General features: G+C 46.0%; 2 long non-coding RNA genes across 2 annotated transcripts; one reads left to right on the top strand and one right to left on the bottom strand.

Moving 5' to 3' along the window:
• Positions 1 to 31,097: 31,097 nt before the first annotated feature.
• On the bottom strand, positions 31,098 to 43,310 carry LOC124090562 (uncharacterized). The gene is made up of 2 exons (XR_006851125.2): positions 43,106 to 43,310; positions 31,098 to 31,257 (listed from the first exon to the last, which is right to left on the bottom strand). It is a non-coding gene; the product is annotated as an uncharacterized LOC124090562 (long non-coding RNA).
• LOC124090561 (uncharacterized) lies at positions 42,264 to 48,769 on the top strand. The gene is made up of 3 exons (XR_006851124.2): positions 42,264 to 42,597; positions 47,490 to 47,561; positions 48,232 to 48,769. It is a non-coding gene; the product is annotated as an uncharacterized LOC124090561 (long non-coding RNA).
• The last annotated feature ends 23,320 nt before the right edge of the window (positions 48,770 to 72,089 follow it).

Here is a 72,089-nt window from a genome sequence, read left to right as displayed (position 1 = left end):
GAAGGAAATTCAAGAGGACTAACAGGGGCTCCTCATGTGGTGGGGAGAGAGTTGGTTGCTACAGGAAGGCCTCAACAAAGCCTTACAACGTCTAGAGCCATTAGGATTCCCACAAATTTCTATCTGAGCAAACCCCTAAGTTATCCAGTAGTGTCCCCACCTGTCAGGCCAGGAAAGTCCTTCTGGGGTCTCAGAAGTACCCAGAGAGTCCTTCCGAGTGGCACACAAACTCCAGGGAACATGTCATTTTCCCATAAAGTCACATCTCTTTTAAAAAGAACCAAAATTCCTCAGGAAGGCCTACAAAGTGACACTTAAACGTTAACTGCACACCTGTGTGTGCTGGGGATTTTGCTTCCTTTTCCTCTTTTGTTTTAAGAGCACAGCCTTATTTTCAGTGTTTACTGAGAAAGAGAGTCCAGGAGTGGCCATGCCAGGACCCCTGCCCTTTCTTCTGACACAGGTGGTCTGGCCACTATCACGTGGGCACCTGGCTCCCTGTCCCCACAAGAGGCTTGGGAACTCAGGCCAATCTGGTTGCTTCATGCCTCAGTGACTAATCCAGAGTCAACACCACTGTTACAAACACCAGTTGTTAAAGGTGAACCAGAGATTGGAGCAGGTGGGCTGCGTGGGCTGAGATGTTACACCTTCAAAACCTGCAGACAAAAAGAACTTCACTGTGCGGTTCACTGCACTTTAAAACACACACAGACAGGCATCTCCTGGGAGCCAACAACAAAGAGCAAGCGAGCCAGAAAGGGAGAGAGAGAGACCGTGCCCAGCACAAGGACACGCATGCCCCCTGCCTGGAAATGCCAATATGCAAAACCTGAAATATGTACTTCTGATTCTTTGCTCTCTATCTGTAGGAGCTTCTCAGAGGGAGAGAGATTGACTTTTTCATCTCAGTATCCTGAGCCCAGAACCTCGCCTTGGGATACACAAATATGTTGGATACAGAAAGAAAAGAGGGGAAAAAAAGAGGAAATGAGGGAGTTTTCTTTCTTCCTTCCACAAAAGAATTCATGGTGAGATTCCCTTAAATAGTATGCTCAGGAGGCCACCTGCACGGCTGCTTAGAGGCCACTAATTACCCGACACATGGGCAAAGTCAAGAGAAAGTACAAAAATAGTTTTCATTCCTATAGCACTTCCAGGCTGGCTTCACCACTTGGCTCCCAAGCCTGCCCCATTCCAGCTAAAGCAGGATGGGTCTGCTGTGGCTTTCTTTGGCTTTCTTTGGCTTTCCTAGCTGACATCGATAATGCAATCTGATCCCTTTCAGATATTGAAAAAGACTCAGTCCACATACTCAGGGGATTGACTCCAACCTCCATGCTGCAGGCCCAGCAGTGAACAGGTGCTTCTGTTTTCAGGCATAGAAACCACTTGTGTCAATCTGTTCAGTTCCACATGAGATGTCTGGCTACAACGAAAAATGACAAGGAGTAAATAAAGCAAGAAATACAACACAGAGACAAGAGACAAAACCATCATGAGAATGAGACTCAGATATGGTGCTGATGCAGAAACTGTCACTCAGGGAATTTAAAACAACTATGAGTAACTTGCTAGAAGGTCTAGAAAAAAAGGTGGACAGCATGCAGACATGTATGAGGAGCTTAAGTGGAGAGTAAAACCCACTTGGAGGCCTAAGATGGAAATTCTAGGCTTGCAAAATGCAGAAACAGAGCTACAACATGCCACTTACACATCTACCTGGTTGAATAGTGTTGCCCTGGATTCATGTCTACCTGGAACCTCAGGATGTGGCCTTATCTGGAAATAGGAATCTGCAAAGATGTAATTAGTTAAAGTGAGGTCATGCTAGATCAGAGCAGGCCTTACTCAAATGTCTGGTGTCCTTATAAGGAAAGGGAGAACTGGAAACACAAAGGCACACAGGTAGATGATGCCCAGGGGAAACGGAGTGCTTGAGGCCACCAGGAACTGAAAGAAAGAAGAAAAGGTTCTTCCTTGCTTCTGCAGAGGGGTCTTGCCGTCCATGCCCTAGGTTTCAGACCTCTACTGTTTTATCCTCTACAACTGTGAGACGTGTTTTCGTTGTCATCCACGTGGTTTGGGGCTTTTTGTTCTGGCAGCCTCATATGACAGTCTCATCCCTATTTCACACAAGAAAGCAAAGAGGCTTTGATAAACACAGGTAAGGAAGAATTACCTACACCAATGCGCCAAAGAGACGGGTGTTTCAAGGAGATCATTCAAGAGCTATGGAATGATGTTAAATCATGTAACAAACAGGTCCTTGGTCTCTCAGGAAGAAAAGGTATTGAAAAAAAAAAAAACAAGAAGAAGACAAAGTTGAAGAATTTTTCAAAATCAATGACAGGCACCAATTCAGAAACCTCAAAACCTTAGAAAAAATCAGGCAGAATAATTACTAACACATACATGCATACAACCAAAAATCACAACTGGACATGCTATAAGCAAACTGCAGAAAATCAAATAGGATCAGAAAATCATTAAGGAAAGTGGAGAAAGACCAAGACATGTCCTCTGTGAAGAAGTGGAGTCACAGCAGACTTTTCTTCAGATACCATGGCATCCAGAAAATAATGGAGCGATACTGAAAGTGTCCAAAAAACAAAACCAAACAAACGAACAAACAAACAAAAAAATTCTCAACCCAGAATGTTCTACACAGTGAAAATGTGTTTTTAAAATGAAGGGGAATTAAAACTTCCCTCTGCTAAAAACGGAGGGAGTGGCATATCAGCAAAGCTGAACATCCACAAAGGATGCAGTGCCAGACAGAAACTTGGACAGGAAGAAAGATGCAAATAGCAATGGGAAAGAAAACAAATGAAGAAATTTTTTTCTCATTTTTAGTTGCTCTACTAAGTTCCAGGAAATAACAACTGAGTTTTGTAAAACTATAATGAAACAGAGAAAAATATTCAAAATCATTAATTAGACAAATGCCAACTAAAACTACAATGAAATAGTGCTATTCACATATGTGTTTGTAAAAGACTGCACAACGGCTGAATGGATGGGCCGAAGGGTGGATGCGTGTAATTCTTCCCAAAACAACGGTATCAGTTTTGTGTTGTAGAAAGGTGAGGCTCTAGCTACCTGGGAATATTAAAAATAATATTAAAAATAATACCACCATGTGCTGATAAGGAGATGGGAGAGTGGAACATTCACGCCTCGTAGCTTCAATGGGTTGCTGTGCTACAGAACCACTTTGGCAAAATTTGGCAAGTTTTCAACCACGCAGACATACAGTGGCCCTGTAACCTCCCAATCCCACTCTTGGCATTTTACCCAAGAGAAATGAAAACTAGTGTTCGCTCCCTTAAGAGAATATTGACAGCCACCTATCTCACTGTGGAAAACAAAAAAAAATCTTGAGGAGAAAGAACAAACACGCTTCTCCTGGGACATGGATAAGCAGACCATTCCTCTGCCTTCACCCACAGATGACGACTCAGCAGTAAAAAACGTTCATCATCAAACACCTTGTGTAAGGGAAAGAAGCGGAAAGTGTGCATGCCACATGATTCCTTTTACATGACATCCTAGAAGAGGAAGACATGGGGATGGGGAAGAGTCTGTCATGGCTTCGTCTGCAGCTGGATGCTGAATACCATAGCAAACTTGCACACCAGAGCCAGACTAGGCCCAGCCAATCAAAGCTCACAATCACTGTGTACAACCAAAGACCCAGGAGGGAGAAGAAAGCATCTATTTTATGAACAGAGGTATTTTGCGTTTGGGGCTTTTTGTTACTGTGGCAAAACTTACTAATACACCTACGAAGTGCTCAGTTGAAGCATCAGTGCCAAGTGCTTGATCCTTAGTTTCTCTGTGCCTTTGGTAAGTTCCTTAACCTCTCTGAGCTTTTGTTTCCTTATCCATAAAATGGAGGTAGTATTGACAGTATAGGCTTGGGCATGGTAAGAGTCTGGCAATAAGTCAGCACCCTGGTCAGGGTGTGGCACATGCAAGGAAGCCAGCAAATGCATCCTCAGAGTCCCTTCTGCAACTGCACTCCTTACTGCTTCCCACAAGCTACACACAGGATGTCCCCCCTAAATAGCCAGTCCAGGGAGCCAAGCTGGTCAAAGTGTGCACTGCCCCCAGGCCCTTCACCCCTCACAAACCAGCCTTACTAAAGCTGTTTCACCTTCCACTTTAAAACTTATTTCTTCCAGTGAAGAAAAAAAAATGTGGTGATTTTCTACCACCCCTTTGGGTTTTATGAAGTGACAAGCGCTCGGGTCTTTGTGTGGGTGTCCTGTGGGGAGCTTTCTCCAGCTAACAAAAGCTCCTGCAAGGCCCATGGTGCCCGTCCGTCTGCCCTGGCTCCTCCCCAGGCCTGCACCTGCGCTGTTCCCGGTCACTTACCAGCTCCTGCCATTGCTTCCCCAGCAGCCTGGCTTGGGGGGAGGGGACTATGGACGTTTTTTAACCCCCAACTCCAGACACCAGTGGAGTCATTCTCCTGCATTGTTTCAGAGTTCATGGGTGTGGATGGCACCTGTCCAGTACAGCCCCATCAGAGGCGAGGCAGACAGAAATTCTACAGCCACCCCTGCAGCTGGCAGTCACCTGGCTCGCTGTGTGTATGGGTGGCCAGGCACAATGGTCCCAAGCACCAAAGTCACACAGCTACTCCTGTGTGGCCACCCTGCAAGGGAACAGCACACACCTATCTCCACCCAGAAAGGCTTGGACCTGCCACCCCTGCCACACTGTCAAATGCACACACACACCAAGACCTCTGCGTGCACACAAAGCCCCACACACCTTCCCTGCACATCAAGCCATACACGTGTGTGCACACATACACCCACACATCACACCAACACCAGCACACAGCAGGTATGCACTCATGCACACACATTCACCCACACGCTCAGGCACACTCGCACACGCCTGCACAGGCACACTTGTGCTATCCCCCTCCCACGTCCCTCACACCCAATCATCACCCCAGCCCTGACCCACTCTACACACTGGATTCACCATCAGTGGTGATCTCCATACATGCCATTTCCCCCCAGGAGTTCTAAGGAACTGTCAAAGCCAGAAAATAAATGCTGCTCATTTCTGCCCTCTTGACAGCGTTCTTCTGGGCAAGAAGCTAGGAGGGAGGAAAGGATGAGTTAAAATATGCACATAATATGGAAATCTTTTAAGAACATTCTTAAACTGTCACTTCTCCCCAGAAAGAAGAGCGACTTTCAAAGCCAGGAAAATCAAGTCAGTGTCTTCTACCTGGCTCTCTGGCTCCCCGCCTGGTGTCTGCACAGTGCTTCTGCTTGCTTGCCTCAGTGCCCACAGCGGCTGTGCGCACTCTGACCAGCTGGAGGGCTTGCACTGTCGCTTGCACTCAGTGGACTCTGAACTCAGGGGTGTGCTTCATAGTCCCACGAGATGCACCCGCCTCTGTGCAGGGCTTTCTCCCTCACATGGTGGTCAGGAGAGGTCATCCCTACCTCAGCATCAGAAGGACTGAGCTCCTCCTTAAGTCACCTTTCCCCATGGTGAGGAGGCTGCAGAGTCACATCTTACATGTCACTCTTACTTCACAGGTGAGGGAAACATGCCTGAGGGGGCTGGTGGAACTGCACAAAGCCACCTCGTTCTAAGTAAGAAAACTTGGATTTGCACTTAACCATGTCTAACTTCACAACCAGCTCCCTCCCTTGCACCTCAGCCTGTCTCCGGACTCCCTGGTTCTGTGTGGGCACCTCATGAGCACATGCTTATCACACCTGGCTGACAGTGGATGCACTCTGTGCTCGAGACCTGCACTCCTGGGAACAGACATGTGCCTCCTTCGTCACTGATCCTGTGTGACAGTGGCTGAGTATGTGAGAACACTAGTCATCCCCAGACCAACCCCAATTAGAGGAACATCTCACATGCACAAAACTCCTAGATAACTACCAAGTACTTCTGCATTTGTACCAGGAGCAGTACTAAGAAGTAGACAGAAAAAGTACTATTCACCAGCCACAGCCCTTGCACTTTACAGATAGACTGAGGGTGTGAGTGGTTGACCTGCCAACCAGACAAGGCCAGGGAAAGACAGAAGGAGGCCCAGCCTGCACCTGGTCCTGCACTCCTGCTCCTCTGTGGAGCTGCATCCTGAATGGTTCAGCATGTCTGCTTGAGTGGAGGCCAGTGTCACCTCTCAGAGTATAGAGATGAGTTGTGCATTTCCTGCGCCCAGTTGTGTTCACCTCAGTACGTGTCTGTCCAACAAAATGCGTGCCTCCTTCACCTGGCTCAGGTTAGGAACAGTGAGCGCAGCAAGAGGAGTCATCTCTCCGTGCTGAGCATGCCTCCACCCCTCTCTACCTGGGGACCTTGGCAGTGGTGCAGCTGGAGAGATTCAGAGAACCCCGAGTCTGTCCTTTCTGTTGGGAAAGGATGGTGGTTTAGAGGCTGGGCTGGCGTGGCACCCCCTCCCCATTTCTATCCACATCTTCAGCTCCCATGGTGGAGGCCTTGGCTCAGCTGCCTTTGGGGTGCATCTTTTAATGAGGTGCTGGTGGCCCACCACCCAGGTGGTCAGGTCCTAAAGGGAGCAAACAGGTGCTGCTTAGAGGGTCACTCTGTTGGAGCCTAGGCATCAGACTCAGTTGGGGGAGAGCAGAGAAAGATGCTCTTGCCCATCCCGATGTCTGCCCTGTCTACAGGAGACCCTGAAGAAAAAGATGGACCCATGAGAAGCCAGCCAGCCTCATCACTGTGATTAAATAAGACTCTTGGGGCCGGGGATGTGGCTCAAGTGGTAGCGTGCTCGCCTAGCATGTGTGAGGCACTGGGTTCGATTCTCAGCACCATGTAAAAATAAAATAAACATATTGTGTCCACCTAAAACTAAAAAATAAATATTTAGGGGCTGGCGTTGTGGCTCAGTGGTAGCATGCTCGCCTAGCACGTGTGAGGCACTAGGTTCAATCCTCAGCACCACATAAAAATGAAATAAAGATATTTAAAAAAAATAAGACTCTTGTGCAGTCTTGTAAGGTCCCTCCTGCCCCTGCTGGACACACAGGGAGGTCTCAAGCAGTGAAAGGAAGGGTCACTATCAGACGTCTCTGGCCTTGGGGCCTCTCCCCACCCCCACTCAGGCTGGCTGGTGCAAACCACAGGCGGACAAGGGCCACTACAAGTGGGATCAGCCCGTGGAATGCAGCAGACACGGTCCTCATTCATCACTAGAAAGAAAGACTGAATTATACTGACCTTTAGAATGTTTTGCAGCATCTCCTAAGATGCCTTTAAAACAAACAAATATTTTCCCATATATTTGAAAAGATAAAAAAAAAAGTGGTATTTCACTCCACCTTTCTTTCACTACTTCAAGAACAGGGTACTCTTTTTTGGCCAGCCACGGATGGCATGTCTTTTGAAATATTCTGAACGAATGTATGTTTGGGTTAAAATGGAGAGTAGTGGGCTGGAGATGTGGCTCAAGTGGTAGCACGCTCGCCTGGCATGCGTGCAGCCTGGGTTCGATCCTCAGCACCACATACAAAGATGTTGTGTCCGCCGAAAACTAAAAAATAAATATTAAAATTCTCTCTCACTCTCTCTCTCTCTTTCTCTCTTAAAAAAATGGAGAGTAGTAAGAATCTTTGATTAATTAGATATCAGAAGCTCATGATCTCAAACATCAGCACACACATCCTATCTCGGAGACTGAGCAGCTTGACCCTCTGACTGCATCTGAGGGAAAGAAACAGCAGAATTGGCAGTGGCTTGAGGATATGATGATTGTCTCACTTTTCTCATACTCAAAATTGCAGGTAGACAGATAGAATATGTACCTACCTGATTGGTTGAGCACTAGGCCATACTGCTCAGAGGAGCTGCTCACCATTGTCCCCAGAAGGAACTCTGATTTATCTCACCCCATAAATTATATGCATGTGATGAACTCACGTCACATAGTAAAATGCTTGATCTTCCTAGCTTGATTTATAATTTCTTTTCTACTACAAACTCCTCTGCTGTTAACAAACCTGAACTTAGAGGAAGCTGCATTTGTTGAGTTAGGAGCCAATCATCAGAAAAGACGATTTTTTTTCCCATAATGTTTTTATTATTCCAGGCATAAAAAGCAATCTTTTATATTGAGGAACACATCAAAGCTCAAAAATTTGGTATCGTCCCACACGTGGATGGGAGCTGCTGATCTGTGGGTGTCTGGAGCCCTGGGCCACTCTGGGGGACTGTCAGAAGCACAGAGAGGGATGCTGCTGTCTGCCATGGTCAGAGCTCCCTCCTCAACTCATTACAGCCCAGGATTCCACCTCGTCCCTGCAACGCCCTGGTGCTCCCCAGACACAAAGACAGAGTACTTGAAGGACCTGAACATTAATCAAGAGCCTTGTCCCCTCCTCTTCCTGACACGGAGTGTGGGACCCCTGCGGCTGACAGTGAGCATGAGCGCCCTGATAGAATACCCTCGCTGACAGCGGTCACAGTGGGCTCTGCCAAGCAGAGACATCAGCCCTGGTTTGACGAGAGCGATGATTTTAAAAGAACCTTGTTCGAAGAAAAACAAAGGGCATTGAACAGCCTGCTTTCTGATCCCAATCTGTCGCAAAGAAGGCACATTATAAAAACATTAGCACTGAACCAATGCTCCAGCAATCCCTGAATGGACGGTAGGGATGGCCAGGGTGATTTATCAAGTCCAGGACCGCAGCTGGGCACCAGCAAGCCCCCAAAGTCCCAGAGCACTGAAAGGCGTTGTGTTCCCACAGACCAGAGCCTGGCACCTCTGCGTACCCACGAGTCCTCTCCGTGTTAGGGCAAATCGTGGGCCCAGCTTGGGCATGGGAGATGGGCTCAAGATATTGCTTCCAAAGTGAGCAGATGGTGCAGCCATGTTCCATGTGCGAGAGAGATCACGCCCAGCTAACACGAGCATTTTGACAGAGCACCAAATAACGCATTTATCAATCCTGACATGGTATCTGACAGGCGCTGCCTGCTGGCCCCCACCCTTCACAGCATGCGAAACCGCCCAATTATTGAGGTCACAGATGTCAAAGCTTTCCTAGCACGTATTCTAAAATGTCAAAATCACCCTCCACGTGGCTTTCTTTGTTTCTCTGAAATAAATCCTTGATATCTCTTCACCTCTCCAAGGCCCCACTAAGAGGCTGGAACTCCTTTGGGAAAAGAAGTGGAATTTGCCTGACCTTGGTGAGTCCTGGGAGTGAGTCCCTGGCCCTTCCTGCCACGACACAACTACATGTACCTTTTCTGACTTTTTTCTGGTAAACAAGCTGCTATCAGGGCAAAAAGGCCCCCTGGCCTGAGAACCTGACTCCCAGCCCCCACTGGTTGCTGCCCTACTCAGCAGATAGGTCAGGGGTGTGCAATCTCCACAGTAGGGATGCTCACGGCTAGTGAACCTGCTGGGCCAATGGGCTGGGAGCATCACATGCACTCCGGGGAGCATGGGGCAATCTCACCAGGAGACATTTAATTAATTGCCAATGAAAACATGCCACTGATTCCCTGCAGCCAGATGAGATATGTGTCATCTCCTTCCCTGAGCTCCTACAGGATGATGGTCGGTGGGTACCCACTGGACAGGTTAGGTGAAGCCTGCATTCAGCTGGGAGCAGGTTGCATGGAGAGTTTGGAAAATGTCTGGGAACAATGGAAAAGTAGAACTGTGGGAAAGGGGACGTAGAGGAGAGAAGTAGGCTGGGGACCCAGATCAAGCCAAAGGGGGACTGTCAGAAGCACAGAGAGGGATGCAGTGTCTGCCAACAAAGGTATGGGGGGCAGGAAGGAGGGAGGGGTGTGATGACTGGACTCTCCAGACAGAGGAGGGGCTGCGCCAAGAGCCCTGGGCACAGGGAAGGAGCCTGCTCACCTGGAGCCTGCCTGCCCTGCAGGGCTGCAGCTCTGCACCAGACACAGCCAGCAAGCCCCAGGGCGGCCTCTCACAACAGCAGCACCAGCACCAGCACCAGCACCAGAGAGGTGGCCTGGCCATACCCTCCTCTCCTGGCAGCCCCGACATCTTCACCAGCGCCTTTGAAGAGAAGAGGCCTCATTCTGTCTCCACTGCACTGAGAGGAGCAGAGCTCCTCAGGGAGCCCCCTGGGGTCCACCACGGATTCTCAGTACTCAGCTAGCGTGGGTGGCTCCCTTGGGCACCCGCCGACCCTCTCCTCCCATGAGCGGCTCTTCCCCTCAAGGTTGCTGGTCATCAGGAGTAGGGGGGAGGATGATAGATATGTGAATAGATAAGATAAATAAAATACAGACAGGCAGATCTATGGCTAGACACGTGTGCACACACAGAAGAGCCTAAGAATCAACACACACATAGATAAAATACACTAATAAACCAATAGACATACATAGATACAATGCATAATGTATAGACAGGCAAATCTACAACCAGACATATGTATACACCCACACACTGGGGAGCTTCAAACTTACATAGATGGATAGATCGATAGATAGACATGTGGGTAGATAAGATACATGATATACAGATCTGTACATAGATACATGTGCACGTTCCCACACTGAGAAACTTCAAGGTTACATAGGTCAATAGACAGACTTGTAGACAGATAAGCTGTATAATACATAGACAGGCAGATCGATAGATAGACATATGCACACACACATGGAGAAGCCTAAGGTGTATAGATCAATGGACGTTTAGATAGATAAGATACACAGAAAGATCTATAGATGGACAGACTCTCCACCCCAAGGAACACATTAAGGGGCTTTAAAATTGTATTTCCTTGAGAGCCAACATTCAATACTAAGCAGAGATGACACCCCACTTCTTTATCAGGGTAATTTGAAGTTCAACATGCATGGAGGATTTGTAAATATCTAATAATTCTTTGTTGAAAGAAGAATGGAAGAAAGAAACAAAGCAAGGAGAAGGCAGACACGTCAACTGAATTGTCTCACAGACGTCCTCAGGCCGGTTCCCTTTCCCATACCCCACCACCCAGCACCGTCCAGCACCGGCACAGGTACTTCTTCCTCCAGGCTCCTTTGTCCCCTGAAATGTGTGGAGTCACCTATTGTTCTGGGCCCTAGCTCTGGTTCCAAGGAGTTCTCCCCTCCCTGACCTCTCAGTACTGGACCACACCTCTCCTCCACCGCCTGCTCCAACCTCCTGACATGTGCTCCCTGGGGCTACCTGCAGGACAGGTGGCAGGGAGGAAAGGCTATCACACTTTTCAGAAGGACAGCGGAAGATGAGAGGGGTCAGCAGCTTGACCAGTCACTGGGCTGGGAAGAGGGAGGACTGAGGACTGAAGGAGAACACCCAGCACCCAACACTCAGCGACATCCCCAGTGATTTCCAGAACACAGGCCCGGGGAGAAGCCGTCGGGGCCGAGGCCAGTTCCCTCCCTGCTTCTCTCAGGGTGGGGCTCAGGTGGGGAGATGGTGTGGGGTTTCCACCCGAGAAGAGTCTCACGAGGACCAGGGGCCCAGCAGGCAGCAGCAGGCAGGAAAAGGAGGGAGCAATGGAGGGGTCCCTGACCCAGGTGCCTGGACCCCTAGAAAAGCATAGGCTCCCCCGGAAAATGTCAGAGGACGCACATTCATGTCCTCGAGGTTATTTCTTCCCCTTGTTCAGTACCAGCTCTGGAACTCTATCCCCCTGGAATTCTTCATCAAAAGATCCTAAGGATTTTCAGAGATCAACTCGTCAATGTCAATTTCCCAAGGAGTCATTTTGAATAATCGTGAACATTTTGTTTTATTTGGTGCTATAGGGGCTCTGTCTCTAGATTCAAATAGATATCAAATAGGTGTACATTGTCATTAGCAAGTCTGAAGCTGGTTCTAGGAGGGGCATATTAATCACATTGCAAATGCTCTATTGTAGTTATAATAATTCTTCATTCCATTTCTTTAAAGTTCACTGTTTGATTTTAAGACACAACTAAGTTGTATTTTGTTGGTGTGTAATTTGACTATTTACATCTTAAAATAAGAAATTTCACATTTTAGACATGAAAATAATTTTCAAATTACGTAATTCAACCCTTCATTTGGCACTTAAAGGAATTGAAGCACAAAGAGATTAAGTGACATTCGACCATTTAAAAAGCCATTTTTAAATGATTGCATGGCAAGCTCTGGCCAAGCCAAGAATAAGCCGGTACTCATGACATTGAAGCTGATATTTTTATAGAGTGGTGCCAGTCACAAAGCAGTTTCTCCCACAACTATTCATTGGAAAGATTGTTCATTCATGGGAAGTATTACCAGGGCCCAGGGAGAGCAAACCAGATTAATCACATTGCAGAGGAGCCGGAGGGTGGACGATGTGCCTCATAGAAACCCTCTACTGAGCCTGGATCTCATCGGTTGCACTCCGCTGTTCTCTTCCAGAGTTGTGGATGTCATTTGATAATTGCAGCTAGGGAACTTCATTCTCCCAGGGGAGCAAGGGAAAGCTACACAGGTCCACAACTTCTGCTTAATTGAGGACCATGGACAAAACAGAAATGAGGAGGATTTATCAATCTTACCAGTGAAGTATGATAGGATTTAATTTATTATGGCATTTGTAAAGAATTCTGAGAAAGGGTGTGTGTCAACAATGGGAAGATTATAATTGATTTGATTAAAATCATTAGTTTGAAGAAAAAATATTTTAAAAGAATCCAGTTGGCCACTGAAACATCAGCTTCAAGCTGGTGTTTGAAGCTTTAACTTCGGCTTTTTCTTCCACATAATCGGAATGTAATTATGCATCATACCCAGAAAGTCCCCGTCACATCTGACGGTCAGTCACCCAGTCAGCCGACGGCTCCACCCCTGAAGGAAGTGTGGGCTCTTGCAGCCTCTGCTCACCACAGACCCTCACAGCTCCCCCCATTACTGGTTTCCTGCAGAAAATTTCAGCCAATTGGACACACGAGGTGTCGCAATGCTTAAGAGTTCTTGCTGAACGTTTGCTCGGTTGGAAAAGGTCAAGAGCCCTGCAGATGCTGTGCTTCAGCATCTGCTCAGGTAAACAGTGGCCTCAGTGATGGATCATGTGGTCTCTGTAGACAAAGACAATGAGACACTTTGCATGCACTTCACTGAAAACAGCTAAAAAGGAGCCACATCACATCTCCAAAGGGTGATTTCTCTCCATTTTGTCAATTCTTTATAATCAGCTAGCTGCCCACACAAGCAGAAACCGTTGGTGTTTTCTTTTTGCAACAGAAAGTCTCCTGCACCTCAGAGCCAGAGGCTCCTTAGGAAGGCAGTGCCTGAATGTGTATAACATCAACGCAGCAACTTGAAACAGAGAGCAAAATTTGGTAAATCAGCTGGCTGGTTTGCCATCTTCTTGCCAAACGATTGATTCAGCTGTTTGTTCCACTACCCAGACAGAATGGAGTGGTGCTTTACTGTATGTCAGCCCAAGCTCAAGAGCTGGGTCAAAATGAAGGCTTCGTCTCCAAGCAGCCTTTCCATAAGTCCCACCTCTTCTCTCGGCTCCCCCTGATGGAACCCCACCTGTCTCTGTGCTTTGCTCAGCCATGACTTCCTCCACGCAGCTTTTCCATTCCCCAGATTAAAGCCATGTAATGCCTTTGCCTCTGAAGTCCATGTTTCAGGCTCCTCTCTAGCTTTCCTTTCATCCTAACTATGTTGTAAATCCTGCAGGCGTTTCTCTCCTCAGTAGTAGAAAACATGTCATTTATCATATTACTGATGACCAGTAATTATTTATCACATTGAATTCTACAATGCAAAATAGTAGTAAGAGTCCAACAAGCTTTTATGTTATCTATGGTCTGGCTCTTTCCTAATGTTTTCAGACCCTTCCTCTGCTCGGCTCATGCATCTCCGTCAGCAGGACTTCGGGTGCTGGGCCTCCATCTGTCCAGCCTGGAGGAGCTGGAGGGATGGGGAGTCAAACGGAGCTGGGGTTTGCCAGCTGAGCAGCTGGGCTGCTTGACAGCTCAGAGATCCAAAGTTCCTGCTTGGGGCAGGCTTTAGCAAGGGAGGCACAGGGAGGGCAGGGGCATGTCTTCCAGGACAGAACACCTGAAGCTTGGGACTGTGGAGGGGAAAGAAGGAAGTACCCTGGATAGATAGGAGAAGGCAGCACTTTACTTAAAAGAAATCTAATGTGATCAGCTGAACGCAGGGCCCGCGTGGAGCCTTCACCCTCAGTCCTGCACCCAGGCACGTGCCGGCTCCTCCACACTGGAGACCGCATGCGGCAAGGCTGGCTGGCCTTCCAGAATTCCGAGACCAAAGAAACATATTCTCAGTTTGATAGTATTTGTGTGCTTGGTTTGCTTTTCCAAGGATTTTAATTAAATCACTCAGGCCTTCCTTAATACGATATGCTTCCTTAATGCATTAGAGCATTACAGATGAGGCCGTCTCCCTCCCAAAGTGTGGTCCCCAGTCCTGTCTTCTCTTCACTTCCCTCTACTTTTGTGGGAGGAGATTGTGTTGAAATTGGGTTCTTCTCCTTTCAGAGGCTTTTATCTTTTTCTATGGGAGTACAATACCGTAGCCTTTGAGAACGTACTTTTATTTCTCTATTTTTAACAGAAACGTGATCACACTATAATAATCTTTGTGGAACTTGTGTTTCTCACTCAGCATTAATTCTTTATACAACGTCTTCTGATCAAAATATACCTATGTCGTGATTGTCACAGTCAGCAAGAGCCCTGCCTGCTTCTTACCCCAGTAACATACTAGTGATGTCACCTGGCAGGTTAGAAGTGGCCAGGGTGGGAGCTTTTACACTGCTGAAGGTGGCAAAGGCCACCATCAAGACACCGTATTCCTTAATGTAGGTAGCATTTCATCATATTAATAAACCAAATTTTATTTACTCATTCCTCTATTCATAGGAAGTTACAATGTTTCCTATTTCCTGTGCTACAACAAGGCATCGATAAAATCAACTTAGATTTCTCTGCACATGTAAGAGCATTTCTCTTGGGTACGATGCCTGGAGGTAGGTTTTTCTTTAACATGTAATATTTTTTAACATTAATGAACATTTTCAATTCTAATAGATAAGACCATTGCCTTCTTAATCACTAAAACTTTGTAATAATTACCACTAATTACTAAACATCTTTACCTGTTTGTTTCTTGGGTAACAGGTGATTAATATCGGCCGCTTTTAAGTTGATAATCAGGTTCCTATTCCCCTCCTCTCCTCACACTTCTGTGTTCATATCCCCGTTCGCCACCAGCACCAGCACCACCGGGTCATTCAAGGCAGAGTCCTGAACATCACCTATCTCTTCTCTTGGCTTCCGTTCCATCTCTCTGATGTCCCATTTCCTGTGGATTCTACTATCCACGTCACTCTGCAGCCCTTCACTTAGTGGGCACCGGCACTCATGGAGTCCGGCCTCTGAGGGTGGCTCATCTGGCTGGTACAACAATCGGTCTCTTCCCTCTCGTCCTTCCTCTGCTTTCTAAAACAGAAGCCATCATGGAATTCTCCGTTTCCACAGACTTCTAACAGTTCACAATCCACCTGTCGGATTAAACTCATCCTCCCAGGCAGGATGTGAGAATTTGGCCTGGCCCTGTCCTGTACCGAGGTACCAGCCTCTGTCCTAGAACGATGCTGTCTTTCTGAATCTCCCTTGGGTGTATCTGTATTACTCTATGCTCTCAGAACACTTCTACACCCACCTCTGTTTCTTTCATAGGAAGTTAGAAAGTTGAAAGAGACTCCAAGGAGACCAGGTAAGAATCGGACTATGGCAGAAACACCAGGGAGAGTGGGTGGCCATGGGTTCAAGCAGCATGGCAGACATTAAGATCCTTAGACTCTGAAGTTACGGAGTGAGTGAGACAAACAGCACAGGGACTGAAGGCAACAGCAAGATTCAAGTCTGGAATACTGGGCAGAGAGTCCTGCCCAGTGAAGTCAAGGACCCTGGAGAGACCTAAATGCATCAATGGTCCTTCTGTCAGATGTATCTTTGGCAAACTATAGTCGCAAATTTGAGAATTGCATGGAATCCTGCCAGTCAATGAGGAAGACCTAAGAGAACTTAAATGCAACTTGCTACTTCATCAGCCTTGCTAGAGTTTCTTTTAGTAGAAAGCACAAGCCCTTGAATTCTGGCTTTTAGAACTGGGTGCGACACCCATCTGTTCAATTGCAGAGCAGATGCAAGTGGGAGGACGAGGAAGTGTGTGGCCACAATCTTGGATAATAATAAATATTTAAATGTGTATTTGTTCTTTGCAATGGATTTAGAAGCTGAGGATGAACACACTTAAAAATCAATAACAACAATCATGAGACGCCTTCAGAGCAATTGTGGATCACATGTGCTTTGGGGTTCGTCCTAAAAGTAAAGTTGGGGCATTAAATTAAGTCTTGATGAATCTCACAGGGCCCCTTTCCTTGAATGGGGTAAAACAGCCCTGGAGCTGTCAGGGGGCCCAGTGGGGACCTGACCTCTGGTTTCCTCATTGAATTTTAGCAGAGATGTCACCTCTGCAAGCCAGGTGGGATCTTGGAGAATGCCACCTCCAAGTCCCTTCAGTTGTGGATCAGAAAACTGAAATCTAGAGCCAGCAGTGAGAAGCCACCTTCCTGGAGAGTGCCACACTGGAACCCCACCTCTCCCCGCCCCCAGCCAGCTTCTCTTAGAGGGGACTGAAAAAGCAAGGGAGCACGGGGGGAGAGAACATGCTGAAGAAGGCAGGCGGCACTTTAAGGATATAAAGAACCATCTGAAGATCTCCCCAGTGACTTCAAGGAGCTGAGAATGGGCGATAATGGTGCGTCATTTGTGCTGCTCTGTGAAACATAAAGCAGGGCCTCCTGTGTTCTTCAAGTGCGTCGGGATGCTTCTGTTTGTTGAGGGGGAGCCTCTACACCTGCTGGGGTCATCTGAAGCAGGGTCTCCCCCAGGCTCCCCAGCACTTGGCTCTCCCTGCAGCAAGCAGCTCCTGCAGGAGGGACGGCCACTGCCTCCTGGTCCCTCGGCGGTCTCTGAGGGGACCATGAGAGTAAATACCACCGCAGAGTGGATGGGCGACGTTCTGCTTCCATCACTGGGGTAGGGAGGTGCATGTGCCCTGCTTTTCTTCAGAATACAAACTACTCAGTGTGGCAAAGAAGAAAAAGGTCCCCAGTACAAGGGCTTGGAAAGTAAGCCCTTTGCCCCTGACTTTTAAGTACAATTTCCCCCCAAATAATCTGTTACTAGGGTCCCTGCCTACCTAAGTATGTGTCCCAAGGTGGTGGATCTCTAAAACAAACACACCCACTCAACAATGCAGAAACTCGAGAAGTCTCCTCTTCTTACTTTCATAGGAATCATTCAAAAAAATAGTAATCAAAAATTCCTTCAAGAAAAAATGACTTTATGGATAGAATCCTATCACAGGCTGTATCAGAAATGTCTGACGTTAGTTATACTGTGGGCTAGTCAGGCTTTTTAAATGATTTTTTTTTTTAACTCAGATTGTCACTCTGAATTCCATAGGGTAGCTCTGACCATAGAACAAGAATTTGAAAACATTTTTTTTTCTCAGATTTACCCATGTTTTTTTCTCTTAGAAGTTATAGGAATAAACTAGAACATACACCTTGAGATGATCTGTCCAGGATGCCCCCATGGAAGACAGTCAGTACGTAGTATATAACTATTTGCCATCTGGAATGTCTTGGGTAAATTACCAACTCTCCTGATTTTGTCCTCTCAGGTTAAAACCTCTCATAAAACTGCAGTGGACACCTTGTAAGATGATCTTCCCCTACTCCCTGCCAGGTGTCAGATTTTTTTAATCTGGAGGGTACAACAATGAACTTGAAATTTCAATCAGAATCAGAATGGATGCTGCTCTTTTTATTTTTACTTATTTATTTTTTTAAGGAGAATCTGCTGGAGTGTGCATCAGAATCACCTGTAACATTGCAATTAAAGGCAGCCAGATCTGAGAAAACCCAGGTAACCTGTGTCTAGATGGGCTCCAGTCTAAATTATCAAGGTGCCAGCCGTTCAGCGACCAGTAGCAGAACTTGTTCACTGATGGAAAGCTGAGAGAAGCAGACATGGACAGTTGGAAAAATGCTGGTCAGCATGGATAAGGTACTGCAGAGAAGGAAAACTGGGACGTGTCCCAGCAATACTTATGGATTTTAAAGTGACGGAAATACCAAGGTCATCACTGAGGCACAAAATGCTGACAGTGTAAATTTGGAAGCCAGCCTGTGGCAGCATGCCTACCCATCCTCACCTGGTAGGCTGGTAGGCTAGCCGTCTCTGCCAGTCTTCTTCCAGAGGGTGGGTGCGGGAAGGCCGCTAGGAGGCAGGAGGGTAGGGCTGAGGGAGAGGGGCTTGGAAGAGGGCCTGCAGGACAGCTGGTGCCTGCAGGGCGGCCCTGTCATGGGGAGGTGAGGGCACCTGCCCTCTGCCTCTGCCACATATACCCTGTCATGGCAGTGAGGCCAGCTGCCAGATGCGGCTGGCTACGAATGTCCCATGGCACACAAACATGGCGAGTGCTGAGAAAGGCCTGGCGTGGCTGTGGAGTCGGGAGAACCAGGCAGGTGTGTGGCCTGCACGGAGGAGAGCAGGACCCCTGTGCCCGAGACCCACGGAGTCAACCAACTCCATGGGTATCTGGGAGCTGATGCTCCCTTCCCAGCTGCGAGGGTGCTGGTGGGGGCCAGGCAGAGGACAGTCATGTCCATCCGGCCTCCTTCCGAGCTCCTCCCCTGGAGCTGTGTCTCCCACACATGAACGTGGACGGTCCCATGAGCCGGGCCAGGGTGCAGCGGGCCGTGGGAGCCACAGGAGGGGAACTGCGTGGCAGTACGGCAGCTGCCACTCTGCCTGACCTGTCATCACGGAGACTAAGTCACAGACCCAGAATGGGGTCAGACGATTCCAAATCGGGAACAAGGTGCCATGAAAGGCTGATGTCCAGAGGGGACCTCATGCCACATGTCACTTTGTTCATCCCTCGTCATCTTCCTGTAGCTGTGACCTTCCTCACAGGTCTCCTGCAGCTCCCTGGAGGCTACAGGCAAGAAGAGACTGTGGCACTGAGGAAACTGGAAGCCGGAAGAAGGCTGCAAGACGACTCTGACTTTACACCTCTGCTTGTTAAGATGGTCTAATGTGGTACAGAGTCAATGACAAGGTTACAGGGTTTTTTAAATTTTCTGTAAAAAACTTACCAAGAATACGACAGATTTTTATCTGTAATTGCTATTTGCTGATTTCCCCCCTGATTCCCTGCAATATCTTTTGACTCAAGAACATTCCAGGTTTTAGCTGCACTTTAAACCCTAATCTGTATCCGGAACTCAGTCAATTTAAATTGCCAGTGGCCAGGGCTGTGCACAGAGGGCTCCCTCCCAAGCTGAGCTTGCTTCAAAACTTCCTGTTCCTGGCAGGCAGCATGTGTGCACACACACACACATAGGTGCACACTCATACACGAGTACACACACCTGTGCACAGATAGGCACACACACCTACATACACACATGCACACTCCCTGGTTACTGAGCAGTGTTGGGCTGTTCTCCTGGAACATGTGGGAGGGCCCGGAGACTGAGTCCCTGGGTTCTCCACCTCGGCTGTGGCCTTGCCCTGTGTATCACAGGGACCATCATCTTATTTCCTGGTGACAGAGCCCTTCAGCTTCTCTCTCGTTCGTTCATCCCCTACTCCTTTCTTAATGTAAGTTCAGTTCAACTGCCTCTTTAAAATAGGCCCTATGGCCACATTCCCTATCCATCCGGTCTCATCATGACCGGATGGACATGACTGTGACATTCCCTGGGCCAGGTGGAATGACTGTCACCAAGTGTCATAGGGTCCTCTGCTCTAGCATGTGGATCGATTGGAGAGAGAAACCAGGTCAATGTGGAGCAAAACAAGATGACAGCTTCTGGAGTGCCCTGGGGACGTCACCGGGCTTGCGGCTGGGTGTTTCTTGCCATTGTCTTGTTTTCCATCAATTTCTCCCATAACTATTAAAATCACCATCTGTTCTCTTCTTGAGAATTTAAGTTAACTTCAGCACAATTTTCTGATATTTACCCCCAGTTGTAAATAAGCCATATGTGGGAAGTTTGGGTTAAATGCCAGGTATTTTAAATTGGGTAAGAATCACGAAATAAGATGACGGCCCCTGTGAGGCCATCCATCTGCCACTGCATCTTTGTCCAGCAAACGTTTATTGAGCACCAACTGTTTGCCAGGCATTGTGCTAAATTCTGGGGCTTCAGAGAGGAACAGGGGCTTTATATATAGTCTCTGAAAGCAGGAGTTTAAGATAAGGAAGGAACTGGCGGGTCAACGCAGTGGTCCTGCACCCTACACCCACCCTGAGGCTCAGGTGGCTCCTGCCCATGGTGTGATAGTCCCCGTCCACTAGGAAATCCCTACTTCAGGACAGGGTTTGGTGCTCCTTCTTGGCCTGCCACCTGACATCCGAGTAGATTCATCTGGGTCTTCCTTTGACCCCTGCATGCCATTGGTCCGTCCCACTTCACTGGAGACCCCTGCCCACTCACTAGACTCTGAGCCCCAGGAAGGAAGCACCTCTCTGTCTCAGTGTTGTCCCAGCACTGTTGAAAACGGTCACTTCGAAAAGTCTTAGTATTTTCAGTGGTTGAGGGGAGGGATTTTTGACACAGTGGTACAGTTAGGAAGAAGGGGAACAGTTCTCTCGTGTTCTGTTGCACGGTGGACTAAGTACAGTGAGCCATAATGTCCTGAGGTTCTGGAGTAATTTCTTAATAGTGATTGTCAAGTGGCTGGGCAGTCATGCCACTGAAAAATTGTTTGAGGCCTATATTATTCCAGGCACTCTGCCAGGCAAGAGGGTGCGTGTGTGTGTGTGTGTGTGTGTGTGTACATACACGTGCATGCCCACAAGTACACAGCAGCTGAGAGCAGGGCATTGGGGAAGATGTGCAAAAGAGAGCACAAAGCCCCCAACCCCATGGAGCTCACAGTCCCCCTAAGAGATTCAGGTAATAGGTATTACAATCTGTGCCCGCTGCAGAAAATCTTAAGAAATACTTTGAGATGATTATAAAAAATAATGTCTCTATCTCATATCAAGATTCATTTTTAGTATTTCCTTCTCATGTTCTTTATGTTAGATTGCTAATTTTGCCTCTTCTTTGAAGATAATATTTGACACGTGGATACGCACTTAGATCTTTGGCTCATCTGTGGTTCTTGCAGTGAGGGATTGGGGTTGCCTTGGTATTTGGGATTTGTTTCTTCCTTTGGCTTCATTATTTCCTAAGCTGGACACTTATTCCACACACAGGCACTGCCTCTTACCTAGTCCTCCACTACCCAACATGTGGACAGTCGGACAGCGTCTCCCAGAGCTCGTCTGTCCTTGGCACTCAAGGGATACATTTCAAGTTAGTGCCAGGGTGCTTTCTGGATGACACATTTGATGCTGTGACCGTGCACCTTCTGGAGTGAATTCCAAGAAAAACAGAGGGGTGCCCCCACCAGGGTGGAACCACGTTCTCCGAGTGAAACCAGAGCTTTGCCTGAAAAGTCCTGCCTTACAGGTGAGTAGAAGAGAGGGATGGCTTCTTGGCCTGAGGATTGGAGCTGATCACATAATGAGGATGGACTTTGAGGATTAAGTCAAGAAGATGTGACCCAAGGCCTCAAATCACCGTGACTTAGCCCCTGTGTCCACACATGTGTCCTGGACCCTCCATTTGAGAGAGGGAAGTTCCCCCTCCTGAGCTCTCTATGATCTTGCAGAAGACTCTGTTTCCCCTTTTTTCACCTGACTTTCCCTCTCAGCCACTCATCTGTATCTCTTTTTGTTCCCAGTCCCAAATACTTCTCCTCTCACCTGGTAGCTGTTGCTGCTGCTGCCTCTGAGTCATGTATCAGGAGAAATGCCGTCCTGCAGCCTGTGGAGGGCACGGGGTGTGGTGCACAGAAGCCAGCCCATTATCAGAAGCCCCAGTGCTGACCACCCCAATCCCAGAAGCGACCGGCTCCTCTCCACTCCCTGGAAGTTGGCCTCCCTTCTGCAGCCCCTGCCTGCAAACCTTCGATAACATTGCTCCTCAGAGGTCCTTTGTAGGTGGGAGAGGCTGAGCGGCAGCACCCCACTCTCCAGACAACCTGCTTCTTGGCTGTTTGCAGCATGTCAAAGCCAATGAAGCCTTAGCCATTGCAGGACTCAGCCACACGGGCAAAATCATAAAGCCTGGATCCCAAGAGGAGTTTTGTAGGCAAATGGCCTCCGAAAACTTCTTCTTCCATAGAAATCCCCTACAATTAGAGAGTTAAAAATGTTAACAGGGTCAACAACAGACAAGGGAAGGTCAGAAGAAAATGCATTTTTAGGGTAGGTTTTTTAAAATGAATTTTCACTTGGTGCATTCTAATTACCCATAATACAGGGGTGCACTGTGACTTATTTGTACATCACATGACATCATGTGGACTCTCTCTGTCCCCAGTACTTCTTCCAGGTGAGCTTCAAGAACACAAACTTCTTGAAAGCAGATATTTCTGGGTAGATCATAAAGAATATTTCAGTAGGACAGTGGGCTGATGGATAAATATTGAGAATGGCATGCTTGTCCCTCAGCAAGAAAGGCCCACATTGGAGTGTGAACATCTGAGGGCACATGAGGGAAGGCTAGAGATGCTGGGGAGTGGATGTAGCTAAGGCTCAGGATGAAACAGACCCCGGGAGAGACACGGAGAAGTGGGGCCTGGAGGCCAGTCCTGGAGGGAGTCCCATGGCTCTGGGTTGCCCTGGAGGACACAGCAGAATCCACCGGCATTTACTGGTTGAAGGGTTTGAAATCCAGACGGTCTTCACTGTTGCCTGGGGAGAGACATTAAAAAGGAGAGGAATAACGTCTGGGTCATGTCTGCAGCTCCACCCAAGAGCTTTTGCTGGCCCCACAGGCGAATGACTCCCAGGGAGCAAAGGCAGCTCCTAATTCAGTGTGCTCTGAATCAGAGGGGGTCTCGCTGAAAAAGGGACCCCTGGCCCTCGGCAAGTTCTGCAGTGACACTCGTCTATTTAGAATGCAATGACAATGTCATGCACACCTGACCAGCTGACATTCAAGATAAGGTCCTAGCTCTTCTTGAAATAGCTCCCCCAAGGCTGTGTCTCAGAGGTCCTCAGCAGTCCTTTTAAATTATAAATTACTTACTCAGGATTATAAATGTGCCTTTATATTTAACCTTAAATTCTCTTTTTATTTTCTTTGTAAATCACCTTAATTTCTACTTAATCTCAGCGAAACTACAGAACTGATGTTGAACACACTTCTTCTAGCCTGAGATTCAAATATTGCTGTTCTCTAACTCTCTTTGGCTTTCTCTCTTTGCTTTGTTTTGGGGGCTGGGGGTGGAGGGAAGTATCAGAGAGATTGAACCCAGGGGCACTTGACAACTGAGCAACAAACACCCTCAGCCTTTTTTGTGTATTCTGTTTAGAGACAGAGTCTTGCTGAGTCACTCAGGGCCACACTAAATTGCTGAGGCTGGCTTTGAACCCAGGATCCTCCTTCCTCAGCCTCCCAGCCTCTGGGATTACAGGCCTTCAAGCCCAGCTGTCTCTTTGCTTTTAACTCCTTGTTTACCATGTCTTCGACTTCTTTGGGAACCCCAGAGTCTCTAGACCACTGTAGTTCCTCCTGCTGGCTTGTGTAGGCCGCTGCAGAAGAAATCGCCTCTCTGGAGGACCCACAGTATGAGCAGGGGATGGCTTACCTTCTATAAGAGCAGACCTCTGGAGATGGGTCCCCACATCAGGATCTCAGGGACATGGAAACAACTTCACAAGGCGTTGTCACAGGGAATTGGACCTCAGAGTTTAAGATCTGGCATAAATAGTTCAGCCTGACCCTGTAAACACACCCTGCCTAGAAAACAGTTGCCCCCAACATCCACACACAAGTGTACACTTGTAGGCAAAGTGACACACCCCAATTAAATAGTTTAAAATTGTGTTCATATTTAGATATTTGTTCTAAAAAGCAGTTTCAAAATCCAAATTTATACACATTTTCCTCATACCTACTTTAATTTTTTCCATGTTTCATTGGTGCCTTATAGTTGTACGTAACAGTGGTATTCATTATTATATATTCATATGGGCACACAATATAACTTGGTGGATACCATTCCCCAGTACACACTTTAATTTTCTTTAAAGACTTCACCATTTTAAGTTGGTTTAAATTAATGCTTTCAACATTAATTTGCATACTTGAATATGTATTTTGAAGACACGTACTTACAAGTTAGCTCGGCCTTTCTCAAGTAGATGTCACTGCCTTGCTTGGAGGAAGCAGTTGACAGCTGGTATGTATAGTGATTAGGAGCTCAGATACTGGAGGCAGACTGAGCTTCAAATTTTTGTTCTATATAATCTAGTTGTGTGATAACAGACAAATTTAGTATCTTCTCTGAGTCTCAGTTTCTCCATCTATAAATTGGGGATAAGTGTGAAATTGTAACATATTTTTCATATTGTCTCTATCATCTTTTTATTCATGACTATATACCTCCATATGATCCTACATTGTTTATAAGTTTAAATAGTTTGTCCTCCCTTCCTATGGAGTAAAATCCTAGTAATTCTATTTCATCTTTGTTCCCTGCTCCTTAAGCTAAACCCTCCAATTATCTCTCTAGTAAATATTTAGATGATTTATTCTATATTTTTTGGGTCCATTGAAAAATATAGGAATTTAAAGCAATTCTAAGCTGGCCTGTATGTTGGCTCTCTTTGGACTGGTGAAGTTTCATAAAATAGATGTGTCTTCATAAAACTACATGAATTTATGAAAATCGGAAAATATATTCTTCACATGTTTTGATATGACATAAAATGCATGTTGAAATTATTTGGTTCTTTTTCAGTATTCGTAATAGGTAATACATTAATATTTTTCTGTCTTAAGGAGTTAAACTAAGTTCCAAATGTTTCTAAAAAAAAAAAAAAGACTAGCCAATTTCTTACAAAAATGTAGTCCAATTCTGGTTCCCTGGAATTGGGGGTCCTTTGGTCTTATGTGTGACATTAAAAATTGCTTTATTAGATTCAGAGAATGATGTGGAATGGTATCTATGAACGTGGTGAAGGCCTTTAAGTCTCTCGTCAGCAAGCCCAGTGGGAACAAGGCCAAAGTGGCCTTTGTCAGAGGTGAGCAGTGGTCGGGAACAGGTTCTCCTGGGGGAGGGCAGACAGACCAAGCCCATACGGAAAACCACTGTAGCGTGTAAATCGAGTAAATTGACCAAGTCCAGAATAAAATAAAGGCATCGATGTCTCTTTTAGATGTTATTCTTTTTTTATGGTTAAGAATTTTATTATCAAAATTATAGATGCTATTCTTTACTCACATATATCAAAATGAAATAAAGATCAAAATTCCTAACTCAAAAATATCCTATCTGAAAAAAGACTAATGTGGAAAAATTTCCCTCTGAGATTTTCTGCACCCCAGTTTCCCTTTATCTCTCAGGGCACCCATTCAATATCCTGCAGCTGACGTAGCAGGGCTGAGAGCAGCAAAGAGAAGAGCAAGTTTTCTGCTCTCTCTGGAGGCTGCCCGGGCATGACATTTGCGATTCGGTATGGCTTCTTGGTCCCCAGCTGGTCCTGGAGGTCCACAGCATCCTGGAAGCCAAGAATACCTTCTGCCCCCTGATTTTGGCGCAGCGGCGGCCACTTCCCTCAGATGTGTGCCTCCCGGCAGCGATTCTTGCCTCGGGGCCTGCAGACTGGCACGCTGCAATATGCTCTACCTGGGGCTACACCTGAGCCCATATGGACCCTCAGCTGCTGCGGCATCCAGGGCCTGCCGGCAGAAAGGCGAGGACCAGATGGAGCATTCGATACCTGTGTGAGCCCGTCTGACTCGACGCTGCTGGGGACTTGGTGTGCGGAAAATGGCAGACTATAAACATTTAAATAATAATCCCACCGCACAAGCTGACTCCTTCCCGCTAGGAAAGTGAGGGGGGAAAACTTTCTGGGAAAGATAAACCTCTGACGGAGTAGGGATGAACTTGTTTTTTCTTTAACAGAGAATAAAAGTCAAATGATTAAAAGCAAACGAGGATCTAAAATGAGCTCGGAGGACAAGCGTGGAGTGATAGAAAGCAGAGGCGGACGAGCCAGATCTTAGCGTGGAAAATTGCTGTGCAACTTGCGCAAGTTATTCTGGCTTCACTGAGCCTCAGTTTCCCAGATGACAATATAAAACGAGTAGGCACTGGTAGTCAAGATGTGTAGCTAAGGAGTTTGTGCCCGGGTGCAAATCAGCACACACAGTGTCATCAGGGAGGTCTCCTGAGAAAGCACATGGCAGCTGAATTAAGCAGAGTGCTTCCAAATTTGACTATTTTACAGAATGGCTCGAACAAACTCCATACCCCACAGCAAAGAGGAGAAAAAACATCAAGAGCTCAGCAACAGATTATGGACAGGGTACTGTGAGTAGGGCTGGACTGGGTCACCCCTTTCAACATTCAAATACATACATTCAAATACAAAACAAATGCACAAAAGTTCTAAATTCCCCACAAGGGTAAAAAGAAAATATCAAGCATTTAGTTATTCCTGCTTTTCACAGTATTCATGAACCTCTGGTAGGCTTCATATAAAATGCATGCCCTTGGTGCCAGTTGCACAGGCTTCCTAGCTTCATGGAGCTCCTGGATGGTGGGGTCCCTCCTTAGGAGAAAGCTATGCAATGATGGAAGGTATCTAGACAAAGAATCTGGAGCCCAGAAATAATGGAGGAGAGCATCCCAGCAGAGGAAAGGCAAACATCCCTGAAAAGGCACATAAAATATGTGGAAATGGGCAATTAACTTAAAGTGCAAGAGGGGAAGATGAGGAAGAAGGATGCCTCCGAGTCACAGATGACCTTGATCTCCAGGTGGAGGAATTTAACATCTCCTGCAGGTAATGGGGATGATTGCAGAGTCAAAGAACAATAGGGTAAGGTCAGGTCTATACTTTAGATGAACTTCAATGATGGCTTCATGGAGAGTGGATTAAGGATGGAAAAGTTGGAATCTAGTCCTAACTGCGTTAAATCCAGTTGGGAGGCAGCAACAGATTTTGTCTTGGGGCAGAAAAATGGTGAAGCTTTAAAGTAAGAAGAGAATGAAGCAGATTTCAGTTATACTTTTCAGGGTGTTGCCTCCCATCATATTTTTGGATACACTCCAATCAGCACTTGGTCTTACTGCTCCTCTGAAATTTGTCCTTTGAAGGACACCAGTGACCTCTTCATGAATAAGTCCAAAGCTCAGTTCTCAATCTTGGCCCAAGGAGTGCACTGGCACAGTGAACACTGCCTTCTCCCATTCATTTTGTTCCTAGGACACCATATTGAAATGGTTTTCCTCTACCATACTGGATGCTCCTTCTCCAGGCCTGAAGTGGTCACTCTTCATCTTCGTGGATTGTTAATCATTGCATACCCAGAGCATTCAATCCTTTCTCCTTCCTTGCTACTTTCCAGACACAGGGTTCTTTCAATCTTCTGGATATGGTCCTTGGAGAAATCAATACATTATAAATACCCCCCCACACTAGAGATTACCTGTTTCCTTTCTTAAAGACATCTTCAATTTATTTAATGAATACTTGGGATTGCAATAAAAAAGAAAATCTTTATAACCACAAGTGAAGAAGGCACTGGAACCCCAGAGGGGTGCTGGAACGCTGTGCTGCCGCAGTCCTGGAGCGTCCATCATACCGTCAAGGTTTGGCACTTGAATTAGCATGACTGACACAGAAGGGAGGCACGGCTCAAGGCAACAAGAGCTGGGGAAGGAGAAGCAAAATCCTGCATGAAGCCAGAACTCCCAAGTGCTGCTGGTTCAGGGAAATGGAAGCTAATAAAAGTCTGTCCGACAGCAGAGGGAGAAAAATGAGAAGATTATCTTGTCCTCGGTGGATAAACCATGTGTATTGTTAGACACATCCCCCCAGAACTAAACCCTGGACTTCACATGGATTTGGACTTATAAATTACATTTCCTTTATTATGACGGAAACTTCAAACTATGAACTAGTGTTTTAGAATAGAAAATATGCCCCAGGATGGTTGAGACCCTTGACAGAAACAAATGAAAATCATGGACCAATCTGTACCTCGTGGGATTCTGATGGAAGGGAAAGCACAAGGGGGAGACTTAACAAAGATGAGTTTCCAAACAAAATTGTAAAGATGAGAAATTTCCACTTGCAGCAAAATGGATGGAGTTGGAGGACATGGTGCCAAGTGAGATAAACCAGACCTAGAAAGACAAGTACTGTGTGTGTTCGCTCATATATTGGAGAGAAAGTCAACCTAAAGTGGAATGGTGATTTTTCGTGGTTGGGAATTCAGGCCCGGGAATAAAGGAAGTGTGGGTTTGACCAGTGCTTGCTGTTTCTGTGTGCTGAGGTGGCATGCTGAACCACATTCACAGGTACAAATGATGCATGTTAAAATATATGTATATGAAAGTACCCATGGCAGCAGACACAAGGAGGCATGAGTATCTCAAGTCCTAATCGATTATGGAACCAAAAGAAGATTGTAAACTGGTATGTTTAAATGGCTGCCTAAAAAGACAAATGTGTTTTTAAAAATGTTTAGAAAGAATGAGAGTTACCAAATTGCTGTTCATTAAACCTTAAAGAGAATGAAATAAAGCAACTTCTAATCCAGAATATAGTGATTAAAAATAAAACAAAATGGGAGATGGAAATACTTTCTAAACACAATTAAACAGAGTATTAGAAAACTGGAAGGCAGATCTGCAAGAACCCCTAGGAAGCAGCAGAATGAGTGAGAGCACAACAGATTCAACAGGCCACACAGAGGCTGCAGAGCCTGGTAACGGGAAAGCCCGAAGACAGCAGGAAGGGAAGCCATGGACATTACTAGGATTCCTGAACTCAGCCTGGGAAAGAAGAATGCATTCTTAGTAGAATAGGTCAAGTGGTGTTTCCCTTAGTCCATCTGCCCACTTTTGTACTACTTCTATTTGAAAGATAATTATTTTATGTATGGTCTCATTTTTCTGAGTGTACATGTTGCAGAATCACATTGGTCATGCAGTCACATAGATACACACAGTAATAATGTCTGCTTCATTCCACTATCTTTCCTATCCCCACAGCCCCTCCCCTCCCCTCCCATCACTTCCCTCTACCTAATCTAAGGTAATGCTACTCTTCCCTAGTGCCTCCCACCTTATTGTGAATTAACATCCACATATTAGAGAAAATATTCAGCCTTTGGTTTTGTGGGATTAACTAATTTCACTTACCATGGTATTCTCCAACCCCAACCATTTACTGGCAAATGCCATAATTTCACTCTTCTTTAAAGCTGAGTAATATTCCATTGGGACAAAAAAGAAAAAAAAAAAAAAAAAATATATATATATATATATACATATATATATATATAAATAACATTTTCTTTATCCATTCATCTATTGAGGGACACCTATGTTGGTTCCATAGTCTAACTATTGTGAATTGAGCTGCTATAAACATTGATGCATTACACTGTCATGTGTAACTAATTAAAACAAATAAAAAAATTAAATTGAAAGTGTATGTACACTATTCAATTGCCGCAGTCCGGCTGCAGCAAAATAACCAGGGGGTGACGAGCAACTTGTGTACAGCAGGAGTGGGAGCCGTTTATTGTAGGACAGGAGGGGTATATATATACGTTATACACAGTTTATCTTAATTAACATAAACTAGATACAGCAGTCAACCAATAAGGAATCCCCACACTTAATGGCTCGCTGGAGTTACTTCACAAACCACTCCCTCTGGCAAAATGCCAGGCGCCATCTTGACTTGTTTACAGACCCTAACATTCAATGATGAACAAGTGACTATGAAAAATGAAGGGTTTTTTTCAATTTTCTGCTCTTCTCTTCACAAAGAAAACCAGCTTTAGCAGGTTTTTTTTTTGTCTCCCTCCACTCTATTTAGATACAAGTATTTAAATATAATACACATTCACATACACTTATTTTTACACAAACAATAGAATACCATATAAACTTCATTTTATTTACCTTTTTAGAATACCAAAATTGGTCCAAAGAGGAAAATTGACCCAAATGTTTGCATTTAATGGCTACATAATTTTCTCTTGGGTAATAATAGTGTGTGTGTGTGTGTGTGTGTGTGTGTGTGATGGTAGGATTTGAAATCAGGGCTTCACACATACTAGGCACATGTTTTCTCATTGAGCAATACCCCCAGCTCTAATTCATTTAAAAATATGTTATTTCTGTCTCTTATTTGATAAAAGTTGTTTTTAACCATTCTCTATAAATAATGCTACAGCAAAGGTTCTTATGCAGATATCTTTTCACATAATTTCTGTGTGAAGATAAGTTTATAAGATGATTGGTGTGTTAGAGTACATAAAAGTATCGATAGTGTCACTCCATTGTACAGAATGCCCTCATGATGGAACTTTAGCTGTGTATCCTTAGATTTCCAAATATTTGTGAGCTAAGCATTACTTCATTACTTGACTTTTCTTCTACAAAGCGTCCAACAAAATCCCCCAACTCCACACATGATTTAAATGTCATGTGTTTTAATTATAATATCTAATCCAGGTAAATATTTCAGTTCTTTTGCTAAAAGCTTTGTGTGGCTTTCAAAAGAAAACCAACTGTGGTAAGACATCCAGACATGCCCCTTCCCTTTAACGAGTCAGGTCTCAAGATCCAACTCAAAATCTGCATCCCCAGCTTCAGTTGCTCTGATTTCCCCAAATTGGCATTTGTCCACTTCCTCCCGGCCCCTGCAGTCCTCTGCCCTCAGTTAAGCACCAACGCGGTTCCTGCTGGGTCTGCCTCACCCTCCATGGCGGGCTTCCTGCCTCAGGCAGGTTCCTGTCCCCGTGCAGACCTGTCCCGGTGGCCAGGCTCTGGAGCAGCCTGCAGCCTGGCATCACATCCCCCTGAAACCAGGAAGCAGGGGATACAGCAGTTCCAGACTTAAAGCACAGAGCAACCCTAACTCCGCATAAAAGGAGAAAGTAAGAAGCAAAATAAACAGGATAATGGACAAAATGTATTTGTTTAAACTTTCAAAACTTCCAGAGTTGAAGATGAACGCTCAGGTGGAAACCTGCTTGTAGAGAGCGACGTCTCGTTGCTGTGTCATGGATCTCTCCTCTCTGATCCGGCCTGGGGGACCTCCGCGCTCTGGAACTGCAACACACGAGGGTCCCTGTGCTTAGGAGTGAGGACCTAGTGGACTGGGGTGGTCTGAAAACAGCTCACCCTGTTGACCTCCTGGGACTGGAGCAGAGAGGCCAGTCGGGCCAAGCATCTAAATGAAGCAATGCTGGGTCTCCTGGAACGCCTGGGAAAGGTTTGTGGTATCAGAACCGATGAAGCCAAGGATCAACCCTAAAAATAGGCTGAGAATCCTGTGGGATTTGCTTAATACACTCAAGCAGCGGCACAGTTGGTTTTCTGGCTCTCTCCCCCTCCCTCAAATGCTCCCTGATGGCTCAAAGCATCCGCCCAGCAAGCCAGCAGCCCTCGGCCCAGGACTCTGTCTCCTCTGGTCTGCAATGCCCTGGGCCTAATGTGTTCCTGCTGTATCCCCAGCAATCGTGAGATGGACAGCACTGCAGACACCCTTAGCACTCTACAAAAACCAACTTCCAGATTAGCAAGATGACGCAAAGTCACCTGGAATCACAAGATGCCACAAACATCCAAACGGTTGAGTCTGCAGTTTTTAAAATACTCATACAGGTAGTAATTCATCTTTCTATTTAGGAGGAAGATGTTTTTGATAAGACGAGACTCCAAAGCCGTGGATGTTTTCTGTATCATGTTTCAGAAAACAAAAACCGGCTCTGCTTTATTTGCTTGAGCTCCACAGAAGAGCCATGTTTAATTTCCAACAAAATAAATTTTCAAGAAAAACGACTTGGTCAGCGAATGTGAGGTGATTGCTGCTCGCATACCCCTTTAAGCTGTGCCCCGCAGTATGTGGGGTACCTGCATTTCTCTCCAATAGCTCGAGCTCCGGTCCAGATCCTCAAAGGCCCCATCCCAGAAACAGAGCTCAGGTCCCACGTTGATATTTTATTAGTCGACAAGCATTTTAATCTCTTACAAAGCAAATGAATTTCTTCTGAAACCTTACTTTCCTTCCCAGATGCAGCTATATTTCTACATGAAGCAATTACTCCAGGGGTCCATCGTACAGCCTCGCAAATCATAAATTTCCAGTCAAACAAATCACTTTACATTTGATTTCAACAAAGATAAAAAAAAAAATTAAAGGTGCTGACTAAGAACTTTGGGAATTTGCTTAACTACTTCGTGCTTTAATTAAAAATATATGTATTGATGCGTTTCATTTCCCTGCGAGCAGCAATATGGAAACAAGTTCTTACCAGTTCGGAGCCGGGCCTTCCCATGGTGTGCTCTGCAGGTCTACCCACTCCTTCTCCTTCCTCTAATCAGTAATCAGTGCTTTTTGAGGTTTATGTGTACAGTGTGTAATTTGATTTTCTTCCCTGGGCTATTACATAGACTGAATACAGAGATTAAAAGCACCTATATTTAGAATCAAGAAATCATGCTATGTGTTTTTGCTTCTCCTCAATGATGAGCCCTGCACGTTAATCAAGGTAGCAGGCTTCAAGTGATGCTGTGGGTTTCTGCTCAGAGGAGGCACCCACTCCTTCCCAGGGTCTCAGTGTTAGGAGTGGACCTAGGAGACAGGAACCAGTGGGCTCCAGCTGGCTCCATTCATCCCATAAAAGAGTTCCTCTTTGATTCTCAGCCCTAAAACCTTGATAAACTTATGACACTGTGAACCTCCCTCCATGGTGATGATGACATTTTACTCCTCATGGTAAGCTGATGGTTTCTACAGAGAGAATGGCAGACTCTAGATGGTGTGAATAAAACCCACTGATTGGGATAGCCAGCCCAGCTGGCCGGGCCTTGTCGGTGCCCTGTCTGACTGAATGGTAAGGATTGCACCTGGGTTGCTAGGACATTAGAACACACCGGATTTGACTGGAGATTAGAGCCTGGGACAGGTTTCCCTGAATTATAGGATTTTATAATGATGGAATTGACTGAAACTCTATACTTACTTTCTCTCAATTCTGTTGATTTATAGATGAGGAAACAATAGTCCAGGAACCAAAGAGAATGGACCAGATATATTCAACTAATTGATCAGCAAAGCAAAAATACCATCAAAATTCTCTGGATCACCAAACCTGAGTTAGTCCTAAAATGGCATGCATTTGAATGGCAGATATCTTTTGGAAACATTACAAAATTATCCAGAAAATTTAACATCTGATTTTTAATGCCTGGGGGAACCAGATTTGTGAATTTCTAATGAAGACACATTTTTTAAAGAAATTGGGGGAGATGTTTTATTTAATGTTTTTGAACAGTGATAACAGGAGAGTTGTTGATGTGTCTGAGTTATACCCTTGGGTTTGATTACCTCCTCTAAACCAGATATAATAGGATAGGAGTGATTTCCACAATCCAATAGGGAGAATTTCAGTGGCCTGATCTGGACAGAGTAGCGGTATCATTCAATGCCTGGGACGGACTCCACATGGACCGAGTTGGACAGTGCCTGTCCCCTCCCCCAGGGATTTTCTCACCTGCATGGTGGATTTACAGCCAGCATTCCTCTGCTCCTTACTTGGTGATGATGATGATGAGGATGACTCCGTGTGTCAGAGCCATGAGTTGGGCTGTACCCCCTGCGTGAGACCTGTTCCATTGGTACAACAGCACTCATCCGCACTGTACAGGGAAACTCTGTGCCAGGTTCTATGACCTTTTGTTTCCTGCCACACAAGTTGTATAGCAGTAATATCCTTAATCATGTGTGATGACGTTGAGGATTGGAAGGAGCATGAGTTAGAGATTCCTATGTCCTCGTCTTCCTGGGGACACGTCATCTTGGGAACTGCCTGAGCAGGAACTTGTCCATCTCTCTGCCCTTCACCAGTGTCCTTCCTGGGGAACTTGAGGGTCTGTGATGTCCCACTGGGGAGAACAGAGCCATCTGGTTTTTGCTGGCCCGTTTCTCTGTCACTTGTCGGCATCAGGCTGCCTTTCTCTCACTTCCGCAGGGCACTGTGCTCAGAGGCAACCGGCCTCCATTTCCAGTTTTGAAAGGTAGAAAAGCACAAGAGTTAGTGCCCATCTTCTGCCTTCAAATGCTCATTTCTACCGTGTGACACTGGACAATTCAGTTTCTCTGAACCTCCATATCTCCAGTTACAAAGGAAGGTGACCTTAATACTATTTCATAGGATTGTTCTCAAGTTTACAAAAGGCAGTTTCTTAAAAATGCTCAGAAGACATGAGTGGAATCAACAAACATGTTTCATGGATTCACTGTTCTTATTACTTGTGGTAGGTACATCCTGGGCTGGGTCTCCCAATAGATGTACAAACTCCAACTGCTTCTGTTCCTAAAGATACAGGCCAGAGAGAAGTGCCAGACCCCATTCACCTAGCTTCCCAAGCAGCTAAGAGGGCCCTGAAAGCTCTGATCTGTGACTGGAGAGACCTGAGTACAGCTCTTCACTGGCGCTGTGTCGCCATTCAGGAAGGCGAGGACTTACCATTACCCCTAACCTTCTGACAGTTTGGATGGTAACTTCATAGATTTTGCTGAGCTGCAAGGAGTGCCACTGTAAGTAGCCGCAAGTAGCTGCTTCAGCACACTCGCAGGCAGGTCAGACTGCATTTAGACAGTTCGTTTTCTAAAGTGTAAAGAATCTCTTACAATGGTGACTCTTTAATCATCCACATTTTTCTTTTCTTTTGAAATGACAATGTCAGGTTGTCATTTCTCCTCGTGCTTCTTGAGGTTGGGTGGACTGAGGGTCCATCTGGGCTCTGGGGCCATTGGGAGAAAGCATGAGCATCCAGAGCAGCTTTCCTGGGTTTAATGCAGGTATAAATCACCAGGGAGCTTCATGAAATGTGCATCTGACTCAGTACTGGGGAGGCGGGCATGGAGAGGGCTCTAACAAGCTGCCTGGTGATGCCCGCCCGGGCTGCTGTACCACCAGGTCCTGGACAACGAGAGAAAATGCAGCAGAGCTTCCTGGTGCTGCTGAGGCTTTTAAGAGTGGATGCTACAGAACCAGCATCTGCCAGCACCTTCGTGATGCAGCCACAGTCCTGGAGATGTGGCCTGAGCCTAAATGACAAAACAAGAAAATGGCCTCCGGAAATAATCAGTTTCTCTACCAGGGATAGCTGATGTCACTGATTCAAAAAATTGGGTTTTTTTTTTCAACTAGGAAGTAGTCTTCATATATTTAATAAAATTCCTTTTGAAGTCCTGGGGGGAATGTCCTAGCCCATCACCTTGGAATTCTTCTCAGAAAGCTCTTGTAGGTCAGCCAAGTTTGCCCTTACCTTACCAAAACACATAGTGACCTTGATCTTGAGAGCTTAGTCATTAGCTGATCATCAGATGTGCTATTCTTGAGAAAAACTTCATGCAAATATACTATTACATAGCTCCTTTTCTAAGGCTGCACATAAACTACATTATTTACTCTTGGTCCAATACACAATCATTATGGTTTTCAATCAATCAAATCTCATCAGCAATGCTTTAATTTTTCATTTGCATAAAGAGAAGCACAGGAGGGTTGTGACAGATCCAAGATCACATGGTAATTTAGGAAGAGAACAGAGACAAATACCCATTTGGTGGGCTTCCAGTTTAATTTCTGTCTATGTCACTACAGTATGTAACTCTTAAATACCATTAGACCTTATCGTTCATGGAGTCTGCACTTGTCAATTCTCCTCCTTTCTAAAATGGTTTTGCAACTCCCAAATCACTCCTCACTCCTTTTCATAGTCATTCACTAAAATGTGCAGAGCAGGGAAACTGAGAGGCCCATCACCCAAGTTGCCTGCTGAGGTTCAGTGGAACCCACTCTACCCTTCAGGCTGTGGCTCCCACACTGGAGCAAGTATCTTGGTTGAGATCTTAGAATGCCACATTGTTTTCCTTTTTGTTGGTGATTCCACTATTTAAAATGAAGTCCATGTGTAATTCTGAAGCATTAAATGGGAGAAGACTGAGAGATGCCTCCTAGTAAAACTACACACGCCAGATATAGTGCTGCAGGCTATGAGTTCAACACTGATTGATCAGCTGTATATTAAATGTGGTGGCATTAAACAGAACCATGCATAAAACATGTTCAACCTGTTGATCACTTGATTCACAGTCAGTATTCAGAATTCAGGGTTCCCAGTGGTTTCATAGAACACGACAAGGACCCACAGCGAGAATGTACTATAGCCTTGGTCTTGCACATAGTTCTGTTCCGGCATCTGCTGCCCATTAGGTTTTAAATACCTTGGTACATATTCCAATAGGGTACCCTGCTTAATTATCACTGACTTTTTTCCTAGGGAAACTCAGAAAGGGAACTTACATGAGAGTCAAAAAAATGAAGTAATCAACCTGTTAGAAGAACCCATCGAAACAGAGAAGAGAAGGAGTCCCTGGCACCTGGAGGATGGTGATATAGAATAGATACATATGCATGTGTGTGTGTGTATGTGTGTAAATATATATATATATATATATATATATATATATATATATATATAGAGAGAGAGAGAGAGAGAGAGAGAGAGAGAGAGAGAGAAAGAGAGGGGTCTATACTTTGGCCTGTAGGGGCACAAATCTCAGATAGATTCAAAAGAACAACAACAACAAAAAAACTTTCTGCAGGTCACTGTGTTTAGGGCTTACCATAACAGGCACTGTATATCAAACTTGTTCATTAAACCATCATCACTTCCCTGGTGACACTGTCTTCAATATCATCTTGTTTGTTTTCATTTTCCTATGTGTCTTTTGACCAACCGAGCATTCACAGTAGGACAAGACCTTTTAGGATCCCTCATCTCCTTTTGCTTTGAATTTCACAATCCTCATTTTATACTTTTCTGTGCTCTGTCCTAAAGGAGAGTATCCTGTCACCAGCCACCACATCACGACCTCACAGATACTTATAACAGCCACTGTAGACACTTGGTCTGAAATTTTAAATTCATCATCATTCTGGTACGTTCCTGTTTTATTTATAGGCCCTCTTTTCTAACAATTGAAGGACACAGTTTTCTTCTTCCCAAACTCTCCGTGGGGACAATTCCCTGGCTAGCCAATGAGTTACTGAGAGGATGTTGGGAAGTCAGCCTGTGAACGTGGCTCTGGGACTAGCCCGCAGAGCCAGGACCAGCATGCGATGTTCGACCTCCCCTGGGAGCCAGCCGCAGCTGCTCACCTTCCCCAAGTAGACAGGAAGCAGCGTGGCAGTGGGAAGGACCCACGGGGCCTTCCCTCCTCAGGACCTATCGTCATGTGTAGGGCTGAGGACTAAATGCTATCCCGTCAACGGCCTGACTGTACCATGTCGTTTACCCTCAGGGAGGAGGGGATGGGGGCCCAAGCAGGGTCCCATCCCAATGTGTAAGAGTGGCTTCTTTCAATGACACCATTCAATGATACCATGATTATTTCATTATTTCCTTTTCTTCTGGAAATGCAAATATGGATGGACCATTTGCAAACTTGCATGACACCACCAAGGTCCATCTTTCGCTCTCACTATTATTCCTTTGTCAATAACTGATCCAGTCTTCTCTGGTTGTTCTATAAGATTTCCTCTGAAAATCATGTACAGTTTTATGGCAAGGTCTATGTCTGGGTTTTGAAAAATGATTCTACTTATGAAGTGGTGATATTTTTCTATCTGAAGACTAAGGGAATTTTTAACTTTGAAGAAAGCCTATTAAAGGTGGTTTTTTGAATTATTTTTATTGCATAATATCTTGCTTTTTATTGACTGCTTCTTTTGGATATATTAAGCATACTTACATGTTAGACTTTTTCCCACTGGCCCTAGTTACTTTACTATAATTTATATTAGTCACTGGGTCTTCTGATGCATCTTCTCAGCAGTGAGATTCCACCTTTGTCTTTTATTTATAAACACTTTTCCAGCTGAGGCAATTTTTCAAGGGAGTTTTTCTCCAGAAGTGCTCTGCATTTTGGAGGTATTTTATGGCATAGTTTCAAATCAGTTTTTGACCAGCTTACCTTTGATTTTCATGCATTAAAGTATAGGTGTAAAGTCTATGAGACCGACTCTGACTCTGTCCATGAGCTGCGGCCAGCTCCTTACTCCTGGAGCCTGTCTTTGAGCTGCAGACAGAGATGTTCTAGTCCCGGCTTAGGACTGGCACAGCCCTTGGTTATATGCAAACTGTCCAAATTCTTCCTCCCATGGTTCCTGTTTTCCTTTACCTCTATTTCAGCGCCCTCTGGGGCAGCCTGAGGAGTCCCCACCTGGCTGGTCATGGCTCCGAGTAGAAGACATGCAGTGCCACCCTTCCATCATAAAGGAGCCCAGTGGAAACAGAAGACACACGCCACCGATCCAGCACAAAGGTCATGCTCTGCTTCTTGAGAGCTTCCCTAGCAACGAGTCCCCTCTCAGGCATCCACGCCTTGTATCTGAGCCACAACTGAGTAGGGCTTGCAGGTCAGGGAGGAGCTCATGAGGACCGGATGGGAACTAAGCCAGGGCATGTGGGAGTGGATTTCCTTGAGCACTCAGTGGAGAGGTTTCCTCTCTCCCTGAAGTCTTCTGCAGGCCTCTGGGCAGGCCCCTGGGCCTGTGGCCCTGTGGGCAGGCGCTGACCTGTGCAGGGCCAGGGGAGCCCTGTGCTGTCCCTTGCCACAGACCCTTGTGCACTCAGGCACCAGGTACAATCTGCAGCCTTTTCTCTCTCTAGGGTCACTTCCTCAAGAACTGCTCACCTGGCACCTCGGTGGTCACCCCTCTCCTCTGTCCACCCCGCCCCATTCCCAGTTTTGTCCCTGTGGTTCATGCTGCTTCTTTGTCCCCCTCTCTATTCCTCCCTCCCTTCTTGCTCTTCCACCACAGACCATAATGTCTGTGTCACTGAGCCCAAAGTTCCAGCCATTCACCACCATGAACTTGGTCACTCTTCCTTGAAGACAAGGAAAATGAACCTTCTAATGTCCCCTTGAAAGAGCAGATCCTTTCCTTCCACCATTATAACGCAGCCAACAAAGGAAGGAAATGTCACAGGAGGCGCAGGGAAGCCCTGGCGTTGTCATGCTGTCAACACCGGCTCTGGGGCCACCGGCCTAACTCTGCCTTCAGGGCTAATGACCTACTGAGGAGGTGGTGACAGAGGCCCACGGAGACCCACAGCGCGGCGTCACATCCACGGGTGACCAGAGCTCAGTGGTCCTGGCATTTTCCTTCAAGAAGCGGAAAACGCGCTCTGTGTTGGAGATCAGAACACGTTAGCCAGTAAGAAAGAGGGGCTGGGGAAGGAAAGGGGAGGGTGGGAGAGTACGGCTCATAAAAGGGACAAAAGAGAGTTTTCCCTCCTGGAGGGAGCTGCAGGGTGGAGCAGGTAGACAGCGCTGGATTCTCCAGGGAGGAGCTTACAGGGCTGTGGGACCAGTGCCAAATCCAGCCCTGGAGGGAAGTGCCAGCGGGCAGCAGGGTGTTGGGCAGTCGGGCTGCAGAGCGCAGAACCGCTGTTAGTGCTCTGTGAGGGGCTCTCCCCAGCGCTGCTTCCCAACCCTGTGTCACTCGGCTGTCTGTCCCTGTGGCAAACACACAGGAAAAGCAGCGTGAGCTTTGGAGGTTTCAGTCCACAGCCACTGTCCCCACCTCTGGGGGCTTCAGGTGAGGCACTGAGCTCACGGCGGAGGAACACACCCGCTCACCTGGCGGCCAGCAGGAAGAAGGGCGGACAGGGACAATGCACCCTTCAAAGCCAGGCCCCAGTGACCTCACCTTCCCACACTCACCTCCTGACGTCGCCGCTGTCTCCAGGAGCAGCAGAGGCTGGAGGGGACGCTTCAGGTGGAGACCACGGGCTTTATCAGTGGGCTGCTCTTCAGAAACTTACCTTCCATAGAGAGAGAGTTGATGATCTCCCCCAGGGAGGTGAGACGAGGGTAGGGTCAGCGCCCCAGCCACTCACTCCCCAGCTCTGTGCACCCTGAGGCCCTGAAGCCTCTCCCAACTACGTCCCGCGGCTCCCCAGGCCCCGCTGAGGGCCACACAGCCCTGGAAGCACTCCATCCTGCCCAGGAAACACGCAGGTGCTGACAGCAGATCTCACGCCACCTGGGTGGCTCTTGAGAACCTGGCCTTGGGGAAAGGGGGCCTCAGGAAAGGGAGTGAGCACCTCCTGCCCGACAGTCCCAGGAATGCAGAGTGGGGCGAGGGGCATGGAAATTGTGGACAGAGAAGAACAGAACAAACTCAGGGCAAGGGGGGAAGACAAAAGCAAGGGAGCCCGGGGGGAGCGTCATGGAGTAGGACACCAGCACCCAGCCTGGAGGCTCTGTGCGGAGGGGCAACCCTCCCGACCTGCACTGGCCGCCTCCTGGCATCACAGATGGCAGCAGTGGCACTGTTCACGATGCACGTCTCAGTGCGTCACTTCATGTTGAAACCCTGCGAGAACTGGCTGTGGTTTCCAGGATGAAGCCTCCCTTTCCCCTGGTGAGACAGCTGAGGCTGCACATTTGCCCCAGCACCTGAACGACCCCGGGCTGTGCCTGACCTCACCAAGGCCAGTCTGGTCTCTCCCCTCCTCCTTCCCCTTCTCTTCTTCCCTCCTGTTCTCTTTCCTTCCTATGTCTCTCGCCCCCTCCTTTATCCTTCCTCTTCCTCCCCTCCCCTCTGTGGTCTTCTGTTCCCTCCCTTTTCCTCCACTCCTCTTCCTACAGCCCCCTTCTCTCCCCTCCTCCCCACCCTCTTTCACCATCACACACTTAGGACCCTACCTCCCTTCTTTTGCGCTCTCTCTCTCTCTCTCTCTCTCTCTCTCTCTCTCTCTCTCTCTCTCTCTCTCTCTCTCTCGATCTTTGCATGGGCTGATCCCCCTGCCCTCAGGAGCAATTCTATCCACACATACAAGCTGATTCCCTCACTGAGACCGTCTGACTTTCCCCAAATTGTGAAGGCATGTCTTTTTCCTCCACCAGATTTAAAGTGTGGTATGTTCAAGGATGAGCTCCCAGTACAGCATGGGCCGAGGGGAAGCATCTGATAAATACTGGAAGGAAGAGAAGGAGAGAGGAAAACAGCCAAGAGGGAAGGAAGGCAACATTTCCAAGCCACTCTGCCTGGAGTGCTGCAGTCATCCCAGGAAAATGAGACATCTCCAGCACCAGGTGCCCCAGGTCCCTGCTCCACCATCCTGTGGTACTGCCCTGGCCCTCATGGTTCATGCAGTACCTTCACACACAGGGACGGGGTGGAGGTGGGGAGAAGATCCTGCCCTCCATCTAAGGAGTCAAACCAAAGTCAGACCCAACTCCATTTCTACCTCATTAGTCAGTGCTGAGGACCATGGCAGCGTGAGCTGGTGGCAGAGCTGGGAAATGCATTATTCTAAGAGGACATCATAAAATTCCTTCTGTTACTATGGAGTAGTGAAAAGTAAGTTCTAGTCCTTCAGTGGTTTTTCACTACGCTAAGAACTTCTTGCACCAATAGCTTGGTGATTCTTTTCTGCAAGCCTACAACAAAAACAGAATTCTAGAGTCTTAAAATTGACACTAGTCTCAATTGCAAAGCTACAAGGAGCAAAACAAAGCAAAAAATAAAAGTGAAGCACTCAATAAACAACAGAATGGAGAATAACAACCTGACATACAGAATCATACGAAAATAGGCAATGTTTTCTTTCAGAATCCACACCCACCAGAAACACACCTCCTTCAAATTTAGTAGCATTAAACAAAAACAAAGTTGTGCTTTGCTGAGACTTTTAAGTCAATATGTGGCATGCCTGCCAGCATTCCAAAGAGGAGCCGGGATTTGATAAATGACATAGCACGGTCACATCAGAACATCATAATCAACTGTGAATTCAAAATATTGCTATGCTGAGGACAAATGTTTGCTGCAGTTTGGCCTGGGAGGGGACAAAAGCAGGTCATTGAGGCATCCAAGTGTTTCTCCTTGCTCCCTGCAACTCTGCCCAACACTGGACTGGCAGCTGGGTGGATTGAGTTCTATCATACATTAATGGGAATGGATGACAGAGTGTCAGCAACTTGAGTGTCACATGTGCTGTGTGGCTGGGGCCAGAGGTCTGGGAGATGGAGTGTGATGGGGCCATCTGTCACCCGAGGCAAAGATGTGCTCCAACCTGAGGCAGCGCATGACACCCAGGTCTCCACCTGATGTTAGACAGCCTGTTTCTTTATTTAAAAGAAAAATAACTAGGGCCGGGTGCCAGGGAGGAGGCATGGGCCCCCCGCCCTCAGCAGCAGGAAAGCTCATTAGTTTAATCTTCAAGCACTTGCAACAGAAAGCAAGCCTGCTCCAGAAAGCCCAGAGAAAGCAGATCTCGCCTCCCCCAGCAACTGGGGTGCGGCAACATGGAGCTAGGACCCTACACAACCCTGCCTGGGATTTGTCCCCCTCCATCTGGGTGAGTGGCATGGCACCTCACTAAAATCCCTTCTCTGACCTCTGAAGCACAAAGACCTCTTCTTCCTCAAACTCAGCAATGGTTCTGAACCCATCACTTCCTATTAAAGCATCCTGCTTCACACTGTTTTGATGATTTTTATGTCCACACCCAAGCCATATTATTCAAAATTCGACTTATGATAGTTCTTTCTAAACCTCATAGGTTTGCAACCCAGAGCAAGAGTTCATCTGAAATAAGGAGCTCTCCACTCTGAATATAAATTGGATCCTGCCACATTCTCCCAATTTCTCTAGCACCGCACAAGCTGTTTTATCAAAGAATGACCGTGGATTAACTGAACTGGTAACGTGTAGATAGCTTCCGATGCGGTCATGATGGTGGCCCTGTGGTTCACTGAAGCCCAGAGCTTGGCTACCAAAACTCACCCAAAGTCTTCTTGCCATGCGGCCTGTGTTCTGGGTAACAGGGAGGTCACTTTGGGAAGCAGGGTTTGTAGCAGACTTACCTCCCACCATGTGCATTTGAGGAAGGAGATTCCATAGGAAGGCTCTGGGGCTGAAGGGTGGGAGGATGGGAAGGGCTGGTTAGCTGCCATCAGGGTGCCCTGAAAAGCACTGGCAGGGAAACTCTGAGAGCCTTGGAAGATTCGCTGGAATTGGCCTCACTGTGGGTTTACACGGCTTCCTTGCCCGGTTCCATCTGAGCCCAGATGGTCAGGTGGAAAGAAAACAGCTAACTGGCCACAGCCCCACCCTCGGTACAGTGAAGTGGCCCTGCTGCCTTCACGGGCACTGGGTTTCCTCAGATGGATGACTTCTCTACACCTTTCCAACGGGCCAGAGAGTTTCAAAGACACACAAGGGTGACTTCGGAATGCTCATGCACTTTGCCCCTGAGAGTCAGTGGTCAGTAGATGGCTGAGTCTCTGAATTTAGGGACAACTGTGAACAAAGGGCGGTGGAGGCAGAGCAAGCCTTGGGATCTTGATAGAGGGCCTTCCCAGGTTTCAGCAGTGCAATGGCCTGAGGGGACATGGAGCCGGACCTGGCTGCAGAGAAGCAGCTCCAAGCCCAGGAGAAATCCAAGCCTCTGCTCCGGCTGTTTTCCTCCCTTAGCAGTGGGGCCAGTCGCTGTTTCTAAATGCACGCTCCTTGAGGATTGGGTTAGGGAGAAGAGGGTGCTGTCCAGTTAGAACAATGATCACAAAATACCCCAGTCCCCACAATGTCGTTCACAAATGGAAATGTTAGAGACATTAGAAGACTGACAGGTGGTGGGGAGAATTCTGCCTTTCTAGAGATCAGTAGAAAGACTGATTTGGAAAGATGATAAGGAACATGGATTCCTAAAATAAAAGTAGGCTTTCCGAAGTGAATTTTCCTGGGTTGAATTAACAGCCCTGTGAGGCAGCGAGTCCTTTGACCATCTGGCCAGGTCTGGAGGAGGCCGGATCACTGTCTGCACAGGCCTGCAGGACGGACTCCTACCTTGAGTGGTCTCAAGTCCTCCACAGATCCACGTGAGGGCATTATACGTGGGAGAGGCCAGGCTCAGGAGCTCAGGGTCCCAGGCACTGGTGGCTCTGGGCACACAGCTGGGCAGTACTGACCAACAAGAGGCACACGACACACACAGCAGCTCTCACAGGGCTCCCCCCTGGGCCCCTCTAGACGCTGGGCGTCTAAAATGCTGAGCTATATTCTCCTGGGAACTGGGGCTCATGCTTATCTTTTTTGGGTTATATAACCAGTAAATAAAGGAACTGAGATTTTAGGGCCTGTACAACCCCAAAACCTGACCCTTGTGAGTGTCTTCCACAGGCTTTATGCACAGATGAGATGATCTTTTCTGAAGTCCTTTGTTCTATAATGTACCTGACAGCAGGACCCGGGTGTCACCTTCTTATCATTTAATGGAAATTTATTGAGCATCTGATATTGGCAAGGACCATGAAGATGCATAAAAATGCTCCTTCCCCTCAAGGAAGCAGGACAGCTCATAAGAATGGTCCCAAAGCACACACTACACTCGGGATGGGCGGAATTCTGTCTGATTCCATCTTCCCGCCATGTTCACGATGCAGAGATGGTCACCCTCTCTAGACGTGAAGGCACTGAGGCACACACCGTGGAACTGAACACATAGGATCTTCACTTAAGAGTGGGACCGAGATTTGCATCCTGGTCTTGTCTCCACACACCTTACACGCACAGGAGCGTCCAGAGGGAAAGGTTAGACAGCACTGGAGACCAGAATAGTCCTGAGCGTGGCTGCTGGTGCCGGTGCCAGTGGCCTGTGAGCCCCTGTGTGCTCTAACCCAGGGTGCTTGTTGCTTTCTGTGGTCCTAACACTGCAGCCTCTGGGTGGGACTAGGAGCACCAGAGGCACCCACCTTCTCCAACTGACAAGGGGGGCTAGCACCTGTCACTTTCCCCTTCCCAGGGAAGAAGCTGCTGTTGGCCAGTGCGTGGTGAGCAGAATCTCCGGCTCTGTGACGTGTACAGCCCACCTGGCCTCCACAGACAGGGCTTTCCTCACCCTCCTCAAAGGTCTCATGGCCAGTTGGCCCAATCATACCCTCTACTTAAAAAAATGAACCATGCAATATGGAGAATAACTATAATGTGTCCTTAGTCAAGTGTCATTAGGGCTCTGTCCCTAATACGTGCCACTCACCAGAGAACGAGGAAGTTCCATCACAGTCACTCATGTGTGCTGCCCTGGTAGTCTAGGAAGAGCTTCCTGGGCCTGCTCATCAGACTTCCCAGCATCCCAAGGTGTCGGATGGGTCACTGTCCTCTCCCTGTGGCTGAGCATCTCACTTAGGTGAGGCCACGTGCTGTGGAATATTGGGGCACCCTGCTTAGGTAGTTAAAATCACAGCAAGAGATTTATATCCCATTTGGGGGATGAAGAGGCTGTTGTGCACCTCACAACACCAACCATGCTTTGTGCTGAAAAACAGAAATTGGGTTTTCCATTGCCTGCCTTCCCACTGGGTCTGGATTCTGGAACATGGCACTACTCTGTGGAGAGCCCCTTCAGTTGGCCCATGAAGATGGACTCAGCGGGAGGAGGTCAGAGGAAGAGCAGCTCTTCTCTGGAGTCTCTGACAGTCCCCTCTTGATGGTTCTCCTGATGACCTTAGGTGCCGGCCACACATCGGCCTCTGTGTACCTCCCAGCAGCGCGGCTGACCCCTGGGTCTCCCCTGCCCATCGCTCACCTCCTGGGGACTGCGAACGTGTTGCACCAGCCACTTTGCCTTTGCCATGAGGAACATTGCTGACCCTTGGACGGGAACGTGAGTGTTTTAGTGGCAACACACCCAGAAACTGAGTCTTGTATTCTGATAGCTCCACAGACCTGGCCAAACAACAGTTGCTTTTTTGTGCTAAAATGTGATGGAAAGGGATGGGCCAAGGAGAGGCTTCCAACCCCTGAGAGGTACCACTTGGAAAAAGAGCTCATTCCGAGAAGAGAGAGCATGACGTTCAGAACTGGGGTAGCTCCCTGCTGTGCACACAGTGCAGGGGTGCTGGTCAGAGTGGCGGGGCCAAGGTGTAGGAGCGTGTCTGTTATGGGAAGCAGCCTAGCATCCTGAGTGGCCTGGGCAGCTATGAGCACTACTGACAGAACTTACCACCTGACAAGAGAACGACATGAAGGTACAGACTCCCGTGTCCTCTTCTGAGGAATGGAGCTGCTACTGCTGCCGCCATGGGCAGCTTTAATGACAGAGGTTCAGGGAAATCGTGCAGAGCAAGTGGGATGTCTGTCCACGTGATAATGGCCCCCTCCACAGGAGCTCTGCAGGGACCCAGGGGGTGCAGAGTCCTCAGAAGTGGTCTCATCTAACCCCCAACCTTCCAAAGGAGTTCTCTACATCCCTTTTGCAAATGAAGAGATTGATCACTAGGAAAGAGAGGAACAGTGATCATCAGGATTACACATGTGCAGGTTCATCTAGTGATTCAGGCACAAACTCTGTAAGAGAAAAACAAAAGGGCCATGTTATCAAGTTCTGGGCTTCCTAAACTCACTCAGTGGCCAGCATCTGGAAGTCACTTCACTGCTTTGGTCAATGGAAATAGAGTAAATAAGAATATATTAGCCACAACCATGAGCATTCAATGATCCTTAGTACAATTCAGGCTCTGTGCCTGGCCCAAGAAATACAAAACATATGTGTGTGTGTGTGTGTTTATATATATATATATATATATATATATATATATATATATATATATATATAGGTATGTATATAATTAATATTGTATATATATATATATTAATTTTTGTATCCATCCATCAAAAATATATATGTACATATATGCCATAAACTACTATGTAAATGTGTAGGAATACCCATTTGTGTAAATATATATTTTTGTGTGTATATACATGTATGTATATCAAGAAGCAGTCACTAACATCAAACCTAGAATAGAATAAGCATTAAGTCTTGGTTTCCTCTTTTCTTTCTTTCTTTTTCCATTTGAGAAGATAATGAAATAAAAGCAGTAACAAAAGAAACCACAGTAGTTTGATGCCATCTTACAAATCACTCTCAAATGTCTTTTCTTTGCAGGAATGCTATTTGTTTACATCTGAAACGCATTAGATATGACCCTATCCAGTCTGTCCATCTTTTGAAGACATTTTTAGGGTAGCAAAATACACCTTTTTTAATTTAAGGATAAAGTAAAATCAATTTTGTTGTCCCTGTCTACCTTTCAAAGGCTACAGGGAAATGTGTTCAGAGCTTACTTCATCTTGCATCATTTGTAGAATGCTCTCTACTGCAGAAGTATCATATTACTCAAAAAGACCTTGCAGTTGTATCAAGTCACAATTGTCTTCTGTGTGTTTTGTTTGCATTTCTCCAAGCCCACCTCTGCTGAACAGGTCCATCCATCAGGAATAACTTCAACCAGTACCAGCACCAACAAACAGGCACAGGTAGGTCCAAAGACCTCATAATTAGTCATCAGTAATAAGAAATCTATGCTTTTAAGTTGAAGCTCCCCTTCTACTTTAGATACTAATTATCTTAAAGGTAAAGCTTCAACTTGAGCTATAAGAACTAGCTTTGTGAATCTGGTTTTCAGAACCGATGGAGCTCTCCTGGGACAGCAGAGTCTTGCTGAGGTATGTGATGTTCTAGTGGCGCTGCTCTGACTACTCACAGTCCCTCCCACGGAACAAAGGAGCCAAATGTCAGGAGTTGAGGCAATGACTTTTTCTGCATAGAGAACTCCACATTTAAATAGTATTTATGCATCAAGAATTAACTCATCTTAAGATAAATTCACACTTCCCCTCTCCAATGGATGCTGAAATAATAAAATATAATTAAAGTGAATGTAATGGACGAGTGCTTCTTGGGAATGTCGTGGTCACCAAACTGTTTCTCCCCCATGGCAGGGATCGGGTGCTTTTATTATTTTATTCCCCTGATGCTATCTTAACTTTGGGAGGAAGGTTAAATTATTCGGAAAGCTATGAACCATCTACATATTTATTCTTTTTAAAGGTTCTGTGGTGTGTTAGCATCTGTATTGCCAGAAAACAAAATTTTCTTCCAAGTTATTCTTGGGCAGGCCTGGGACTCAACCCATATGTCTCACAGTTCCTTGCAGCTCCAGCGCTATTCCTGTGACTGTTCCAAACGTGTCTGCAGAGCTCTTTGCTTCCGTGAATGTGTCGCGCCACCTATGGGCAGGACTACAGAAGTTCACTTTCTTTTATCAGAAGACAAAGCTTCAAGCATTTCATTAAAATGTTGGGGTTTGAGGGTCTTTAAGATTTCAGAAGCACGTGTGTGAAAATTAATAAACTGTATTAATTATTTTCTCTGTAATAATTTTAAGAGGCAGTATTCTGCCACTGAGGTCCTTAGGCTAGGTAAATCAGTAGAGAAAGACAAAGAACTATTTTCTCACTGTAAGCTCTCTGAAAATGTTTGCTTTGGCTCTGCTTTCTGAGCCATCTCTTGGAGAGATCAAATGCACGTCTGTGCACCAGCTCTTAGAAAGAGAAGAACACCATATAAGCCCAAGAAAAAAATAGCTACCCGTCACAGAACTGAGAGCCCAGCCTTTACTGTTGCCTTTCACCATTTTGTAGAGATAGATACAGTGTCAAGACTAACAACTCCTCCTGGACAGACAGCTAGGCAGAACTTATTCTCATAGAAACACTTGCAGCTAGGGCAGCTGTAAAGCTTTTGGCTTTCCTGTGCAGGCTGGACTTCTTGCTCCCTCTGTAGCCAGCAGACCCAGCTACAGAAGAGTCTGAATCTTATCCTTTCGTGAATATGAAGGGGAATCCACAGAAGCAAAAATGTTCTTTCTTTGACACTAAATACCCCACTTTCTATCTTCCTTTGCCTCTTCATGACAGATATCATGGGTGTATACATATGTCCAAACTTCTTCAGATACATCCACAAAATATGTGCAATTTGTCATATATCAATTATGCCTCAATAAAGCTTTCCAAAAATTCAGAGTTGGATGGAAGAGGGAAATGACTTTTAATATTTCTGCTAATCCATCTGCCCAAATGATGGCCATTTTTCCCTTTTTAATCTTCAGCATAACAAAGAGCAGTTGGCCAGCTATTGATGGTGAAACTCAGCAGTCAACTACCTTGTAAATTAGAAGCTGTGGTTGTAAAAACGGATTTGTATATCACCGGGAGTGGAGAGTGTGTCTGCCTTGTAAATTTAATTAAACAGCAGGTGCAAAAATCAGGTCATATGGCTTTGATGTGCCCCGTGCGAGGATGACAAGGAGACAATGATTCTAATATGAGAAATTTGCATACATTTGCATCGGATCGCAGAGAGCACTGGAGCACTCTCCCACTTTCATATTTTATTTCTAGGAAGTTGAATACGATTTGAATGAACGATTCCTATTGTAGACACTGCGGAAAAACACAAGAAAGGTTTTAGCGTTAACGTAGACGGCTATGGCTGACCCTTCCTGAGGCACTGTGAAATGCAGCCACCATCACTGAGAAATGAGGCACCTCTCAGAAGGGAAAGGAACTGAGGGTGAAGAGAAAGGAGAGAAAGAGGCACTGCATCTCTGCACCTTCAGTCTCTCACAGGAGGTGAAGCATTGATTAGGACCTTCCTTCAGGGGATGTCCCCAGGGTGAGACACATTCCTTCTCTTTGTCCCATAGCACTACAAATTCTGAAATACAAAGATTGAAAAGGAGACTTTTTCAGATTCAGCAATTAAATTAGCATCTTACAGAAATCCTTTTGCCTTGTACTAGACCCTGCCTTGCCTTTGATAATAGCAACTCGGAAGGAGCTTGGGATGTGTTGCCCAGGTAGGAGAACACACAGTAGGTGAGCAATCACAGCCAACACCAGCACCATCTAGAGGCGGCTGCTACAGGGGCACTGAGCTGCAGGAGATTTGCCCAGGTGGAATCTCGCTAGCCCCTTCTCCATCAGGGCAGGTGCCTTTCAGGTTCCCAGCTCCTCCCCAAGGACTGGTCTGGACTTTTGGCCACATGCAGCCTGCATCTCAGGGCCTTCAAAGCCGGGGTTCTGAGACTACCCAAGTTTGTTCCCATCTTTGTGACCACCTTCTCCTGGGGGGAGCTCCTGGGACCCTGTGCATGACACAGTTATCTGCTCAACATTAATTTTAAAGGATGTTATGAGCAGATACGATATCAGAAGAAAATATGTGATGGGTTTTTAGCAATTATTTTTGATTATTTATCAAAATCAAGTCAGATAATTATGTAAATTTGTGTTCCATCAGGGAAGTCATATTTTAAATGTGCAAATCTTAATTCTTATTACTCTGAAGGGTGACTTTTCTTTAAGTCAAAATCCAGAAATATCAGCAAAAGCTAATTAAAATTTTACTTCTCAGAATGTCCCAAGTCCTGAGAATGTTGCCCAATTCATAACAAGCCAGAACCAGAGATGCCTAGATTCTGAATTTCCCCTTCTACCAAGCAAAAGTCATCATGAAGACTACAATACATAATGACCTAATGAGAAAACATCCAGGAGTGCACCACCTAGCCCTGCCCTACATGTCCATGGGGCATCTAGCACCTGGTACACAGCCAGGCCCTGAATGAATGAATGAACTAACGAAACAACAAGCCATGTCCTCCCACCCCAGGGCACCCCCTGACTGCTCCACCTGGAGGGTTAGGATTCTTGATCTTCCTTTCAGATGGTGGACTGTTTACAGCTGAGCTCTCCATCAACGCTGGCTGAATCCCTCCCGTCTTCAGAGCCAGCCAGCCCTCTCAATTTCATCAGGCCACCTGATGCTCCAGAGGTTCTCAGGAGGCCAGGGCAACATCTGGAATAGACTTGGAAGTGGCGCATCCAGACCCTTGTCAACATGACAGAAGAGAAAATATACAATATGAACTGCGCACATTGATGAGGGCTGCGGAATTTCTCAGCGGAGGCTCAGGCAATTACCAGTCTTCAGTGGGGCGGCTCTTGATGAGCTGCAAGCTAGAGCTTCTCCAGAGTGAAGCCAGCTATTAGAGAAAGACTCTGACACTCCAAAGAATTCTGCACTAATGGCTTCTTTGCCAAATGCTGGTCTGACAGCTGCATTCAAGGCGAGCCAGTCAAACAACAGAGCTCACCTTCAATGTCTCATCCTCTGTGTCTCACATCTCATAGGAAAGCCCAATTACTTTGTAGCCTTGTTTTGTTGAAGGTGACTATTATACTTCATGAATTCTTTGGTCCTGGGAGCTGTTTTTCCTTCTTTTCACGATGATCTTCAATAATTATCTTCTATGTGAACAGACACACAGCACTCTCCCTCATCCCTTTGTGATGGACAGACAGCATTGCACTCCAAAATGACTCTTGCTCTTGGGAGACCTCACAGGTGCAGATGACTGCGCAGTCACTGTTCATACCTGTGTTCATAACTACAAATTCTACAGGGTGCACAGGCAGACTTTTTCTATCCCCAACTGAATTTATAACCAGTGTTCCTACTCAGCCTGGTGGAGAAGCAGGTGAGTAGGTCTAAAGAGACTGTGGATGAGGACCCACATGCATGTGGACAGGAGGACAAGTTCAAGAGCAAAACACCAGGAGGTTACAAAAGAGCCCACATAGGAATTTCAGCATGATGTCATTCCTTCCAAGTCCTCTTCCCTCCCTTGTTCTAACATGAGCTTGGCCGAGGTCAGTACAGACTTGCTTTCTTCATCAGGCCCCTAACGCTCCTGACTGAAATTTGCTAATGAAATGAGATTCATTTAAGGTCCAAATGGGAAATTTGCATTATTAATTATAAATGGCTCCAGCTTATATGAGAGCAGCCATATCACCAGTCATCAGAGAAATGCAAATTTAAACCACAGAGAGATATCACCTCACTCCTAAATTGACCGTGATTAGAAAGACAAGATAACAAGTGTTGGCAGGAAGTGGGGGAAAGAGAACCCTTGCTCACTGCCCTGGGAACATATGAAAATTATGGAAAGTATGGAGGCTTCTCAAAAAATTAAAATAATGTTAGCATGTGACCCAGAAATCCTACTACCCAGTGTATCCCTAAAAGGAATGAAACAGTACGCCAAAGAGACATCTGCACCTAAGCTCACCTAAGCACTCTTCAGAACAGCCCCCTGTCCAGTCCAGCCACATGTCCACCATACACATGGGAACACTAGTAAGCCTTAAAAAGATGGCAACTTCTTTAACAACAGAGATAAACATGAACCTGGAGGGTACTATGGTACGTCAAGTAACTGAGAGATCCTTGTGGAGCAGAAGGTCATGTTCGATCAATAACTACAATTGCATCTCACCCACCATAACAAGCCTAGGATTCAGAGTAACTCTTGGGGATTCTCTGCAGACACTTCCTGATTTCATGTTCACTTCTGGTTGAATATGACATCTGAATAAGGTTGAAAATGACAGAGAGATATGAAGGGTCTGAAACCGCATTCATAATAATTTAATTTGAGCAAAGATCCAAATTTAAGTGTGATATACAGAAAGCCCAGGACATCTATTTCAGTAGAAAGCAGGCCACACAAGGCCAGGGCTTCTCCTGTCATTCACTGCTATGACCGTGGTACTCAGAGGAAGGCCAGGTTTACATGATAGGCTCAAGAAAGATTTTTACTGGTTCTTTTTAGTTATACATGACAGTAGAATCCATTTTGATGTGACTATACGAGCATGAAATATGTCTTATTCTAATTAGGACCCAATTCCTATATATGCACATGATGGTGGGGTTCACTGTGGTGTCTTCATGTGCATACATAGGAAAGTCATATCAGTTTCATCCCTTTGTCTTTCCTTTTCAACCCCACTTCCTTCCCTCCATACCCCATTGTACAATCTACTGAATTTCAGTAGTGTGTTAGCTTCCACATATCAGAGAAAACATACAACCTTTGGCTTTTGGGCACTGGTGTATTTCACTTAGCATGATAGTTTCCAGATCCATCTATTTACTGGCTAATGTCCTGAGGTCATTCTTTATGGCTGAGTAATATCCCATTGTGTATATATACCACATTTTCTTTATCCATTCATTTGTTAAAGGGCACCTAGCTTGTTTCCATAGACTGGCTATTGAATTGAGCTGCCATAAACATTGATGTGTCTGCATCTTATAGTATGCCAATATTAAATCCTTTGGATATATATTGAATAGTGGGATAACTAGGTCAAATATGGTTCCATTCCAAATTTTTGGAAGAATTTCCATATTGCTTTCCAGAGTGGTTGCATCAATTTGCAGTTCCACTAGCAATGTATGAATATACCTATTTTCCCACATCCTCACCAAAATTCATTGTTACTTGTATTCTTGATTATTGCCATTGCAACTGAAGAGAGATGGAATCTTGGTGTAGTTTTATTTTGCATTTCTTTAATTGCTAGAGATATTGAACACTTTTTCATATATTTGTGGATCATTCATATTTCTTCTTTTCTGTTCCATCCTTCTATTCTGTTCCATTGGTTTTCTTGCCTGATTTGGTGCTAATACCATGCTGTTTTTGTTATTATACTTAAGATCTTGTATCTTAATGCCTCCTGCTTTGCTTTTCTAAGGATTGTTTTGGAAATTCTGAGTTTCTTATTTTTCCAAATAAATTTCATGACTACTTTTTCTCTTTTCATGAAGAACATCATTGAAATTTTTTTTGGAAATGCATGGAATTTTTATAGCGCTTTTGATTGTATGACCATTTTAACAATATTAATTCTGCATACCCAAGAACATGGAAGATCTTTCCATCTTTCCATCTTCCAAAGTCTTCCTTAATTTATTTTTTTAGTGTTCTGTATTTTTCATTGTAAAGGCTTTCTCCTCTTTTGTTAAATTATCCCAAGTTTTTTCTGATTTTTTTTTGGTTGTTGTTGGTTGGTTGGTTGTTTTTTGGTGAAAGGGATGGTTTCCTAATTTCTCTTCCAGCTCATTATTCATTGGAATATAAAAACACAAACTATCTATGAGTATTAATTTTGTATCCTGCTACTTTTCTGAATTCATTTATGAGTTTTAGAAGTTTTCTGGTAGAATTTTTTTGGTGTTCTAATTATAGAATCATGTCATCGGCAAATATAGATAGTTTTAGCTCTTCTTTTCCTATTCATATCCCTTTAATTTCTTTCTTTTGCCTAAATGCTCTGGCTAGAGATTCAAGGACTGTGTTGAATAGAAGTGGTGAATGGGGCCATCCCTGTCTTGTTCCTGTTTTAGAGGGAATGTGCCGCAGTCCAGCTGCAGCAAAATAACCGGGGGGTGACGAGCAACTTGTGTACATTGATACAGCAGGAGAGGGAGCCGTTTATTGTAGGACAGGAGGCGTATATATACATTACACCCAGCTTATCTTAATTAAAATAAACTGGATACAGCAGTCAACCAATAAGGAATCTGCACACTTCATGGCTCGCTGGCGTTACTTCACAAACCACTCCCTCTGGCAAAATGCCAGGCGCCATCCTGACTTGTTTACAGACTCTAACATTTGCCAGGCACTATCCTGACTTGTTTACAGACCTTAACAGGAATGTGTTCAGTTTTTCTCCCTTTAGAATGATGTTGATACTGGGTTTGTTGTATAAAGCCTTTACAATGTTGAGGCATGTTCCTTCCATCACTATTTTTTCTAGTGTTTTCATCATGAACGGATGCTGTATTTTGTCAGATGCTTTTTCTGCATCCCTTGAGATAATCATGTGTTCTTGTCTTTAAGTCTATTTATGTGATGAATTACATTTATTGATTTATATATATTGAACCAACCTTGAATAGCTGGATTAACCTCACTTGATCATGGTGTACTATATTTTTAATGTGGATTTGGATGCAATTTGATAGTATTTTATTTAGAATATTTGTATCTATGTTCATCAAGGATATTGGTTTGAAGTTTTCTTTCTTTGATGTGTCTTTGGTTTTAATATTGGGGTGATATTAGCTTCATAGAGTGTGTTTGGAAGAGTTCCCTTCTTTTTCATAAATAATTTGAGAAGGACTTGTATTAGGTCTCCTTTAAAGGTCTGGTAGAATTCCCCCATCTGGTCCTGGGCTTTTGTTTGTGGTGGTGGTGGTAGCCTTTCAATGGCTTCTTCAATTTCATTATCTGAAATTGATATGTTTAAATTTTCTATATCCTTCTGGTTCGATTTGAATAGGTCATATGTCTCTAGTAATTTATTGGTGTCTTCGAGATTTTCTGATTTATACGAGTATAAATTTTCAAAATAGCTTTTGATTATTCTCTGTATTTCAGTAGTGTCTGTGGTGATATTGCCATTTTCTTCATAGATTTTCATACTTTGTGGTTTTTATTTCTCTTGATTTGGTTGGCTAAGGGTTTATCATTTCTGTTTATTTTTTCAAAGAACCAAATTTTGATTCATTGATGTTTTTGAATTTTTTAAAAATCTTGATTTCACTTATTTCCTGTCTTCTGATGATTTGGGTGTTGATTTGTTCTTCTTTCTATAGGCCATGAGATGTAATGTTAGGTAATTTATTTGGTATCTTTCTATTATTTTAATGTGTGAGCTCAATGCTATAAACTTTCCTTTTAGAACTGCCTTCTTAGTGATCCAGAGATTTTGATATGTTGTATTATTATGCTCATTTACATCTAAGTACTTTTTATTTTTCACCTTTGATTGCTTCTGCTGCGCATTCATCATTCAATAGTAAATTATTTAGCCTCCAGGTATTAGAATAGTTTCTATTTTTTTAATCATTGATTCCTAATTTCATTTCATTGTAATTGGATAAAATACAAGGTTGTATCTCTAATTTTTTTTATATTTGTCCTAAAATATATCCTATTTTAGAAAATATTCCATGTGATGCTGAGAAGAAAGTATATTAAGTCACTGATAGATGAAATATTATATATATATATATATATATATATATATATATATATATATATATCTGTCAAATCTAAATGATTAATTCTATTTTTTAGTTATGTAGATCTTTATTTAGTTTGTGTTTGGATAATCCGTCTAGTGATGAAAGAGGCATCTTAAAGTCACCCAATATTACTGCTTTGTGGACTATTTGATTATTGAAATTGAGAAGGGTTTGTTTGATGTATGTAGATGCTCCATTGTTTGGGCCATAAATATTTAAAACTGTTATTTCTTCTTGTTGTATGACTTCCTTAAACAGTATGAAAGGGCCTTCTTTGTCTCTTCTAATTAACTTTGGCTTGAAGTCCACTTTATCAGGTATAAGATTAGAAAGCACTGCTTGTTTATGAGATTCATATGAATGATAAGATTTTTTCCAATTCTTTTACCTTCAGTCTGGGGGTGTCTTTGCCTGTCATTTTAATTTATTTCTAATTTTAAATTGAATTAGAGTTTCCTTTGATATGCTATTTTTCTAGTGTAGCTTCACCCTCTGCTAGTTTTCATTTGTACTCTCCATTTCTTCTTCATGAAATATTTTGAGTATGCTTTGTAGAGAAAGCCATCTTTCTAGTTGTGAATTCTTTTAGCTTTTGTTTATTACAGAAGGTTTTCACCTCATTTTCAAATCTGAAGCTTAATTTTGCTGGATATAATATTCTTGATTGGCATCTTTCAGAGTTTGGTATGTATAATCCCCAAACCTCCTAGCTTTTAGGATCTAGAAAAAAAAAAATCAGCTGAGATTGAGATTGGTTTACCTCTAAGTGTGACCAATCATTTTTCTCTAGCCACCTTTACAGTTCTATCCTTATTCTGCATGTTTGGCATTTTCATAATAATAATATGCCTTCAGATAAGTCTGTTGTAATCTTGTATATCTGTAGTTCTTTAGGCCTTCTGTATTTAATTTTCAATATCATTCTTAAGATTTTGGAAATTGCAAGGTGCGGTAGTGCACACCTGTAATCCCAGCAGCTCAGGAGGCTGAGACAGGAGGATTGAGAGTTGAAAGCCAGCCTCAATAAAAACAAGGTGCTAAGAAATTCAGTGAGACCTAGTCTCTAAATAAAATGCAAAACAGGGCTGGAGATGTGGCTCAGTGGTCAAGTGCCCCTGAGTCCAATCCTGAGTAAACCCCCCCACACACAAGAAAAACAGAAGTTAAGAATAAAATCAATTAAGAGAAAAGGAGAAGTGATTGGAGGGTAGAAAATGGTTTATAGTTTCAAAATATGAATAGGGAAGAGGTGAAGTAGGTTGTGTTGTTTATGAGAGGGAGGAGAAAAATAGATGTAAAATATCAAAGGAAGAGTGAAAGAGAGAACATAAGTTTTGGCTGTTAGCAAGAGAAAAGAGAGAAAGAGAACAGAAATAAAGTCGTGAAACAAACAATACAAAACCAAACCAAAATATACTAATCAAAAACCCCAACCCTCAAAAAACAGAGGAAAGAAAAATAACTACCTTCAAGAGATGCTAGAAATGAGAAGGAAGAAACAAATATGTATGTGCATAAATGTCCATGCATGATGGGTACACATTCAAAAAACAGAAAGAAAGAAAAAGAAAATGGTAAACGTGAGTATAGGCCCCTGTCTGTGCTGAGCTCTCTTTCTGTCTCTCAGCTTCCCTTCTTGGCAGAATGGCGTGGGGTCGCAGGGGAAGTGCTGTCAGCTCTGGGAGGTGAGTTTCTGGAAGTGAGGCTCCAAGGCGCGGGGTTTAGGTCCTTGTGTTTCCCTGTGTGTGGCGTTATCAGGTGTTATTAAACCAACGTACCTCTAGGACTGTACCCAGGAGTCTCCCCAGGGCTGCACCATGGGATGGGGGAGCCAGTCCTCGTCACTTCTGTTTTTTTTGTTGTTGTTGTTGTTTTTGTTTTGGTGGATTCTGCCCTGCTTGGCCTCCAGGGCTCTGTCGCCAGCACCCTCCCATCTGCCCATTGGAACTTTGGAGCTGCTGCTGCTGGTCCTGCGTGCTGTGGGACTCAAAGGAGGAGGGAGGCGGGCTCTCTCCGGTCTTCCTGACCAGTGTTACCCCAGGAAAAATTTTCTTCATGCCTGAAATTCTCCAGATTTACTAGGCTCAGTGTAGACGGCGTGGCTGGTGTCTGCGGGACTCATGTGTTGGACTCAGTCCCAAACTCACAGACCTGAGCTCCTCATCTCAGTTGGCTCCATGGCACTGCAGGCCTCCCAGTACGGCTCCAGCTTTGGCTCCCTGTGCGCAGCTGGCAGACCCAGCGTGTCTTTCCTGCACCACTTTTACCAGCTGAATATCCTGGGTGGGCCAGGGCAGGCTGCCCCTCCCATCCCAAGATTCTCCAAGCTGAGAGTGTCCGCAGCACTTCTCAGCCTTCCTGGCCTCGTGGGCTGGTTTCCTCAGCTCCTTTCCTGTCCAGTTCTGTTCCTTTTGCTTGTCTGATGCACGGTCTCCAAGGTTCTTTGTTCAATACTGAGCATCAGTGATGTCCCCTTTCATCCTCCTCACAGAGAAGCAGTATCCCACAGCTTATTCCTGGGTCATGGAGCTGTGAGAAACACCACTTCCCCCTACGTCACCATCTCAGGGTCGACTTTATGAAACCTCCCCTCGAAACATCGTATTATTGAATGTTTCATTTTAGTACACCATTAGATTTACAGGAAAATTGTGGAGACATTAAAGGGAGTTTCTCTATACCCCCTCCTAGGTTCCCCTAATACCAGCATCTTAAATTAGTTTGGTAGGTTTGTCATCATATTAATTGCAATGAGCCAATGTCCGTGCATTGTTGTTAGCCCATGTTCATAGTGCATTGGCATTTCTTTAGTGTTTACCCAATGTCTTCACTTGTTCTAGAACCCCATGGAGGATCTGTCACATGACATCCATTTGTATCTCCTTAGGCTGTTGCTGGCCCGGACGTCGCTCAACCTTTCTGTTTTGGGGCGAGCTCTAGATTTTTGAAGAGCCCAAGACTGTGCAGAATGTCCCTCAGTTGGGGCTGTTCTTGCATTTTGTTTTCATTTGGTTTGTTTTCTTGGGGACACTGTGCTTTGGGAGGACGAGGGCAGAGGTGAAGCACATTCCTACTCCATCATGCAAAGATGAATGCCCTCATGATGACTTCTTGTTGCAGATGTTGACCTGACCGCAGGCTGACATCATGAAGGTCAAGTTTCTCCTCCACAGAGTTGGTCATTTTCCCTTTGCACACTGTGATCTTTGGATGGAAGTCACGGCACCAGCCCATGTTCAAGCAATGGGAAGGAGCACCCTGCTTCTCGAGACTTAAAACCTACGTAGACTCTTTGGAATTCTTCTGCATGGATTTGTCTTTTTCCCCCACTTACTTATTTATTCAATTATTTACTTACACCACGAGGATTACAGGATATTTGTTGCATGGTTTTTGTTTACAATGCAGTGCAATCTCATTTAATCTGTTGCTCATTTTTTCCAGGCTTCCCAGACGGGAGCTCTTTCATTTGTTCCGAGAATCCGATGCTTCTTCCATTGGAGAATAGTATTAGAAACCAAGCCCAGGGCCTCGGTGTGCTTGAGGTCACCGAGTGTCACTGCTCCCAGTCCGCCATAGCTGACAGAGGTGGAGAAATACGTGTGCACTGTGCTGCTTATGTTCACACAGCCGTCACCCTCCTACACGTTACCACTTGTCCCTCTTAGAAGTAATTTTGAACGAAGTTTATGCGAGGATATCTTGCAACTAGGCTGGGTGAATTCCTCACACATGTGTATAGCTGTGCCCTTTCTGTTGCAAAGCAGATGTGCAGGAAGTGGAAAATTTCCAAGAGAGAGCATCCAGCCTTGGGCAGACGTGAAGCAAGGGGCAATGAGCACATTGCAGACAACACTTCTTACTCCTGCAGGGAAAAACAGAAGGAGAGCTAATCGTACATGGAGACAGAGCAAGAAGGGCGTGGCTATCTGTGCTTCCCAGGCCAGCCCACCCCTCTCCTTCAGGAGCCAAAGGCCCCTCAGGAGCATTCCAGGCACGCAGGAGGACAGCCCTTGCGCAGGTGGCTCTGCTCAGTGGGAGCTGAAGACGGAACTGGAACCGTCGAGGTAGCACCAGTGTCTCCAGTGTGGAAGATGAGGGACATGAGGAAAAGCAACCACGTCCAGACCAGAGGGGACCCAGAGGAGCCCCACAGGCAGCTGTGTGGCATCGGACACTAGGGGCACCCTGAGTGTGCGTGCTCCGTGGGAGAGCCAGGGGCAGATGAGCACAGGGCAGTTCAGAGGAGAGGGCTCTTGAAAAGGCAGCGATTTTAAAAGAAGCATATTTCTGTTTATAAATCAGGAGTTTTTAAATAATTTGTAGAAAAGAGAATTCAGAAAAGTGGAGCTTGTTTGAGGAAGCACATCACTACAGAAGGTGCCCTTCATGGCCCTGGCCATGGAGATGACACACACAGCATTTCTTAACGCGCACGGACCCACCAACTCTCCTGAACAGTTTGGATGGAAGGCAGCTGGCACAGTCAAGTCCCCTCAGCCTGCTACACCTTGAGGCCCATGAGTAGGGCCTAAGGAAAAAAACAAAATAGACACCTAGCTTCTGATACAAATGGAGAAATACTGAGTTCAGGGGCATTTCAGTGTGTTCCTCCTCTGACTATCAAAGTTCCCAGCAAATTCCAGATTTAAGCCTTGGATCTCTCTAAACCACTTCTTGAAATCCCTCAGTGACAAGTGCTTCCAAACACAAATCTTCAGCAGGATTTTTTTAAATGTGGACCAGTGTTGAGCATGATCCACGCCAGGATCAGACATGCTCAGAAGCAGGCAGAGACACAAGTTTGCTGTCATTCCATCCGCATCAGCGACAAGGACACGTGATTAATATGACAGCAGGAAGCCCTCACGGATGTCTAGCCACAGCAGAGCGCCTGGAACAAACCCCGCAGGACGTCGTAACACTTCATTTTACACGGCCTCACACAGGGACTCCTTTCCCATTTGGCGAGAGAAGCCTGGTCCAAGCTGCTGCAGAGGATGGGCTGCGTGGCTGGGTGCGCGTTTGCCGATCACCAGCTTATCCCACTGCGGACACGGTGCGCGTCATTTCCCCAGTCTTTAACACAGCCTGGAAGTGCCCTCATAACCTCATAACCTCACAGACACTCACAACACACTATCCCACACCTTCACACACACACTCACACACTCTTGTACACACACACACACACCCTTATAACTTCACACACATTTGCACACACTCATACATGCCCACACATGCCCTTATAGTCACACACACACTAGCACCTTTTCTTTTCTAGGTGAACTGCACACACTGTGATCTGGGTGCACACTGCCGCACTCTCTTTTCCTCAGAGTGGTCCTGTACATCCCACCCTGCACATGCCTCCCCCTGCCTCCTTCTCCCTTCCCACCCTCCCGCCCCACTCCTTTCTCAGGCCTGGTGGCCCATGCCCTTCCCTCCCTCCAACATCCAGAAAGGCCCCAGGTCTGGCCACCCAACTCCTCAGGGTTCTCACTGGGCTCCTCTGGAAACCCTGGGCCCTCCCAGGGGGGTGATTTGAAGAGAACCTGAGGCGAGTTACTCAAGGAGAGAGAGGCTTCCTCTGGCCCAGGGTTCAGAGTCCTGGCTCCAGCGCAAGTGACCTCAGTGCCACAGGCCTCTGATGAGGGCAGCACATCATGGTGGCAGTGTGTGGCCCAGCTGACTGCCCACGTCTGGCCCAGGAGCAGAAGGAGGGAGAAAGAGTGAAGGGGACCGTGACCCAAGGACCTGCCTCCTGAGTGTGCTACCGCCTCCCAGTCCCACAATGTGAGGGCCAGCCTCCAGCACACGGACACAGGGGACACTGCCCACGCCTTAGCCCTGTCTCTCGTACTGAAGTTGAGCTCATGGTGAGATCATGCAGGAAGGCTGGAGGGGAAGTGACTGGACCGAGAGCCTTAACACAGTCCTCACCCCGCACCCCGAACCCCGACAGGGATTCACTGGGAAGGTATCTGAAGGCCTGAGGCTGTGGCTGCACAGGGCGGGTCCTGGGGCTGCTTTAGGGCTTTAAGTTGGGAGCTGCCCTGAGCTCTTTCTGCTCCCTGGGGCCATGCTCCCAGCCGCTTTCCTCTGCCATTCCCTTCTGCCGTGTGGTCAGCCTCACTACGGCCTGACCTCTGAAACCCTGAGCTGCCCCAACAATCTTCTCCTCCTCAAACTGCTCCTCTTAGATTTCTGGGTCACAGTGACAGAGAACCTGACTGAAGCAACCAACTTCCCCTGGGGACCTGCCCTGTCCTCCCCTTTCCGCCTGGGCACTGCTCTGGCCTTGCCGACTCCCCATCTCTTACACAGCTCTCCAGACCACTTCCCAGTTCACCATGCTCCCTCTCTGTCGGATGCCTCCTGCTTTGTTTCTCATCATTGCCGCAATTACTGCCACCAAAATCAACGCTTAATGGACACTTAAAATGAGCTAAACCTGGTAGCAAGTCCTTTATATGTGCTATGTCAACGCTGATTTTAAAATGGCATGAGCTCTATAGTTATTAGTGCTATCGCTTCATATGTAAGAGAGAAATCAGGCCTACACACACACACACACACACACACACACACACGTTAAGTGAACTCTCCCAGCCCCAGGGCTGTCTAGGATCAGGACCAGGACACAAACCAGATGTGTCTAACTCCTACCCGTCAGTCTCTGCATGCTCTGTCTGAGCCCAGCAGGGACACTGCTTCTCTGGGCCTTAGCCCCTGTCTTCCCCCACCTAGAACGCTGTTCCCTGCTTGATCCGTCCTCACCCTTCAGGATATGGCTTAGCTCCCGCATCCCTGGCAGCCTGATACTGGGGGCCACAGACTCCCTCGGGGCTTAGGCTGCTCGTGGGAAGCCCACTCTGCCTTCCACGAGGGCCCTCGTTGCTCCACAAGCAACTCTGGGCAAGGAACGGAGCTGGCTGTGCACAGGGAACAGAACTTTTCCTCAAGATTTGCTGGGATTCCCCAAAGGCAGAGAGCAGGGCTTGGGGTCATGTTCCTGATTGTGCGTGCCAAGTGGCCACTGTCTGAATCTTTGCTTCTTAGCTCCACAGTCCTGGTCTGAATCAAGTAGTTTCATCGATGGGAGGGACCTCTCCAACGGGGATGCGAGGACAGTGCGAAGGGTCTGAATGTGCCCTCTGCTGATATGATAGTGCTGAGAGGCCGGGCCCCTAGAAGAGTTCGGGAGCTGAGGGCCCCTCCCTGAAATGCAGTGGCCACTTGACTCGCCCTTCCGCATTCCCCAGTGAGAGCAGTGTCCTTGCCTGTGGAGGATGAGGCCTCTCCAGACCACCAAACATGCCTTGACCTTGAATTTCCCAGCCCACAAAAGTGAGAAATACATATCTGTTCTTTATAACTTACACAGTCTCAGGGAATGTGTTTTAGCAGCACACATGGACTAAGGCAGAGAGTTTACCAAACTGAAACCTGAGATGGCACAGGCCATCTGGAGTCCTTCTACCCAGAGAGTGTGGGGCTGGCACGAGCAGGTTCATGCTGTTGGTTTGGGCAACTGGTCCTATAGTCAGGAGAAAGAAGGTTGCGAAGAACATTGGGAAACTCAGTCAATATAGGGAAACTTTGGGGACCTGCACAGTTGCTGAGACTTCTGCAGCAGCACCACCAGGACAGGGGGAGGATCTGGTCACCAGGCACAAAATGATGAGGATGTGTTGCCCACGTGCAGTGGTGTGAGGGAGGGAGAGGAAGGAAGCAAACCTCCAGCCCGGGCAGAGGCCTCAGGGGCCACTGGCAGAACCAAGAACCGCAGCCCCTGGATTTCTTGGCTCTATAATATGATTTTCAAAATTCCTACATTATACTCCTTTTCCCTTCTACTTCTCTGTGCTAAATGTAGTGGAACCAGGGAAAAGGCAAGATTGAAGGGTCAGGATGGCCAGGGGAAGGTCGCCAGAGCCTTACCTGCAATCCACGGCCTGGAAGTGGAACTCAATCACCCCAAAGTGTCTCCACATTCTCATTTGAAAGAAAATGGAAGCAGATGCTCCTGTGGATTTTCTTTTTTTCTTTTTTTTTATCCCAGTCAAAAATGACAGTTCACAGGTCTGGGGCTGGGGTTCAGTGGTAGAGCACTCACCTAGCACATGCGAGGCCCTGGGTTCGATCCTCAACACCATGTAAAAATCAATAAATAAAATAAAGATATTGCGGCCAACAACAAGTAAATTTTTTTTTTTTAAAAAAAAGACAGTTCACAGATCTTTCTCTCCAAGTCTATGACATGGCCTAGAATCCCAGGTACTTTGTTTGCTATTCCAGCATATGCATGAAACAACAGCAGAGGAAATCTTCCATTTCTGAAGGACGGTGGCCACCTGAGGTCCAACACTCCATTTCTGTCTTAAGGCTTTTCTTTTTTTTATTTAACTCTAAGATTTTAGTGGAAACAAAATTTCTCAGGGGTAGAAAGTGCCTGGCTCCCCATGCATGGCAATGCCTGAGGATCCTGAACACACTTGCTATGGACCTGGCAGGCGAGAATGGCAAGGGGCGAGGCTTTTCCTTGAAATCCCAGAGTCCAGAGCAGCAGGTTCCCAGGGAGCCCAGGCATCAGGGATGCCTCCTGACCCCCTGCTCTTGAGTGTGGCTGTGGCCATGTCCCAGAAGTCCCCATTTCCCCAGGTTTTCTCATGATGTCAGAAGAGCCCGGTTCCTTCTGTTGACGCCCTTTCTGTCTAAAATAGCTATGGTTAGCTAAGCCCAAAGTTAATCTGGCTTATCATGGTGCAAGGGGGCAGCGGCCAACTACACAGAAAAGTGTTGCATCGCTGGCACTGTGAAAACTCTATGACATCGTCTTTTAATTGGGTTTATTATTATTATGTTTAGATTTTCTATAAACCAAGCACTTATTTCCTGCACCTGAGACACATGTTTTCTACCATTCCGTGTCAACTTCTGACTGCCCAAACCCAAACATGTAATTTTTGCCAATGAATCACTGGAGCAGAATCCCACCACTAATCACACTCCAGTCTGATGGACTCTTCATCTTTATATGGTCTTAGCAAAACTGTCCATCTCCTTTCCCAAGTCTAATACATTAGCCACAGCACCTTTGAAGGTGGCAGAGGAAAGACCAGACAGAGGGTTGATGAGCCAGGATGAGTGTTCACATCTGAGTGGGAAGGAGAGCAGCATCAGTTAGGCCATATGGGTTATAGCCCCACTGTGGTTCAAGTGTGGCATATTTCAAGGTAAATTAGATCCATCTATTCTACAAATATTTACCAAGTGTCTGTTCAGACTACTGTACTATGACACCCATGACCTTCTCTGACCATCCTTCCCCCAAGAACCTTCTGATTAGTCACAATTCTGAACCCGTGTTTTTCTTTAAAACAATTGTAACTATTTAGGGTATTTACTTAATTGTGCATCATTCATTTCCTCCACTGGAAGGTTAGCACCGCAAGGTCACAGAATTTGTATGTTTTGAATACCTATATGGTGAGCAGCACGTGGTGTAATGTACCATGAGTATTGTATCTGATTGACAAAGTCTTGTGGGGAAAAACAAGAATCTTGCAGCTGAGGGTAAGATTACGGAAGCTGTGAAAGATTAACATTTTGTTCAATTAGAGTAGAAAGGAAATCACTAATGTGGGGTTTGGTGGGGACGATAAAATCCAACTTCTTTACTTGGTTTTTGACCAATGTTTCTGCCCAAACTGCATTCATAAGAAGCTTGGCCCATTCCTGGTGTGAGCTCACTTACTAAAAGCAGAAGAAACTTTGTTCCAGAGCTATCAAAAGCAACATTGTATTGTCCTTTTTTGACAAAAAGGAAAATCAGCAGATGCCTGGTGTGCCAATAGTTCATTCCTTTCATTCACCCTGCACTGCAACCACATTTTATTTGGTTGTCAAGGAGTTTAAGGTATGTGACTCATCTTTAGTTTAATATTTATATTTTAATATTGAAGCTAGGTTGACTTCTCTGGAATCCACTGGGGAAACACAGGAGTGCAAATCAATACTTCTCAGAGCGCATGAAAATAAGGCTCCCAAAGTGAGATGCACATCCAGGAAAATCGTTGGTCTTCACCTGCCTTTCATTCATTTTTATGTCCTCAAAAGCTCTAATCAGAAAAGAAAAATTACAAGTCCCATTTCATAATGCCCTGACAATGAGATGCTCCTTCGAATCTCCTGATACAACCAGAGACTCAGAAAGAGCATGAACTTACCCACAGACCAGCTTTATGACTGTACAGTATGTTTCAGAACTATCATGTGGACACTTAGAGATTTGGTTTTTGCATTTTATTCATTTTTTATTGTTCTTTCCTGTAGAGGATGCCCTTTCCAGAATGCCAGAGACCCCCAAAAGGTCTGAAAAGAGGCTCGGCTCAAAGATCATTTGGGTCAAGAACCATTGTTTTCTAATTGGTAACTAGAGGGACAATAGAGGGTGAATGCCACGTCATAATCCAGGAGGAGGGCTTGGGCAGCTGGGAGGGGGACAGAGGAAACACCGCAGGCCTTGGGTAGCTGATGGGTCCGGCATGGATGGGCCATTCCTGTTCGTTGGTCCACAGAGTAGCACGGACATTTTCCCATCATCCTCAGACTGTGTGCCTTGGGCTCAGTTGTCCACCATTTCTTGAACAGTCTTGAATGGCCCAAGAAATCCCTGGGTATCCCATTTCAAGTCTTTGTGGCCTTCCTGGGTCAGGTGTGCACAGGGGCTGCGGGGCTGCTCTGCGCTCCCCTTAGCCAGCACCAGGTCGACAGCCTTTCTTAAAGCAGACGCTCCTCTCAGGAGCTGCTGTGAGTCCACAGGGGATTAGTCAAGGTTCTCCAGAGACACCAAGCCTGTGGGATACACATGGATAGACATAAAGGAGGTTTATTATGGGAACTGGTCATGTAACAAGGAGGCTGAGAATCCCACAACACCATGCCTCTGCCAGCTGGAGACCCATAACAGACAGGGCTGTAATCCATTCCTGTCCAGAGGCCTGAGAAACCGGAGCCGCAGTGCCCAAGGACAGGGGAACAAGAACAGCCCCACTCCAGCTGAGAGCGAAGAGAAATCGCCTTTCCCCTGCTCTTCCTCTCTGTTCAGGGGGCTGCACAGTCCCGCTCACACTGGTGAGGGCAGATCTTCCTCACTCAGACTGTTGAAATGCTAATCTCTTCCCACAACATCCTCGTGGGCACATCCAGAGGTAACCTTCACCGGCTGTTGGGACATCCCTCAGCCTAGTCAGATGGACACATGCAGTTTCCTGTCAAGCATGCATTTCAGTTCTTGTTGGTTTGCAATCTAGGTCAGCACAAGCCTGGTAGTTTTAAGTTGGTAAGTGTCCAGGACTCAGACTGGCCTCGAATGTCAGCCCTACCCGGCAGGACAGGGACTTCTGTGGCCATTTGTTTTCCTGGTAGAACAGGAGTGTGAATACTGTTGACTGCCCCCTGACAGTGTGACACTCCAGCTCTGAAGTGTTGATATGATGCTCTGTACTAAATCTGAATCTGACCTTCTTTACAAAGGAACTCATTTTTAAACATTCATGTGCACATAATGTCTACGTATTTCATCCAGGTGCCCGACATGCCCCCTGGGTCAGAAGTGATGAAAAGAGGAAGAGGGATGACACAGCCCTGGGATCTCTGGAAGACCATTATTTTAAACATGGAAATTTCTCAGGGCAGAAGACAAGGTAACATCACAGGTCAAAACAGTATATTTGCTCTTTCTTGGTAAATCTCTGTTTGAAATCTCACATTCTGCAAATAGGCACAGAAAGAAAAGATTTTGCACCACGTAGATTTGGCTTCAGCTCCTATCTCTGCCACTGCAAGTTTCAACAATTCCAGCTGTTTATTTAGCCTTTGAACTTCTTGATTTCCTCACAATGGACAAAGACTGTTTGGGAGCCATAAATGAGCTAACCTAGAAAACACAGCAGCACACGCAAGACAGAATCTCAGCAAATCTTGTCTTGCTTCAACAGTCCCCATATTCTAGTTTGGGACAGGTAGGGCAGGCTTCATGTAGTTAGGATAACAAACTAGAGACTCACCTGACTAGTTGCTTTTTTCCTTATTGAATTAACTTGAGGATGCCATTCATGCTGATGGAAATAGTATTTAATTGACTAGGCACTCAGCTCGTGGTTATGAAGAACAGGTGAGGAACACAATGGGAAATTATGATGCCAAGTCCCCTGAAAGACTGTCACCAAGGAGGAAGACAAGTTCTTTATCAATAGAAGGAAAAATAGCGTTAAGAATGACATCAATGAGACTGCAGCCCAAGTGGAAAGCAGACACATTTGAAAAATATCAAGGTGAAAAGAAGACAGGATTTGAATTAGATCTTATTGTCCTGGAGCCTAAACATTCAGCATCCCCCTGGAAAAGCTTAAGCCACATATCTAACTCAGAGCCTTTCGTGCCTCTTAGAAATAACAGACCTCAGCTCCATTCTGCCTCCTAAGCAGTGCTGTGGTTGGTCCAAGCAAGAAAACAATAAGAACAGACCAGATGGTCCTTGGTTCCTATCAAATTAAGTTGTATAATGCTAAGGTAACCTCTCAGCTGTGGATCCTGATCCCCTGCAAACTTGCTTCCCAGCCCAGACTTCATGGTGGGCAAAGGAATGAGAGTCATCATTAATGAGCCATTTTTTCTCAGCTAGACTGTGCTGCTTGGAAAAGGGTAAAGACAAAGAGAAAACAACCACAGCGCCATACCACCGAGAATTGGTCAAAGCCATCCGTTCACTTATTGAACAATAAATATATAGATCACCTGTCTGCCGGGTGTTAATCTTGGTACTGAGGACGGAGAAAGAGACAAAAATCTTACCTCCATAGAGCATAATGGCCCTCTTGGGGGCCAGAGTAAAATAAATAAATAAATAAATAAATAAATGGTTTACATATTTGTTCATGGTAATCACTACAGAGGCATCAAGCAGGGGAGAAGAAATGTCCTATGGGAAAGGGGGTATCCCAAGCCAGCCATTTTCACTGAAGATATGGCATTTGCGGAAAGATCTGACTGAGGTGAGGGAGCAAGCCCCAGAGGTCCTGATCCAGTGGACTGTGGGATGGAGAAGAGGATGAGTAAGCTGGAGCAAACGCTCCTGCAGTGATCCAGAGCAGCCACTAGGTGGCAACACTAAGATTCTGGGCAAGAGGAACCCGCATAGCACATAAGAGGAAGGGGGCACCAAGGTCAGGCTTAGGGCTGAGCAAATCCCAAGTTGGGCACTGCATGAGTTTCCTGGGGCTCCATGTCAAAGTGCTACAAACCAAGTGACTTTAAATTTCAAGATGGTTTGGTCTCCCAGGTCTGGAGCCAGGAGCCAGGAAGCCAGGAGGCCCTCTTCTCTCTGGAGCTCTGAGAGCTGCATGTAGTTTGCTGAATTATGATGCAGCCTACAACAGACCTGAGGTTAAGGAAGCAACTGAGTGTGCAAATTTTGGGGCTGGGGTTGTGGCTCAGTGGTAGAGTGCTCGCCTAGTATGCAGGAGACCCTGGGTTCTATCCTCAGCACCACATAAATATAAAGATATTGTGTCCACCTAAAACTAAAAATAAATATTAAAAAAATAATAATGTGCAAATGTGGACGCTAGCAAGGACTGCTGGTGGGAGATATGAATTTGGTGTTCATTGCTAAATGGGTAAAAGCAAAGCTGAAGGATGCCATAGGGTCGTGACAGTCATCAGGAAGGTGAAGACTCAAGGACTGAGTCTGAGAGTGGTAGCCTTTGGAGCTCAGGAAGTAGAGGAGACTCCAGAAAAGGAAACTTGGAGAAAGTACCAAAAAGTGACTTAACCCCTGGAAGATGGTGTCCTGGGAGCTAGGAGAATAAAGGGGTTTAAAGATTAGGAAGTAGAAGACCAGTTAAGACATTCAGAAATGAGCAAGAAATGGTAAAAACGGCAAATCAAGGGGCAGGAGTCTTCCCTGTCTAAGCCAGTGTTCAATAGCTTCTGGGTAGTGAGTGAGTTCCAGGACCCTGGCACCCTGAGGGATGTCTTAACTCATCCACACAATAGACAAACAACAAGTGCCATCATGCACAGCACAAGCTCCAAACCTGCTCCACCTGCCATCTCCTCCTCCTTCTCCCCTGCCTCCTTCTGTCACTTGAGATGGAATTGAACCCAACCATGCAAAGATGAATTGGAAACATGCCTGTTAACCAACCAGAGAGAAAAAGGCTGGTCTGCTTCATAGGGATTGTTCCCAGAGGACCAGGAAGAAGCAGGGAGGCCCTGGCCCCCACTCTTCAGCATGTGGCCCACAGCACTTCATAAACTCGACTGGTGAAGCCAACTCCAATGCATTAAAAAGCAGTGGCAACTGAGTTGGAAGAAGGCAGAAGACTGAGGCAGCATCTCGAAACCCCTCCTGGAAGCTCATCCCAGGAAAAATCAATGTGCAAGAGGCCAGTGCTGGGGAGAAAGGAAGGCCTCAATCAGTGGCCAAAGAGTGGAGAAGAGGGGGCTTTGCTCATGAATCAGCTTCTGGACTCCAGGGCATTGAGGTCTTGCAGACACACAGTAGGAACACTGGGAGAGAGGGGGGGCTCCTAAGGGGAGGAAGAGTCACTATTTCTGGGGGTAGGAGGAGAGCTCTGCTGCTTCCCTTTCCCTCTTTTCCTAGGCTGGTGTTTCTGGTCATGGAGATTGGTAGGTGTCTCCAGCCTTGAAAGGGGAGAGAGGCCAGGCAAGTCGAGGTCAAGTGAACCCTGACTTATCATCCCAACAGAATGTTCCTTAGAAGATCAGCATGTCTACATGCACAGCTGAGTGGAATCGGACCCGAAGGTTAAGGCAAACAAAGAGACAGACCCAATAGGAAGGCAGAGATGCCCGGCATCTTAGTGCTGCTCTGGGCACCCACTAGTACCCGCCGGCTCAAGCTAAGAGTCAATGTTTTCACCAACAATGTCCTTCAGGTACCTCGGCAACCATTGTCATCTTGTCCCACATGCCCTGGGTGAGATCACGGGGGTTAATAGTGTACTGCCCAGCTGTGAGAGCTCATTTGGTGGTTTTTTAGTCAACTGAGAGCAATTAAAGCCAGGGGGGTTATGCAGGTTTTTCCTCAGTACCAGTGACATTGAGGACCTCACTGGAGACGCACTGGGTAGCAGTGATAGTGAACAGGAATTGGAATTCCGTGACTCGGTGCACCCCAACAGCGGCTTCATGGAAGCAGCATCCATGGGAAGAGCCGGGGCCACCTTTCAAACCAGCAGTATTCTAAATAGCACAGTGTAAATAGAAAACAAAGCAAGGGCTGAGGTTCTCCCAGTGTTTGACTCTTCTCAGGACAGAACTGGAAATGATGAAATGGTAAATCAAGGGAATGCACCGGCACCTTAGATATCCATTTCTCAAATGACCTCCTAAGAACCCAGAAGACAGAAACAGACTGTTGCAAATGAGACATAAATAAAGGGAAAAAGGTGAAAACCAATACCCTGGGTTTCCTAGAGGTAACTGGATTATCCGAGGTGGCCTCAGGTTCCTTCCGGAAAACATAGGGGTTCACAGTGGTACTTTGAGGCTTCTGTCTCAGTGTCTGGCAGCTGAACTTGACCTTCTGTCCTCCTTTTCTACATCACTCCCAAGTTCACATTCTCACTGGTTTCTAAAATCAGGTCACCGAGCAGATGTCCACCCTGCCCAGGGCATTTGGGTCACCGTGTAAGCAAGAGGCGGCCACCCTGGGGCAGCTGTCCTGGAGACAGCAGGGGAGGGCCTGCAGCCCCCACGGGAGCCACCCTCCCCTGCCCTTCCCCGCCCTTGCTCCACACTGCTGCCGCCGCTGCCGCCGCTGCCGCCGTGACTTGTTTCCATTTCAGGCACAGCAAACATGTGTAAATACTTTATTAAAATTAAAAAAACAAAAAGCCCAACACACGAAGCGAAAGCTGTTCCCTTCTGATTGATTTTTCAAAAGCTCCCTAGACTGCTTCTGTACAGATGTTTGCAAAATGATTGGAGGCAGAGTGGGCTTAATTCATAAAAGC

This window comes from Marmota monax, unplaced genomic scaffold (genome assembly GCF_021218885.2).
Source record: "Marmota monax isolate L192 unplaced genomic scaffold, Marmota_monax_Labrador192_F-V1.1 WCK01_AAM20220418_F8-fsc00010, whole genome shotgun sequence".
In the NCBI taxonomy this organism is placed as follows: Eukaryota; Metazoa; Chordata; class Mammalia; order Rodentia; family Sciuridae; genus Marmota; species Marmota monax.
The sequence above is the reverse complement of the archived record's forward strand: the minus strand, read 5'-3'. Positions and strand labels throughout refer to the sequence as shown.